We start from the raw sequence: 72,089 nt of genomic DNA, 5'->3' as shown, positions 1-72,089 counted from the left end.
GGGGGATGCTTATAAGCTCATCGGGCAGTGACTCAAGGATTTTGGTGGCCATAAATGCAGAGGGACGCTGTCGAATATGTGCGTAAGTGTGAGCAGTGCCAAAAGCATGCCCCTTTGATCCACCAGCCAGCAGGACATCTGAATCCGATCAGCAGCCCTTAGCCCTTTGCACAATGGGGGCTGGATATTATCGGCCCATTTTCCCGAGCGTCGGGCAATCGAAGGTTTGTTTTAGTGGCTGTTGATTACTTTACCAAGTGGGCGGAGGCAGAAGCGTTAGCTAATATCCGGGACATGGATATTAAGAAGTTCATATGGAAGAATATAGTCACTAAATTTGGGGTGCCGGACTCTCTTATATTCGACAACGGGTTGCAGTTTGACAGCAGGGCCTTCTGCGAGTTTTGCAGTGATCTCGGCATCAAGAACAGATACTCTATCCCAACGTATCCTCAAAGCAATGGACAGACTGAATCTGTTAACAAGACAATTGTGAATGGATTGAAGAAAAGACTGGACGGTGCGAAGGGTAAGTGGGCCGAGGAGCTGCCCAATGTATTATGGGCATACCAAACAATGCCCATGAGATCTACGGGAGAAACTCTGTTTTTGTTAAGTGTAGATTCAGTGTAATTTTGTACATATGCTTTAACTGATATGAAGTTGATATTTATCCATACAGGTGCATTAAATTCCATTACCGTTAATCCATCAGCCCCAGCTAGCAAAAATAGGAAGGTTAAGAAAACTAAGGCAGTTTGTTTTAAGCTAAGGACAGAAACTTGCTTCTCAGTTCGATCATCATCACCGAGCAACCTTACTGAAAACTAAGGACAGAAACTTGTTCTCGGTTCGATTTTCATCACCGAGCAAGTGGAAATCTTAAACTAAACAATCCTAAGGGCAAAAACTTGTTCTCGGTTCGATTATTATCATCGAGCAAGTAGAAACCAATCTGAAAACTAAGGACAGAAACCTGTTCCCGGTTCAATTTTCATCACCGAATAGGTGAAAACCTTAAACTAAACAATTCTAAAGACAGAAACCTATTCTCGGATCGATTTTCATCACCAAGTAGGTGAAAACCTTAAACTAAACAATTCTAAGGACAACAACTTGTTTTCGGTTTGATTTCCATCACCGAGCAGGTGGGAGCCTTTTTTCAAAAACCATCAATGAATATCGAATTTGATTATTACCACCGAGGAGCCAAGTCTTTCTAGGTGCAAGTGGCCCCGCCCATGCTGGTCCGGCCATCATGAATGGCCGGCAATTGCCTAATCTTATGACTTGAGAAAGTAGCATCAATCACGGGGTTAAACCACCCGGTCATTTGGAATACGTGCATATTTATAAAACAGAAAGATAATCAAAGAACATAATAGGAAAAATAGCAGAAAACATTGGTAAATATGATTAAGTAAACAAGTAAAGGTTAAAATAGTGTTTTGTCACCACAGCCCGGTGACTTTGGGAAAATTAAACCTTGAAAAATGATTGGTCCATCACCATATCCCGGTGACGTAGGTGAGCTGAATAAAGAAGTTAAACTAAAAAGGAATAAGAAGTAGAGACTGAGTCCAGGAATCAAGCTGAAGGATCTACGAACTGGAATTGGGCGACGTCCTCAGGAGGCTGCTAGGCTACAAGAGGTGGTTGGACGTCCTTGCTAAGCTGATCGCCAAAATGCGGGTTGCTAGTGGCCTCCAAGTCAATCAGCTCCATGTAGGAGTCAATTGCCTCCACCAACTCCCTCATGCTCGTCGTCTCTTCCTCGTCAATGGCACCGAGAGGGTTTTGGGCAGCAGTAGAAGGGACCGGGAAAGGGATTTGGTTCGGGTTTCTTAAAAGAGAGTCCTCTGGGACCCCCATGGCTTGTAGGACAACCAACCAACCCTCCTCAAATGCCAGCTTCCGGGCTTTATGTATGATGGGCTTTGCTGAGTTTTCCATGTCGGCAAACCCCTCGTTATACCATTTATTTTCACAAGCCTCCAGAGCTGCTTTCAAGTCAGCCAACTCCTCTGCCTGAGCTATGTTCAAACTTGCAGCCTCTGCCAATTTCAGCTCGGTTTCACCTAGTTTGGTCTCCAACTTCGAGGATTTCTTCTCTGCTGACACCCGGGCCTTCTCGGATGCAGTAGCTTTCTTCTCCGCGATCACGGCAGCCTTGGTTTTCTCTTTAGCACTCACCTCGGCTATATCCTTGAGGGTCTTCTCTCGCTTGGCATCCTCGGCCAGCTCCTTTAGCCGCCCATCGAGGACGTGAGTCAGTTGAGCGGCCTGATAAAACAAATAATAAGTACAGCAAAAGGAAACTATAATAAGTACAACAAAAATTGTGTAAAAGCCGATAGAAAACTAGGAGACATGAAATTACCGCAATTGTGTGCCATTGCAACTGCCTGCCCAGTAACTCGTCCGTCCCGTCCTCAAAAGCGTGCATGTCTTTAGTTAACAAGAGACCGCGCACCAAACTTTGGGCAATGCGATCCCCTTTGCCCTTTTCCTACACCCATACACTTGCGGTGGCAGGAAGTGGTTTACCATCTAGTTGAAACATAGGCTGCCATCCCTGCACAGGTCGGGAGGTGGACGCCACGTTCGTCCCCATCTGGGCTGTTGGCTTTCGGATGACAATATTCCCTGATGGCCAGAGGGGAGTTCTAGTTGGTGCGTCACTCGAGCCGGACAGAGTTTGTTCAGATGTGCATTGTCTCTTCCGAGAGCGGTCAGAAGGAGGAGGAGGAGGGGGAGTTTGGCCACGGCCCTGAGGTGGTTGCTGCTGCGTAGCTGGTCGGGCGTCGGGAACAAAACAACTAACCGTCATCGTCCTTCGCGTCACCATGCTTTCACTTCGATCGGATTCGGTATCAGAGTCAATAGATTCGGCAGCTATTTCCTCAGCTTCCTGAATGATCATTTCATGTTCAACGAGATCCTCGGGTTCAATAAGGGCCTCGGGTTGGACAAGGGCTTCAGGCTGCAGAGGCACGTGTGCTTGATCTCGAAGGCGTTGAGACAAGCGTTCAGCCGACTTGTCCTGTATGGGTGCAAGTTCGTTCGAACAAGTGTACCATGGACTAAGGTCATGAGCTTCGCCTACTGTGAGCCTCAAAGGAAGAAAATTTGCATGTCGTACGTCGATGTATGAAAGGAGGGGACTGTCAACTGACAAAGCTTGGCTAAATGCTTGCCAAGTAGAATACATGGGATCAACGCCGAGGATTAAATGAGATGCTCGGAGTTGTCCGTCCCAATGTACCACAATTTCTAACCTAAGCACAAAATTTAGGTCCTGAACATGCACTACTCTAAGATCCTTCTTAAACCTTTTGCTCTCTGCACAAAAGCAGCACAACAATTGATTAGTAATTACTTGATCGAATCAAAATTAATAAAATCAAATTAAGAAAGTATATATGGAATCGACCAACTTCGCGAGGTGAGAAAGCGTAGGGGAGCTCCCTGGCAAGCCAGTTGCCGCTCACCCGTACAAACTCTCCAGTTGAGTTCCTATTTGAGTCAGGCAGGCATGAAATAAGCCGTACCCTCATGTCTCTGGTTTTTAAGTAATAGTTTGAATCAATATTGTCGCATAAACTATAAATGCAATGAATGTCATGATAGTTCAGTTGGAAGTTGAACAACTAGTTCAACTTACTGACGCAACTCACCACTCGGTAAAAGTTAGGGGGGAGTTGGTCGAGACATAGATTGTAAAATCTAAGTGTACCTATGACGAGGGGGTCAATGGGGAACCTAATCTCACCCTCAAGAATTGCTATTAAAGGAAAGAAAACTATATTTGCCCCATGACGCCTTTAGATGTCAATATCACCTTCGTGACAGTAGGCGATATCAACATCTTTAGGGACGTTATAGGCAGCCCTAAAGGTAGCCAAAGAGGCTTCTGAGGAAAGGAGATAAGAATAGCCCATTCTCTAAGGTAAGATTCCTAGAACTATGATTACAATAGAACAGAAAGAAATAGAACAAGTAGAAGGAAAGGAAAAAGGAACTTACTGAGGGCTCTAAGGAGGAAGAGTGTTCTGGGCTATAAGATGAACGCAAAGGGTGTATGCTCGGCAGAGTGAAAGTTTGGAGAATGAAGAATGCAAAAGTGAAGGAGAGACTCAGAAATAGCTATTTATAGAGGCCGAAGGGTGAAATAAATGACATATAATAATTAGGGAGTGGGAAACCCTACGAATCCTTATTTTAAACATCCACTTAGCAGTAACGACATTGGTCCTTTTGTACCACTAACCACAAGAGTAATCATGACTCCCCACTACTCATTGGACTATAAATATGAGAAGACAAAGGAGAAGAGGGGGTTGTTGAAAGGTTGGAGAGAAAATTGAAGATTGGGAGAGAGAGGGAGAAAAATTCGTTGAATCTCTGTGTTGAGAACAACCCAAAGTAGGAAACTCAAGCCCACGATATAAATAGAATGTGAGCCTGAGAGAGGCCCAACCCAATAGCCTTGTCTTTGGCGTGCATAACCATAGATCTGAAAACTCAATTATCTCTATTGAAATGGTTAGTTCCGATGGGTTAGTGGTTTCAACTAGGGAGGGTGATCAAAATCAGATTTTAAGTTTAAGATAAATCGAGTATTCTAGTAAATATTGAGATGACAAAAATATTGATGGGTTGGGGATGGGTTTAGTTTGCATCGCCCTACCCCAACCGTGTATATATTTGTTTTTATTTAATGTATATTTATGCTATTTATATATAAAAATAATCTTTTTTTTTATTATATACATATCCAATTTATAATTTATTTATTTTGTACATATTATATCACCAAATAGGTAGATACTAGGTTTTAGGGGAAAATAACAGAAAACCTAACCTAATCTAACTTTTGATTCACATACATATATACTTGATTTGTTTCATTCTTCCCCTTTAGATTAATTTGTTGATTGCCTTCTCTCTCTCTCTCTCTCTCTCTCTCTCTCTCTCTCTCTCTCTCTCTCTCTCTCTCTCTCTCGTCAAGTTGTCAATCCATTTATCCTTTTTAGCCCAAAAAAATAATTGTCTCGTTCGCAATTGCTCTATCAAATCACTTGTTCGTCATTCATTTTCAACACTAAGTGTGTGTTTCGCTTTAAATTAAAAAACGATCTTATTTTACTATTCAGCTTATTTTTGCTACTGTTCATGAGTCTCACTACACTTTTTGGTACTATTCATAGAATCATAGGTCCCACTGTACTATTTCAGCTAACTTTTACCTTTATCTACAGTACTTTCAGCAAAATAAGCGGATTCCAAACAGACTATGAAAGGTTTTGACTCTCCATCCACAACTCAATCTTGTCGTTGTTCCTCCTATATTTGTATTATACTATGATGGGTGTGGTTTTTTATTTTTTATTTTACTGCTATTGGATTGTTTGAATTGCATTTGTATTGTATTGGATTGTATATTTTTCCTTCTTCTAGCTCTTGGTTTATATTTGTACATTTAAAATTTTTTTTACTTCCTTTTAATATATTTAATTTAATGATTGAGATTGAAAGTTACTTTTTTTAATATTCAATCTCAATCATTGATTACAATTGCATCAGGTGCACCTAATCTCAATCCATAAATCATTTGTATGATATGATGACTCTTATTTGCCACATGGCAAGATCATAACCTAACTCCATAGTGGTTCTAAACATACTCAATTCCTCTCTCCCTCCGTGTCATTTGACAAAAATCCGGGCTTCTTTTTGTCTTATCCCTAGCATCTAGGACGCAACCAGAGTTCACCAAACAAAACCACCACACAAAGCACAAAACACAAACACAGAGACCGATTAAACACACAAACAAAAGTCCTTATCTCTCTGTCTTATCTCTTCCTTCTTGTTCTGCAACCTCGTCCGCTCCTCGTTTTCACCACCGCACACGTGGGCTTCCCTCGTTTCGGGTCCTGAATCGGGTACCCAAATGCCTTCGTGGGTCTCCAATTAGGGTTTCACAGCTCTAGTATAGTTTTTTTTTTTTTTTTTCTCGAAGGAGCTCCTACTATCCCATTCAGCCTTTTTGACTTCGAAAATTTCTTTACATTTCAGGTACTCCATTTTCTTTTCTAATAGTTTGTTTGGATTTGATTTTGAATTGTGGAACTGATTTTATAGTACCAATTCAGTTTTTGTCTTAGCAGCATTACTAGGAGCTAGCTAGCTTTATAAATTTGATGTTTAAGTTTCAGTTTCAGAAAATTGTAGATTGAACTAATTTACTAATGGGAAATTTAGCATAGAACTATAATTTGGAGAATGGGGTTTTGTATTAATTATGTAACTTTGCATGCAGACAGCTCTTGATGAATGGATCACAACAGGTGTGGAAATGCTTTTCCAAGGAAAGTAATGTAAAAGGGAATTCGGGGTTTAAGTTTTTCTATTTTCCGGTTGGGGAGGAAAACCAAAAAAAAAAAAAAAGTTTTGAGTAGATATTGGATGATTTTTCGTTCATACCGAAAGTGAGTCGTAATGCATTTGTTAATTGTTTGATTGGATGAACCATGGGTGCGGTTTGATTTATGGTTTATAATGTTTCTGTCATAAAATGTTGCCATTGAATTTATAAAACTTCTTGTTATTAGTTCTTAAAAACTTGCTCCGTGGTGGTTATATGTTTTGGAGTGCGTTTTAGATATGCTTGAGCTTCTTTTGGTCTCTTGTTAACAGCAATTCAGATGATGATGATAATTGGTTGTGAATTAGTGCAGGATGAAGAGTATTAGGGATTGGGTTTTTTCTCATTTAGTATCCATGTCATTGGTCTCATCTAGACCATTATCGGGCAGTGACAGTTTTTTTAACGAGGGACGTCTTGATGAAGAACTTGATGACCAAGGTATTACCTTGCCCTATTATATCCCTTTTTGTGTATGTTCAAGCATTGATTTTTTAGTTAGAATAATTATAGATACACACACAATTCATGTTTTCCAGTCTACTTAGTTATTATAGGAGAGAAGAAAATTTTTGAAAAGAAGAAAGACCAATCCCTTACATAGAAAGCCTCCCCATTTCTCACTTTTTCATGTTTGCAGAAGCTTCTGTGATTTGAACTTGGAATTGTTGATACACTTCATTTGTGATGGCAAGGATGGAGAAAGTAAAGATCAACTTTTAGAGATGATAGTGGTAAAATTTGCTAAGGAGACTGTTAGATTTTCCTGGGCAATAGCTGTAAAGATACATTTTTGGAGTTTATCATGAGAGAACTGATCATTTTAAATAATGGGGGAATGAAGGTTGCAAAAGTTTATTCATTGACATTATATTTTTTAAAGGGACTTATCAACATGACAGGAGGCTTAGCCTTTGGTTGTCTGAAACCTGTTGAAGGAAAGGTGAAGAACTGTAATTGGAAAGGATAGTTACTTAATAATCCAGCTCCATATTGTTTAAATTTTTTCTTTGACTATATCAGTTTAGCACTAAGTGGTGAAGTAAATGTCATAAATACTGTGTTAAACAATCTCTGGCCATTTTTGGTTCAATTTGGTCCCTTTGTATTGATCAAATGGACTCCTGTCAGTATATATAGTTGAGATCACTATAAGAATCACTATGTCAACTTGTTGCAATGATTAATTGCTAAGGTTAATTTTGATATAGATGGAGTTTTAGGTGAGTTGTAGTAAATTGTTTGACTGAATTGGGTCTATCATTATTCTCTGCAAAACTAAAATCATTATTGTATATCCAGGTCTCAGATCTCCAGGCAATGAAATGTTGACTATTTAGTTGCAAGATTGATGAATATTTGCTTCCAATGCTGGAAACCAATTCCCAATCTTAGATTTGAACTTGTCTTATCTTGTTGCATTTTATCAGAGAGGTCGCTTATTGTCTTGTCACTTGTTAGGTTCAACTCACACAGCCAGTTTGGTTGCACCACCAGTACTTCCTGATGGATCACGTGCTTCTTATGGTAATCATGAACATCAGCATAATCCTTCCCTGCAGCAGGATTCTGTTCAAGACTCCTACCCTCATGGCTCTAATAAAAAAAAGATGGATCCATTGGCGAAGATTGAGGATCTCCAAGTAAAGTTTTTGCGCCTTCTCCGAAGGCTTGGGCTGTCACAGGAAAATCTTCTGGTTGCAAAAGTTTTATATCGGATACACCTAGCATCCTTGATACAAGCTGGGGAATCAGATGTGAAAAGAGTTAACCTTGGAAGCAATAGAGCCAAAGCAGTTGCAGCAGAACAAGAGGCAGCTGGCCTGCGTGAATTGGATTTCTCATTTAGAATACTTGTCCTAGGCAAAACAGGGGTTGGCAAGAGTGCTACCATAAATTCTTTATTTGAAGAAATGAAAACTGTGACTGATGCATTTCAACCAGCCACTGATCGCATCCAAGAGGTTGCAGGAACTGTTAATGGGATTAAAATTACTGTGATCGATACCCCTGGTCTTTTGCCTTCTTCTTCCAGTAATGTGAGAAGAAATAAGAAGATTTTGTTATCTGTGAAGAAATTCATAAAAAAATCACCGCCAGATATTGTTTTGTACTTTGAACGCCTTGATGTCATCAACATGGGCTTTACCGATTTCCCTATTTTGAGGCTTATAACTGAAGTTTTTGGTACTGCAATTTGGTTCAACACCATCCTTGTAATGACCCACTCTTCCTCAGATCTGCCCGAAGGTCCCAATGGTTATCCTGTCAACTATGAGTCATATGTGACCCAATGTACAGATTTGGTGCAGCACTATATACACCAGGCAGTGTCTGACTCAAGACTTGAAAACCCTGTCCTTTTGGTAGAGAACCATCCTCAATGTAAGAAAAACATTATGGGGGAAAAAGTACTTCCAAATGGACAGGTTTGGAAATCTCAATTCTTGTTATTATGCATTTGTACTAAAGTTCTGAGTGATGTCAATTCCCTCTTGAAGTTTCAAGACAGCATTGAACTGGGACCATTAAGTACTGCCCGGCTGCCCTCTCTGCCCCATCTTCTCTCATCTCTTCTACGACATCGCTCTATATCAAGTCCAAATGGAATGGATGATGAAATTGATGAGAATTCACTTTTAGACACGCAGGAAGAAGATGAATATGATCAATTACCTTCAATCCGAATCCTGAAAAAATCTCAGTTTGAGAGATTGACGAACTCACAGAAAAAAGACTATCTTGATGAGCTGGATTATCGGGAAATCCTTTATCTGAAGAAACAGTTGAAGGAAGATTATCAGAGGCGAAGGGAGAATAGGCTTTCCAAAGAGGAAAATTTGGTGAATGATGATAATTCCGATAGCCAGCAGGTGTCTCCAGAGGCCGTTTTGTTACCAGATATGGCAGTTCCCCCAAGTTTTGACTCGGATTGCCTTGTACATAGATATCGTTGCCTTGTCACAGGTGATCAGTGGCTTGTGAGACCTGTTCTTGATCCCCAAGGGTGGGATCATGATGTGGGCTTCGATGGAATAAGCCTTGAATCAGCTTTGGAACTAAATAGGAATGTCTTTGCCTCAGTCACAGGACAGATGAGCAAGGACAAGCAGGATTTCAGTATCCAGTCGGAGTGTGGTGCAGCTTACACAGATCCCAAAGGGCCTACTTATTCTGTTGGTCTTGATGTTCAATCTTCTGGTAAGGATATGATATATACAGTTCATAGCAACACAAAGTTGAGGAACCTGAAGCAGAGCGTTGCTGATTGTGGACTTTCTTTGACATCTTTTGGGAACAATTGCTATGTTGGTGCCAAGCTTGAAGATACCATAATAGTGGGGAATAGGTTGAAGTTTATGGTGAATGCTGGGCGAATGGGGGGTTCTGGACAAGTGGCATATGGTGGGAATATTGAAGCTACTTTAAGAGGGAGTGACTACCCAGTGAGAAATGATAATGTCAGTCTGACAATGACAATCCTCTCCTTCAACAAAGAAATGGTTTTAGGTGGAAGCATACAGTCTGAATTCCGGATGAGCAGAGGCTTGAGAGTATCAGTTAATGCCAATTTAAATAGTCGCAAAATGGGACAGGTTTGCATAAAAACAAGTAGCTCTGAGCATTTGCAGATTGCTCTGGTTGCAGCCTTCACAATTTTCAAGGCTCTACTACGCAGAAAGGCAATTGAGAGTAGAAGTAGGGAAACATTAGAGAGTGGATAATTAGCTGATGCTGTTTTGCTGCTAGATAGTTTTGGTCTTGAGAGGATTCTGTAGTGGCAAATCAATCTATATGCGGAACTAAGGCATGGACCTTTTGCTCGTGAGGAGGAAAGAAAGACATGGGCATTTTTAAGTGGCTATTTGATATTATTCCTTGTGTGTAAGATGCATACAATGGAAGTATGGCAAGGAAATCTAGCAAGCTGTAACTATTATGCCATCAAACCAGGGTTCTCAATTTCATATCACTGCAAGTATCCAGTCTAGCTGATAGCCTTGGCCACACATGTTTTAAATCAAGAGGTAATAACTGTACAGAAAATCATAGAAGATGAGGGTTTTTCTCCCCTTATCTTTTTTCTTTCTGGTAATTCTTAAATTAGACCGACTGGCTCATCCCAACATTTCTAATGGATGTTCGAGATTCGAAACCTACACCCTCCCTACCCACCCCCCCCCCCCCCCCCCACCACCAAAAAAGAAGAAAAAAGTAACCAATATATATATGTTTTTTTTTTTTTTTTTCTAAATCGAAAAATTAGAAATAAATGTTGTTGAGCTTCATGATGCTTTGTTTGTTATGTTTACCAAACCTAATGATCATTTTCAATAATTCTAGACTTTTTCTCTATCCATCTTCGACTATGATGTCAGTATTAATTAGCCAGGGATAGGGGTGGAAGCCTTTGACTATGAATCTACGATGTTAGTATTAGTTAGCCAGGGCTAGGGATGGAAGCTATGCTTGCTCTTAATTCTTATTGACTTTTTTATTAGTGCAGTGAAATGGATTTCAGAAGTTCTATAACCTTTTTTTTTTTTTTTTGAGAAACAACCCCCTTGGGTTAATAATTTATTAATGCATCCTCAAAAGATCAAGTTGATAAACATCAAAAATATCTGGAGGAACAGCCTCCATCTAGACAAGAAAAGGATCTCTAATAGCCCGTCTAGCAAGTTTGTGGGCACCACAATTCCCTTCCCTATGAATATGCTTGACTGAAATAAAAGAAAAACTAGAAAACAAGAACTTAATATCCTGCAGTACATGACCCATATAAGAGCAGTCCATATAGTCACCAAGAATAGCCTTGATAACTGTCTCAGAGTCACCCTCCAAGATCATCCTGTCAAACCCAAGTTCTATAACCTAACATGCAATAGTTGGAATCTGAGCATGACTTCAAATAACTAACTTATAGTCACCAGTTTTCAGGACGTCTTTGCAATATGCCATGTTCCAGCTTTTCAAGCGTAGCATTTGGCATTGGTACTTTCTAAACTTAGTGCACTAATCAAAAGAGAAGGAACAATAAAGCTCCATATAAAATTGACCACATTCTACTGAGGTATGATTAGAGCAGGATTCATTTTTCTGGTATTTGTTTTTGTTTTTAACAATAAAGAGAGAATCCTTCACCATCAAACTTGAGTAAGGTCTTTTTTTTTTTTTTTTTTGGATAAAAACCTGAGCAAGTTTATATGCAGTGACTCTACTTCACTTGCTTGTTCACTTCACATCACTCTCACTAAGTTGGAACTAGAAACTTGGAACAAAGACCTTTTCCATGTCTTTATCAATTGAGAGGAATTGTGGCCTTATGGACAGGGGAAAGGGGAATTTCTTGTTTGTGTAGCTTTTATCGGTCGTGGCCTTTATGGACCATAAATTAAACCAGCAAGTGAATAACATTGAATAAGCAATCATTTTAGTAATTTTTTAGATGGAGATGCATCTCTAATCTAGACCCCTAGGCCCGAGTTGACTGGTCATGAAAACTATTCCAATCAAGCTCCACCATGATAATGTCTCAGTCTCTCGCACTTTAACTTGTCAAAGACGTTCACACACTTTAGCTTGTGTAAGCCACCCTCCTAGTATGCCCAAATAATGCCCAAATAAATTCCAACCTAATCATAATTGCGTAGGTCACCAAACCAATGTAAAGTCGTAAACATCATGAGGGAGACCAGCACAAACCATCAAATATTAGCTTAAGAATTGGTTAGTTGGTAACGTTCTATGTTTCCACATCAACATAATTCTGTCTTATGCTTCTTTTCCGAGTTTGTCTTTTGGTATGGATTGGAAAAAAATGTACAATACTTTATGGACCACGCTTGTGCAGTTGTGCTATATAGGTAAAGATCTGATATGTGAAAATTAACCAAATTTTAAAGTGGGGAAAACTTAAAATTGTAATTACTTGAATTTCATTTTCATAGATTGTAATTACCAGGAGCGTTTGCCAAAAGTGGATGCCTGTGGCCCTAATGCCAAAAAATGATAGTGACTGACTAAGGAGCAGTAGTACATTGGAAAATCGAAAATCAAATAAACCATTGACCCGTTACAATTGCTAGGGATATCCAGTAAGTCTACTTGGTACATAAAATTGCTTGGGAAGTTGTAAGTGTAATTATAAGAGCTTGGATGTCTGGACTTCTCCACCCCCGGGATTCGATTAACTATTCTTTAAAAATTCCACACTTGTATATTGCTCCAATTTTTTAAGTTTTGATTAGTTTTGTTTCACGCTCTTTTCTCTTTGGAAAGTGTCTCATATGTTGAAATTCGTTAATTCTCTTGCTCAATCAATATATTGCGAGTTGTGCCTTCTATTGCAAATTTGCTGCCCCCTCCTTCTAGTTCTAGTGACCATTCTTTCCACCGATCTTCCAATTCTCTTCTTCGATAAGTGCGATGGCTTCCATATAACTCCAAAACCTAGAGATGTTTTAGGGTTCGAGAAGTTTGAAATTTGATAGAATAATGATTGCCCCACACTTTTCTAGTATTTGAATTAAGGGTCTGGTGCTTTTAGAACATTTGTTAATTAATCATTTTAAGAAAATTTTAATACCACTTTTATGAGAAATATAAAAAAGGGTAAAAAAAATGTGATTAAATTCTATAAAGATGTGGTGTAAAACTCATGTTTACCCCTTTAATTTCAATATGTCATATCATCTTATCACATATTTAAGAATAAATACAACCACACCTAATCATTCTAATATTCATATATAAATCCAATCAAATTGAGAGTTTATTGAGATGTTATTAGGTGTAGTAGAATGTATTGAATTTTAAATAAAATGTTGATGTGACAATATTTTATTAGATATTGTAAAATATGGTTTTTACACCCAATCCTTCCCAAATTTGGACTCCAAAAAAATAAGTTACTTTTTTTCTTTTCTCATATAGTGTTTCTAAAAATATTTTCTAATTGGAAGAGTAATTCGGTGACCCAACACATAGATTGGTTCAGGTCATCAATTGAATCAGATGTGCATAAAATCCAGTCAAAACTGGTAAAATTGGCAGGTTATAAGCAAACCGTGTGACCCGGCTGGGTTTTATTAACCCAGTTGGGTTTGTAAATTGTGTAAAATTATATTAAAAATGTCAATCTCATTGACTTCTTTATTATTTAATATGTGATAATATGGTAGTTTAAATAAGCAAAAACCTAAATAAATAAATGCACTTTTCAATTTCACGAAGCTAGTTAGCACGTAGGTATGAGTATATCAGAATATGCAATGTAACTTATTGCTTAAACCTTTTTTTCTCTTCTTTTGTTTATATTTTTTGGGCTTTATTTGTTTATTGCTTTAAGTTTAAGTCTTTAAAAAAAAAAAAAAAAAAACTCTTCTTTTGTTTATATATATTTCATTTTAAAAATATTTTTATTTGATCTTGTGGTTTGACTGTTGATCTACTGGTTGAACCAGTGACCCGGTTTATAAACTAGGTCAACGTCTGGTCCGGATTTAATAACTATGCCCTATCTATTAACTTTTTCTTTAAATTAATTTTTGTTATTTTCTTCCTTTGCCTTTAAAAAAAATTCACTCTTAACATCTCTTTATTCTCTCTGCCATTTAATCTGTTTCTTTATTTGGTTTGAAACTATAAGTTGCAAGTTGCAATGAAGTGTCAGAGTTTTGAATAATTATTTAGTATTTGAAGAACAAGACTCATACAATTAGATTTATAATAAGTTAGATTCACCTCTAGAATGTTAATTAATTTTCCTAAAATGCTAAACTCTTTTTTCTCAAACAAAATGTTATTTTGCAAATTATTTATATAAATAAGTTGTCATTTTTAAAATATTCACATTTTTTTAGTGAGCAATGCTACATATACAAAAAGTTTGATAACATTTTTTGATATCGATTGATATGGCAAGCTTATAGATGGCTCTTATCTAAAAATTCACTTACATTACTTTTTTACTTTCTACTAACAACATACCAAATCAACAAATGTCAAATTTGTTTAGTCGACGACTTCCTCTTTATTAGTGGCCTAATCCTCTTTTATATTCCAAAGTAAGAACTCCTCCGTTGTTTAAGTCTTATGATTGCTTTGGCCTCTTTCTCTCGCGCGCACGCGTTTGGTGACTTTGGTCATACCATAAAAGGGATGGCAATTTATGCCCGACCCTCGAGTACCTGGCCTGACCCGATAAAGAATAGGGTCGGGTTTGTTTTTTTTTTTTTAAAAAAAAAACCCCGAAGTGGGTTTGGGTCGGGTCCGAGTTTTGGCAAAAACTTAACTTGAACTTCGACCCGACTCGACCCAACTCGGTTAGCATAAATATAAAATTACAAAAAAACCTACACACACACACACACACACACACATATATATATATATATATATATATCACAACCCTAACCTAAAACTCATTTCTCTCTCAACTCAGCCACCTCTCCCACCTCATCTCACTCACTCTCACTCTCACTTAGACACTCACATCTTATCCTCACCCTCACTTTCATTCACTCACCGACCCACCCTCACCCTCGTGGAGGAGCACGGATCTCGTGGTGGTTGCTGTTTTTGTCACAAAGGAGCACAAGATTGTTAGATCGCAGAGAGATGTGATGATCAGAGGGGCTCTTGGTCGTGTTGAGGTCAAGCAAAGCCCGGGGATGATTTTGATGGCTGAAACCACCACCAATGAAGCTTTAGTGGTCTGAGTTCTTCATTTTTTTTTTTTTTTGGTTCTTTTTTTTTTTTTTTTTTTGGTTCATTTCCTCTCTCAAGTAGTTTTTGTTTTTGGGTATTTGTTTAAGGATTCAACATTTAAAAATTGGAGTGAATGTTGTGTTAATGTAAAAATCTGTCCATAGATGATAAATGAAGTTTTGTTTCTTCTATTTTTTGTGTTTATTTATTATTTATTTTTTGTCTAAGAATCTCATTTCAGCAAGACTGATAACAATGTTGATTGATTTGTGTTTGTGTTTGGGTTTTATTATTATTATTATTATTATTTTTTTAATAAGATTGGGTTGGATTGGGCCACAGATTAGGCCCAAAAGTGGTTGGATGGGGCCCACGGAGACCCGAAAAGCCGGGTTTGGAGCTAAAAAAAAGACCCATTTATTAAACGGGCCGGATCTGGATAACAGGGAAGGACCTGTAGGTCGAGTTTGGGTATCAAAAAATCCGACCCGAACTCGACCCATTGCCATTCCTATATCATAATATTGGTAATCCAAAAAAAAAGGTCATACCATAATTATTAACATATCATTATCATATGCTTTAGCCCAACAGCATATGCCAAGAAAAGATTCCCCCCTAAATAAAAATCTTCAGTCGCCATTTTTATTTTTTCAACTTTTCTCCCTTTCCATTTGCTAGAAAACCTTCCCGAGAAAAGAAAAAAAAAATCTTTTTAATGAATTATATAGTAGTATTTTAATATTTATGTATAATATTTATCTCTGCACCGACCAAACTCTGCCTAGAACCTCCCAACAGACGAACCACAAACACATGAACACTCACTACCATCTAATCCATTAAACCCCTCCAAACACACACACTCATGATATTTCAACATAGGTGATAGACATAATTAAATCAACTACTTATATCAACAATTCAACTTAATCATCAATTTCTTTACAACCTTCAAAAAAAATACTTACATAATTACAAGTAAAAAAAAAAAAAAAAAAAAAAAAAAAGAAACCTACTATAAACAAATTGAATCAAAAGTTTCAAGGTGAAGACCCCCACAAAACCTCAGCAACAATGGTAGCAGCTTCAGCATCAGACACACAAGCTTCTCTCACTCTCACCAAAATCTCCTGCTTAAAAGCTCTCCTTTCTCTTTGCCTCAGCCCTTCTCCTACTTCCAACTGCACTGCAAATCTTGCCACACAGCTTGCAAATGGATGCATTTCCAAGAACCTCTTTTCCCTGCTCTCCCTTTTCCCTTCAACCCCACCAACCCCAACACCAACACCATCACCAACCCCTTCATTATTCTCAAATTTCACATTATCATTTTTCCCACCATTCCTCCCCATATCAATCAAATCCCCACCCAATTCTGACCTTTGTAGCTCCACTAGCTTCTTTATCAAACCCTCTTTAAGCATTGCTTCAATCGCTTCTTTGCGCCCAAAATATCCAATTTCTAACACACAATCCATGGCTAAAACTTTTATTTCCAAGTCTTGAGAATCTAAAAACTTTATGATTTTGGGTATGTTCCCAAGTGACTCAATTTCGTCCACAAGTGGAGATTTTATAGACCTTATCAAAGAACAGAGTACTTTTATTGAAGCCGAGGAACCCATTGTGACTAAGGAACCAATTGTTGGACCCATAAGTACTTGTCCCACGAACACATCTTTGTTAAACCTTATCAATGCGCCTATAGCAAAAGCGCAATGTTCTCGTATTCGCTTTGAGCAATTTGGGTCACATAGAATTGTTTCGAGGTACGAGAAAAGCTTGGACTTTAGGACTAAATCTTGTAACTCGCGGTTGAAACCTTCGGAGACTCGGTTCTCGAGCTGAGTCAAGAGCTTGATCAACTCGTCCTCGTTGTTGAATTTTGGTTGCTCGCGTAGTCCACGTGTCAAGGTCTCGATGCTCTCGCGGTCGATCCAGGCTTGGATTTCAGACTCAATGGAACCGGCGACTCGGGAGATGGAGTGAGTTGAGACTCGGCGAGTTAAGAACGATCGGATGCTGTGGTGGCGGCGTGAATTCTTGAGGGTCTCGACGAGGGCTTTGAGGTTGGAAAGGTGTTGAGAGAGGGTAGAGAGATTTGGGTCTTTGGAGAGAATTGTGTCGGACTCGGTTTCAAGCTCCAGGAGAGCGTTAATGGCGGAAGACGAGTTGACCTCGTCCGAGTTGGGACTCGGGTGGGCTTGTAACTCATGCGAGGCTTGTTTTAGAGCTTCTAAGACTTCGAGAACTCGTGGGCTGTCGTCTTTTGATGATAGGTCTTCCATGGTTGATAGAGTTTCAGAGAGAGAGAGAGAGAGAGAGAGAGAGAGTTCTACTAGGAAATGAACTCAATACCAAGCAACCACTCTCTCAACTCTCAAGAAAGACACTGGTGGCTTTTGAACTTGTTTGTTTTTAATGAATGGAATAAATCATGATTTACCTAAGACAAAAGTATATTCCTGTTTTACTCGAATTTTTAAAATTCATGTAAAATTCAATAATCATAAGCAATAGAGTAGGAATCATGTAAAATTCAATAACAATTTTCCATTTTAAAAAATTGGGAAAAAATTATATGTATAAAAAAAATGTTTGTGTCCATTATTTATGTCATATTATGGCATGTGGTTAAAAGGAATGCACTAGAGTCTGCATACCGACAATTGTGGGACTAGGTGTAGGTTCTGTCTGTTGGAATTTGATGAGGAGTTGTCTGCATATTTGATGGTGCCATTGCAGAATGCAGAATAGTAAGTACATGGACTTGACATGGTGGAATGCGTATACCTCTCTAGAAGTAACCTCACATGATAGACTCCTTTTGTCACTTTTTTTTTTTTTCCAATCAATTGTTGCTATTTTCTGAAGTGTGTTGGATACATGCGAGTGCTTGAGTAAATTATTTGAATGTTGAAGAAGAAAATGAAAATTGGTGGTTTATTGGATGATTTATGTGTGATTTTTGAACATGATCCTAAGTTAATGCCAGGTCAAATTAGTGATGGTGGTTTGCTGTCAATTAAATTGCACAGCAAGATCAGATAATTCCCCATTATTTGTACAAGATGTATCTCTAATTTGATCATGCAAACTAGAAATACTTGAATAGACCTATCAGCTCGACCCAGGTTGATTTGTCTAGTTTCAACTGATTTTGACACCTGTGATCGGTAGTGAGTTGAAAGTTTCGAAGCTTAATTTTATCAAGTCGACACAGTGACCCATCTAATAAATAACTCGAATGGCCACCTATTTATGGTGAAGGGGAATGAAGATTTCTAAATCTCTATTCACCCCCAATCATTGTGATGCCACAGTCTACTCCTTATTGCTACCATGTCACACCCAAGAAACCAAACCACTCATCAAAGGATACTAGTTACTTGAACAGTCGAGTGTCAATGGTCTACAAGAAGTTAATGTAATCACTAATTTTTAAAGAGTGGAACAAAAACCCGCCCGATCTCGATCTATGAACACCCTTAATGTAATCACTAATTTTTAAAGAATGGTTTATATATATAATTTTCCATGTTTTTTAGAACACGGTGCGATTTATTTTAATTTTTTGCATATAATGTTAGGACTAGATTCATATTATGCAAAACTAAAACAAATATAAAAGATCGTATCTAATGCACAAATATCCTAACTTAACATACTTCCGAAAAAAAAAAAAGTTAACGCATGACAGCAACTCAAAATTTATCTTGAAAAAACAAAACTTACTTGTTGCCGTAATAAACATGCGACAAGCTTATAATGATTTTAATTTATATATATCTGCTAACAAATACCGCCAGAAAAAAAAAAGTGTTTAGGTCAATTTATTCTTCATTGGCTGCTGAACTTCCTTTCCCGGAAAGTATTCAAGAACTTCCAAGTCACCAACCTTTGTAGGTGACTAAAATATTATCATTCAGCAAACTCATTAAAAAGTTGACCACGTAACCAATGAGAATCAGCAAATTGTATGATCTAATATTATTATTGGAAGTAAGCATATTCGGATCTAAGCATCCAGGCTATGGAATATTATATAATTACCAAAACGTTTTGAGTATACAAATGGGACTCACTAGTTAAAAGGTTCTAATTTTATGACATACTTCTGCTCATGTGGGGTTGGACGAACCCATCATAAGCACAGGATAATAATTTTTGTGGCACAGGCTAAAACTTAGCCCCCGCATACTCAATGTGTTTTATTATTATATAAAAGTTTAGCTACAAAATTAGTTGTAGTCTAAAATTACAATCATACTCAATAAAATAAACATTATTACATATTTTAAAAATCTAACATTTGAATTGCATGTTCTATATGCTTTTAATATTCATGTCAAAATTTTGTGTCAATCGGATATTATTTACTATATCATCTATAAGTTTATATTTTATGCATAATTATAAACTACCAAAACCTACAATTTGAACAATTTATTGATGATATAGTTATTAATATTTAATTTTCTAAAAATTTTGCAAGTATGAAGAATATAAGAAGAAGATGTCATCCAATGGTGGATTTGTCAAAATTCACCTCCAATAAAAAGATAATGAGTAAAGTTGTAGTCTAAAACTATAACTAATTTTGTAACTAAACTTTATCCTTTATTATTTATTAATTTTGTAAATTCTTTTACTACAATTTTATTTATAGGGATATGTTAAAGAATGCTCCAAGGGTATTGGTTTAGGAACTATTTTTAGAAATATTTTATGGGAAAATGATAAAACCATTAATTTTGTTGATAGCTTTTTGATTTTCCATAAAAGTGATGTCAAAACTTTTTTAATTTTGTTTATTAACAATTGCCCTAAGAGCATCCATTAACATGACCCTTATCTATATATATTAATAGGTAAAGATTAGAGAAAATCCAATTAGATTCTATAATTGAAATCCAATTTCGCGTCATGTGTCTTAAATTATTTATTTTTAAAGAGAGTTTTATTTTTTAATTTTGGAATTAAATGTGGGATCACATCATAAATATCCATTCAAGTGAGTTATTGCTTACAAAAATCAAAGAGTCTAGAATTAATGAATATAAAAAAAATTAAAAAAATGGAAATTTTACATTTTTTACTTAATAATATTCTTACAAGATTTTTTAAAGTGTTAAAAAATATATATAAGAATGACTATTAATAATATTTAAATTATATATAAGAATTATACTATACATCTTAATAAATATTTTTTAATTATATCCATAGAATTATAAGCTAGTTTATAAAACTGTGAAAGAGATTACACATATCACATTTATACATAATAGCTTCTCTCGAAATTTGGGCAATCAAGCAATCTATAACTTATTGAGTTATTTTCTTGACCCAGTTCTCATGAAAAAAAATTGTTAGTGTTGTCTCTCGAAAGATGTTTCTACTCAACAATTTCCATGTCATTTCTTTTAATTCACACTTTTTATTCAAGACAAAAATAACCAAAAATTTCAAAGTATGGCATTGATACAAGATGTCTATATATTTCACAGGTTGGTGGTGGCATCAAAGATCTGAAGAACTTTGTTTTGATTATTTGTATAATCCACCACGATCATAGTTGGAGGAACACAAGACACAAAAGGTGATTTCGGAGTATGTTCAACAGTGGTGCTCCACGAGCAAAATCCATTAAATCCACATTCAATTCAAGATCTACGAAGAGTATCAAAATCATTATAGAAAGTCTCAAATGAATCTTTTAGGAATACCTCTATTATCTTCATACATTAAAATTCTAATTCAAACGTGAAATTATATCAAGATAAGTAAGAACACTTGAACAGTAATTCTTGACAATATGAGATTCTTTACCGTGAAAAATGTCCAAAGAAGTTCTTTTAAGAGTGACTAACATCAATCTGTACTTCCATAAGTGAATTTAAGTTTTCTAATGTATATTTATCGAACAAATCACTGGAATAAGAAATTTTTTGGAGACTAGTGAAAGGAGCTTGGGAGGAGAAATTTCAACCTTCTGTAGATGCATTAAGTTGCATTGGAGTAAATTCAACTCCTCAAAGGTCTGTCAATCCAGCAGAAAGCTTGTTCATTGACTCATCATCATCAAATCTGGCCTCTAAAAGTCAATGTTTTGAGACTTTGGAAATTGATAATCGAAGATAAGGGAAAACAAGATATAACCTTCTCAATGTCCTGCAGTTGAATAACCTAGACGGCACATATCCATCAAGAAGTATACACAGATCTTCTACATTTCACCTAATTGCCACAGAATTCCATGAAATAATTAAAGCTATCCGCATCAAACTCGAAAGAACAAGATAGGCTAAATTTGATTGTGCTACATGCCACACTATTAATTAAAACCCAATCCACGAAATTCATAAAATGCTTTATTTGAACACCCTTGTCCAAGTTTGGATTATAGGTCCACAAGTATTTCCAGTCCTTCGAAAGTACACTAGTTCTAATTGTCTCTTTCATTGGAATTTGTACAACAACTCCTGTGGGTAACTCATCTAAAAGTTTTTGGTGCCCATCAGTAATATCTTGTAACTCATATCCCTCTTGTTTTTTGGATTCCCTTTCATTCATATTGACCTCTAATATACTTATGATCCCAATTGGTACACAATTCGAGTAATTATAATAAAATTTGGACCATTCAATTTAATTATACTACAATTTGGTGACTCAGATTTACACAAAAAGTTCTCTTTTAAGTCTTGTTCCGTAAGATATATGGAGGTCCCACGGCTCTCAAATTGCATAAACCAGCTTTGTTGCAGTAGCCAAGCCCAAGCTAGCAGCTTTGGCATGCTCCAAATCTTTATTATGAATGTGTCTTTATTTAAACTAGTTGATGTACTGTAATGCACAAATATACAATAGATTTATTTAAAAATATTTTGTAGAAAATTATCCATGTACATTACTTAGTGTGTGCTACTGTGGTTTAGTTTTTGAGGAATTAATTTTAATCATATTAAATATAATTAAAAATATTTTTTCAATAAATAAGAATATAGACATTAATTATTTATTTAAGTTCAATTGAGATTATACCATATTGAAGTTTTTTGTGTTAATAGGACATTGATGGGATGAAATGGAAGCACCTTCTGTGACTATGCTTAGATCAGAAGATACTTGATTTGCATTGGCATTGGCATTGGACTTGCCCTTAGGCTTGTATCCAGGAGGATAGCGATGCAATTTAAAGTATTTTTCCACTGTATGCCAAAGCATTTTACAATGAGTGCAAAAAGGCCTCTCCTTCTTGTTGTTGCCCTTATTCCAATTGGAATTATCAGAATTTCCCTTAGAATTGGCATACATTTCCATAGTGTCTGATTGTGAAGAGAAAGAACCTCTATGACCAATGCTCTTGTGTGACTCTTCTTGAAGAACAATAGAATAAACCTTGCTAATTGAAGGAAAGGGCTTTGTCATGAGAATTTGAACAAGAGAATAAACCTTGCTAATTGAAGGAAAGGGCTTTGTCATGAGAATTTGAACAAGAGAATAAACCTTGCTAATTGAAGGAAAGGGCTTTGTCATGAGAATTTGACTTTAAAGAGTGTCAAAATTCTCATTCAATCCCATCAGAAACCTCATGACATAGGCTTTATCATGACTTGCACTCAAAATCTTCATAGCTCCACAAGAACATTCTAGCAGAGGCTCAAAGTTGAGTAATTGATCCTACAAACGCTTAAACTTAGTGAAGTAATCAGTCACTGACGTCTGATTTTGAGAGATTTGAGAAATCTCCCTCTGCAAATTGTAAATCTTGGGACCATTACCTTGAGGAAACAGACTCTTCAATTCAATCCACATTTCCCTCGTAGTTTCACAATACATGATGTTAGAATGCAATTGAAGAATACAATTGAAGGAATTGAAGACTGCAAGTGTATAGTTTAGTTTTAGTTCTGCTTAAGCTACCTGCAGTTTTAGCTTCTGTTTATATTAGTGTACAGGACGGCATGTCGTTTGTACATAGATTAGTTGATAGATAGTTAGTTACACAATAGTGCCACCTGTCATGTTTGTATTGGCTAGAGAGTTGGTTATTCTGTTTTGTAGTTTCACCTCCTCTGTTTCTCTTATATAAAGAACAGAGGCAGATATTTAATATACACGAAATCATTCACACAAGCTTAATGTTCTCTCTTTCTTTTCCTCTCTGTGATTCCATCTCCTCCATTGATGGACCTTCAAGCTTGTATTTGATTTCAACACATGATGCTGCTAGAAACATCTATGTGCATGGAATTGATCATCCATGAGAGAACCATAGTGTTGCAGCTCTACCAGTCCTTGTACAGTGGTGAATCAAGATTTGGCATAGGTATTTTTCCATTCACAAATCCAATTTTCTTCTTGGCAGTGAGAGCTAACACCATAACTCTAGCCCAAGAATGGTAATTCTTCAACCCTAGCAGTGGTTGAGTGACCGAAATGCTTCCTGGAGGATTGGAAGGAATTGGACTCTTGCTAGAATCAGAAACAGGTTGTGCAGATTGATCATTTGAAGAATCAGAGGGATTTGTTGCTTCAGTGGTCACCATTGATGAAGCTTCGAAGTTTCAGAGCTCTGATACCATGTAAATTTCTAGAACACTCTCTCTGATTTAGAACTCATTTTATTGAATGGAAGAGAGAAATACAAGCAACTAAGTTTTGATACGTAACATTACACCTATATATACAAGCTCTAAGAAGGAAAAACAGAATAACAACCTCCCTGATTTAATGGGAATTTGGAGGGAAAAACAATTGTAACTAACTTCTAGCTACACGTGTAGCTTGGTGATCCTAGCCATCTGATATCATCACCAAGGATGTATGAACTGTTCATGAAATGACACAGCTTCAATCAAATACATTACTCTAGCCATCTGATATCATCACCAGGGATGTATGAACTATTCATGAAATGAAACAGCTTCAATCAAATCCATTAAGTCTTTGCTAGCCCAAGCTACCTGTGAGGCTTGACCTGTGCATCCACCCTCTGCATTAAGCTTAGGTCTGCTCTGCTGTGCAAGTGTTTGCTTAGGTCTGCTCTGTTGTGCAAGTGTTTTAGCTTGAAGCTTTCTCTGATGTGCAAGACCTTCTTCTTTATTCTCAACAGTAACTTAGTCTACTTAGACAACAAACCAAAGAGAAAAAGACACAGATTACTAAATTAACAATTTACTTTGATCCAACTTAAACAAAAAAATTCATTAACCACTAAGAAGTTCTATGCGCATATCAAGAGTGACATAACAACCCCATACTACAATTAAATTTTATATATCCTCTTTAACGGTAAGCTAAGAAAAGGAAGAAATATCATGGGAGCGAATTTTGAGAAAAGCAATGACTTAGGAAAAAAAAATATTATGTTGGAGTTTTGGCTTTTAATGACAACAATGGTTGATTGAAGATAAATATATAAATAAGACAAACGTGTGGAGACAAATAGCAAGATAATCCAATACATTGAAGATGACTTGTGTTGTTTTGCTTTAATTAGTTAGTTCTTATTTAGAAAGTTGAAGAGTTTACCTACCCATCCAAATGATTCATATTAATTTAAAGCACTCAAAATAATAAAGGCATTATTTAAAATAAAACTCTCAAGTAAAGCTAAATGGAATGCTAAGATAAGAGCATTTTAAATCTCTGTCAAAAGAAGAAGCCAAGTGAAATAACCTTTAGTCACTAAAGATTGTTGTGTATTTTGTAGTTTCCTCCAATATTTTAATAATTTTCTTTAAAAATGTAATTCTTGATATTCTATTTTATAGATAAAATAGCATAACAATAAAAGTAGTATAGTGATTTGGTCATATAATAGTTGTTTACAAATTTGAAAATTGCATGATATAGTGATTGATATAAATAGTATGCTATTGTGCCTATGCCTACCAAAGAACGCAAATACCGTTTTGATAAAATAAAAATGTAAATATCCTTCAATTTTTTTTAAAAAAAAAAAAATTCCTGATTGAGTGTTATTATTATTGTGGGGTCAGAGAGTCCAGTGATATACATCCACCTTTTGTACTGGGCTTGAGGCCCATGCTGAGGCCCATAGTCGCATATGAAGAAGACAATGGTGATTATGGCAACCTAGAAAACCGTGCTGAGGATAACTCTATCCTCGGCTAGCCAAAGCCGAGGTAGAAGAAAAGTGATTTATTGACAAAGATAATCTTCCAAAGCACTCCAAAGAAAAAGATAAGTACAGCAAGTAAGCACACTGGAACATGGCGGTAGAGCAATTCCAGGAAAAGCTACTGCCTCCATATTATATGCTCCGCAACTAACACTCTGGCCGCATTAATGTGGAAATGATACCTGAGTAGTGGCTTTTCAGACTCACAATTACTACCTAAGAGCTTTAGGAGGAGGTTGATGTGACAAATAACAAGAACAACAGATTTGACCTGCACGTGTACGGTGAAAATGAAGAAGGAAAGTAGTATATAAGGAAGAAGAAGCTCTGAGAAAAGGGATCGAAGACTTTACCAGAGAAAACACTGTAGCAATTTGAACTAACTTTGTAACCATTGTCATTGTCACTCAAGAAGCAATAAGTCGAAGCTCCTCGGACTAGTGCCGAGGATTGAATTGCTTGCTCAAGTCCATATTGTTTTACTTATTCATTCTATAAATTATCTCCAACTGTTGTTACACTCATTAAAGCCCAGTTCTTCTATCCACTCTCTACAAATTTATTGTTTTGGGCTTGCTGGGCTTGGATTCATTTATCCCTTAGGAATAGTGCTCAAACCCAATCCCTACAATTATTATTATTTTTTTTTTGGACTTTGTTTCAAATGTTGCAATAGTAACTAAGTTTGAGCAATAATATTATATTTCAAATAAATTTTTTTCTCATATAAATCTTTAAAAAATGACATCAAAATTTCATTATACTTTTTTTACGAAAAAAAATCATTATACTTAAATAATTAATATAACAAAATAAATGTATCTATCCTATTATTAGTAATCTTTTTAAATACATAGAATATATATATATATATATATATATATATATATATATATTATACATGCCACTAAAAAATTTTAAGAAATCTAAATGGTTAAAACTAATTTTAGTGAATTCACAAATATTTAATTTTTGATGGCTTGCGTGTCAATTGTTGTCAAAACAACTAAACATGAGGACTAATGTTAAATTCTAAATCATTATTATTGTTGTTGTTGTTTTTGAAAATAATTTCTTACATAAAACTTATAAAAATAATCATATAAATTCCTCTTCTTCTTTTTTTGATACAAGATAGAATTTCTACTCTAACCTAATCTAAGTGTATACGTGTGTGAAGCTCTCTCCTGGAGACTTGAATCCCGGTCCTTGCCCCCAATTCCTCTAATATAAATAATCAATACACAAATATAGATAATTAATATATGCATTTACTCCATTGGCTACTTTAATAAACTAATAGTTTGATATAAATGCAAACTTAGTTGAGGTGTAAGTCTAAATAAATAAAATCTCAAGAAATGTATCACATGACAGAAACTAATGTTCTCATATACAATCTCTTTGCTTATATATATATATATATATATATATATATGTGTGTGTGTGTGTGTGTGTATAGATTGATATTGATATTAATATTGGTTGATTGATTTTTTGAAAAGATTACGTACAAGTCTAAAACATATTGAGAGAGAGAGAGAGAGAGAGAGAGAGAGAGAGAGAGAGAGAGAGAGAGAGAGAGAGAGAGAGAGAGAGAGAGAGAGAGAGAGAGAGAGAGAGAGAGAGAGAGAGAGAGAGAGAGAGGATTTAAATCAATAAATTAAGTGATACAAATTTTTTTCATAATGGTTAATATAGCTTTGTTTATTGTTATGACTAACACATAAGAGCATTTACATTAGCCTTCTTAGATTTTTAGTTAAACTAATCCAAAAAACTCTACATTTTCTAGTTTAGCTATTTATATTTTTTTTATAGACTACATTAGACTCAATACTCTATTTTTTACTTCATTTAAATATTTATTCTCTCTCTCCTCTCTCCTCTCAGCATATACCAGTATGGCAGTATACCATCATCAACACAACACCATCATTAGAAACCCAACAAAACCCACATCAAAAACCCCATCACAATCACAAAACCCACATAAAAAAATTCCATAAGAAAATTGAACAAACCCAAACCCAAGCACCATAGAACAACCACCATGGCACCACCACATCACCACCAAAAAAAAACCCTACAAACCCAAAGCCATCAAAACCCACATCACCCCCCCCCCCCCACACACACACACACACACAAACTCAATAGGAAAACCAAACAAACCTAAACCCAACCACACACCACCACCACCATTAGAAACCCAACAAAATCCACGTCAGAAACCCCCATCACAACCGCAAAACTCATATAATTAAGAAAACTCACATCGGTTGAGTTTCCATTCGACGTCGAAAGCCCCAACACCGTCGCTCTTTGATCTCAGACCACCAATGATAGTTGTAACCTAGCGGATTTGCTTTGATCCGCTCTGACCCATGGGATGCTATGAGTGGGAGAGGATAGAAGACTAGAAGTGAGAGAGAGAGAGTTGAGTGAAAAAGAATTAAAATATGATATTTTTTTATCACTGATGAGAAGTAGTACCATGCTACTTGTGGCGTGGTACTATTCATTGTTAAGATTTTTGGACTAGTTTGATGAGATTGATGCGTGAATTTTTTGGGTCTTTAGCTATATATTTGTTGAAATATTAAAATAGCTACACTGATACAAATGCTGCTAATAAAAGTGTCATTAAGAGTGATTTATATGAAAATGACGTGACTCCAATTAACATTTTTTTTTTTTTTTACAAATTATAAAAAAAAAAAGTAATAATAGTCATATACTTGGTTTTATACACTCATCATACACACACTCCTATATGGACTAATATAGTATTTTAAAAACACAATTTCAAAAAAGAGTGTATATGGAATGTACAATATAGAGTGCGTAATAAGATTTTTTGTTATAAAAATTGTTGATGATCTCATTCTATTCTGTTGGGGATTTTACCAAATTAAGGAGTAACAATGAGAGAACAAATGAACACATCAAGTATATAGAAATTAGTGATTGACTTAGAGGCACAATTGAATGTTATCCTTAGACAATATATGTCCCCATACGCAAGTTGCTAAAGGGTTTCTACAAACTTATCCCCATGAAACAACCAAGTTTATTGGGTTCTATAAATAGCAATTTTGGAATATACTCACAGGATTTCAAGTGAACACAAACCTCTATTTATACCCATAGGGTCATAACCCTTCAAAAGGTGCGTATGGAGAGTTAAAATTTTCATTAAAACCATTCGCAAGGCTTGAAACGTTCTCAGACTTTTCAGAACAATCACTTGAAGATTCTACAAAAAATTCCGTTCTGTGATTTTCAATCGATCGAGATTTACTTTTGATCAATCGAATGCTCTTTTTCGATCGATCGATCAGGAATCAAATAGCGATCAAATCTTGCGGAAACTCCAGGATTATTTCCTTCAACATTTTGATCAATCGAATAGAAGTCTTGATTGATCGAAATTCCTGGAACTTGAATTTTCACAAAGAAAATTCCAGAATTCGAATTTTCACTTTATTCATTTTACAAATGAATACTCTCCAACCTTATATCATTATTACAACCTATCTATGTATATACTTATATATACAACATATTCTGTAGAGGCATGAACTAGGAAATTGAAGCAATGATGGGATGTTTGAGAAAATATTGTTCCTGGTCTAGTCAATTGGTTAACGAGAATAAGTATGGATTCTTTTTCTCAAAATTGGCTCATCCCAACTCATCCCCACATAGGGTACCCTATGTTCCTATCTCTAGAAGAAAATGGATGACTTTCTCATGGAAAAACTAGAAGCTAAATTAACTGGATGGAGAGCAAAAAAGCTTCTTTTGGGCTAGTAGATCCGCAATTATAAAACTAGTTGCAATGGTGATGCCTACATATACTGCGTCCACTTTTTATGATCCCACAACAATTATGTGTTAATAAGGCAATTTTGGTGGTGCCCAATGAAGATGGAAGGTAGATAGATTCAAGGCTTGGAAAGCTTGGGAATTCCTCTATATCAACCTAAGCTGAATGGGGGTTGGGTTTCCGGCGGTTCAAGGACTTGAATTTTGCTATGTAAACCAAGCTTGGGGGGGAATAGCTTCAAACTAGTGATCCTTATGCATGGATTTATTAAAAGGAAAGTATGGGAGAATAGGTGGCTGGCTTAAGGGAGATAAAGCCAAGAAAGCATAAGAGGTTAAGAGGGGTATTGTAAAAACAGACGTGAGATTTTTAGTATTTTAAATGAGAAATAGAGTGAAGACAGATTGAACTCAGTATTAATTTTCTTCTCTGATAGTATATTAAATTCTTTCAAAAGCTCTATATTAAAGAAAGGGATTTAAAAATATATAAGAGAGAAGTAAAAAAAGAGTATTTTCACTCTCAAAAGGGTGCCTTTTCCCCAACACACCCCTAAAAACCATGTACAAGCTCTGTCCAAACCATGTTTGAAGCATTGATATTTTGATTTTGAAAAATGGCTTTTAGGGTTTTCACCACTAGTCAAGGGAGTCAATACCATACCGGAGGTTGTACCGGTTTGGCCAGCGATACAATATATTTCGGATACCGGTCAATACCGGTGTACCGTTTCGAGTTTACCGCTATTTTTTATATTTATAAATAAATAAATATATATATATATATATATATATATGTATGTATGTGTGTGTGTGTGTGTGTGTGTGTGTGTGTGTGTGTGTGTGTGTTTGTGTGTATTTTAATAAATATAAAAGTTTACCATAAAACATTTCCTCAATTCAGAACTAATTATTCATGGTTTTAGACTTTAGTATCAATTAAAAGAAAAAAAAAAAAAAAATTTTAAAAGTTATCATTGCATACTAAGAAAACAAATAATACTAATAAGTTAATGTAAATAAGTTACAATTCTACCCTAACAAAAATTCAAAAATTACAAAACTTAAAAATAAATAAATAAATAAAAACTTTTTTTTATAGCAGTCGGTACGCCCGGTACCGGTCGGTATTGCCCGAAATTGCCCAGTATGGCTGGTACGGCCGGTATTTAAACCGGTACAAAATGTTGATGTTTCGATATCGGTATACATACTGGTACAGTATTGACTACCTTGCCACTAGTTGTGTATTCACCATCGGTCATGCATACATACTTACCACCTTCTTTTTTTCTTTTCTTTTTTCTAATTTTTTAATTTAGTTCTCTTGAGTCATGGTTATTCTAGTTTCACCAAGAATGATTTTTCCATTCCAAAAAATAGGTTACCATTATTTAATTAGGGTTAAGGACATAACTGGTATAGCTTGCACTACAAGAAATGAGGGCTATAGCTGTGTTTCTAAAATGTGGCTATAGACCCTAAAAACGCAGCTATAGGCTATAGTTGCATTTCTTATAGCCGCGTTTACAAATGCGGCTTATATAGCGCAACAACAGCTCTTGCGAGTCTATAGTCGCGTTTTTTTAACCACAACTATAGACCTATAGCTGCGTGTTTTTTTAACCATGGCTACAGGCCTATAGCTGCATGTTTTTTTAAGAAACGCGGCTATAGACCATGTTTGGGCTACGTTTTAAAAATGCGGTTATAGGTACCGTTTTGGCTGCATTTTAAAAATAGAATTAATGTCTACAATGTGTGATTAGAAATATGTAAACAATAGTAGAATCAACTTCTATAATAATAGATGAATATCCCAAATAGCAAGCAAGTTGTAGGCCCTTTGACAATCCATAACTCTGCCATGCAACTAGATGTGTAAACAATTTTCATAGAATAGTAAACTAACCAGTTGCTTAAATGGTCTCTACTCTCTAGAGATACCTCTTATCCTTGATGCCAGTATTAACATTAGGGTTTTATATTAGTACAACCCAACAAGGATGGAATCCATGAGATCCATGATCTTAGGGTTTTAACTGGACATAAATTATTACAACATGCATAACAAAAGAATTCAAAAGCGCGCTGAATAGAAGAGTTTACAATTTGTATGGCTATACGCATGTCATTTTGCAGGAAAATAAACTTATTTTGAGCCAAGCAAATATTCCAGATGATAAAAATGAATATTAGTGGGATGCATGGGATGCCCTGATAAAGGGATTTGGAATGCATATTAAGGTGACATCAATCAAAAATGGAATGAGACTAGAAAAATTAATGGGATTGGATGGTTGCAATTGATGATGGAAATTTCTTAATAAATGAAGTGGTGATTCTATTAAGGTGCAACAGGTGCAGACTTATGAATGAGAAGGTGAATAGATAATGATAGATTTGGTTGGTATACTATCCTACGTACCTTTAATAGCACTATTACAAGTATTGTTCATTGGGCACTCGCAAGGAGTGCCTAATTACAAAATATCACAGACATATTTTATATATACAAAATTTGGACATTCATTATATTCTCTGACATTGCATCGGTGCTCCCGTCCCTTCTTTGCTAGTTCATCTGCCATGCCATTTGCTTCACGAAAGACATGACATGGAAAGACAATCCATTCTTGACCGAGCTGCATCCTATAATCTAAAATCAAAACAGAAAGTTTCGGTGCCCTATCATTATTTGGCACCCGTGTTAGTAAGGTATTTGCACATTGATTTGCCACACAATACACATTATCCACCTTGCAAACAATGTTCTCGTAATAAGAAAGATAGGGTTCCATCAACAAAGTTGTACTAATGTCTCTATGCTGCAAATTTACTACAATCTTAGGATCCATCTCAATATGCAAATTTGCAACACCACACTCCATAGTAAGGGTAAGTTCATTCAAAGCCTATAATTAAGCAATAACACTTGATTAAACCAAAAATAAAAATAAAAAATAACAGATATTCTAAGCTAGAGCATCATTTTAGTAAATATTTTTAGATACTTTTTATGGGAAAAAAAAGTAATTAACTTTTTGACAATTTTTTTTATACAATTTTCATAAAAATAATGTCAAAAGTTTCTTAAAATTATTTATTAACGATTGTCTTAACACATGCTAACATAACTGTTAGGTTCTAAATATTTAGGAATAAATATTTAGGTTCTAATTTAATATACGTTGGCAAACCGAATACAATAACATGTCTAGTATAAGATATTTATGTCTTAGGATAGTGTTAGACATTTCTCAAGTTAATATAAGTCAAGATTCAAGAACATTGAAGCTGTAGAAAGAAGAATTGTGAATCTATCTGGCTCGACCGATCGAGAGAAGACCTTCGACCTATCAAACTGCGATTTTTGCATAATTTAATGTTTAGGGTTTGAGTCCAACACTGTTAGGTATAAAAGAAAAATCCTAGTACACATTTTTCAAGTCTTGTGAGTTACTCCTATGATTCTAACTCAACAAGCATCTATCGGAAAGAAGATCCAAACACAAGTATTGGTGGAGATAAGTTGCTGCAACAAGATCAACTACTATTGATGATCTAAACCTTTGAGTGAGATCTCAAAGTAACAAATAGGAGCATTTGTGTGCAACAAATTCAGAATAGAAGAGTTCGTAGATTCGGAGTTGCCTATGGTCATGTGAGTAAGTACTACAAAATGTAGCATTAGATTTAGGGTTAAATCTATTGCAAACACTTCCATTCTATTTAGCGAATTTGTTCCTTGTGGATTGTTTATATCAAACCCTCCTCAAATTTTTTACCTTGAAAGTAGACAGTTTCATTGGTTTTCTTGAGTCATCATATTACTTGTGTTCTTTACTTTTCCACTTTTAGTGATACAATTGTTAATTGTTTAACCTAAATTTGGTTAATTCAACTAGGTAACAACTTGACTTTAAATTAGGTTAAACAATTTAGTTTTCACGGGTCTAAATAATTAACAATAACCCTTAAACTAATTGATCTAGAGAAACCCCTCCACCAATTATAGAAATGTTGCTCACGAGTCCTTCTCCTAATAATATTACTATAGTCACACGCCTAATTTCACAATAAATTGAAGTAATAAAATAGTAGAACCATCTAAAAAAAATAGTGAGCAAAAAATATCAATTAGTAACATTCACCTAATTCTGGTCGTCCATCGGTGAAAGCTTGTCAATAGAGTGACAAATATGCTTGGCCCTTGTGAAGAGCAATTGTTTGGCAATGGACAGCATGGTTCATTGAAATGGACTTCACGTGTATACGTAACACTTTATTGAATAAATATTATTAATTTATTATCCGGGGGATGATTCTCACGTGATAGTTTTGTCTGATCTGACATGTTCATTATGTGGGCCCCACCGACATAAAAATACACCAATAACATACCGCCAACGCATAAGAAATATCAATAAACTAATGAGAAAAAAAAACTGGATGAAGAGATTTATAAGAATTTGCTTATTTATTTTTGTTGAAAAGTGGGGTTAAAGTAAAAGATAAAAAAAAAAAAAAAAAAAAAATTTGAGTTTGTTAAATTCTCTTTGAAAAATTCTAGGATCACAAAATTTTTTATATAATTTTTTTCCAAATTGTGAAGGAATTAAGTGTGATGGGTGAAGAAAAAATAGTGGACCCATGTGTAAGTAATGATTAACCACTCAAAGTCTGTTATATCAGAATTGTGATAAAAAAAAATTGTAGAATAATATGTAGTCCTACAAATACTTTTTTTTTTTAATGAATCAATATTATTAAAAATTTAAATTATGTTTTTTGTGTTTCACTTTATAATAAGTGTCAATTTTTTTTTTGTATAAATTAATTATTTTTAACAATTCGATTATTAGTAGAGATAAATGTTTATTTTTTATATCTTGAGGTTAAGCTCTATCAACTTTGTTTTTTCTTTTTTTGAGAAACAAACACACACACATAAGGAAGATGAGAGAGAAAGGGGTTCTAGTACAAAAACACACCACAACTTCACTCAAAAATCATGGTAACTTTTAAGAAAGTGTATGGTAAGTTATACTACACACAACATACTCTCTTAAGCAATGTGAAACAATTACCTTTTTTTTTTTTTTGAGAAACACAAACACACACACAAGGAAGAGGAAAATGGATTCTAACACAAAAGTATATCACAACTCCACTCAAAAGTTACAGTAACTTTTAAAGGAAGGTGTACTAAGTTATACTATACACAACATATTCTCTTAAACAATAGAAGATAATTATCCTTTCTTCTTTTTTTCTTCTTTTTTTTTTTTTTTTTTAAGAAACAAACACACAAGAGAGGAAAAGGGTAATCTATATCAACTTGGTCAGCAAAACAAATTTGGTATGCAAAATCTGACTAATTTATTTCCATTTAAAACTTTGGGTTATTCTTTTATAAAGCCAACTGATGAGCCACGCGACAAAACAGTATGCATTTGTCTATTTTACACCATGCGACACTACCCTTCTATCACAGCTGCTAACGTGCGCCTCCGCCCTCCATTATTCTTATTTTTAAGCTCTACCATCTTCGTAGCTCTTTATCTCCACTACAAAACCTATAAAGGTTCTCTCTTTCTCTCTGTCTTTCTTCATAATTCTGATTTCCTTTTTCCTGTGATGGTTTGTGCTCAAGTTTTCTGCTTCTACTTCTGTTGCAATTGAATTCTTAAATACTTTTAATCTTTTTTTTTTTTTTTCCCATTTGGACATGTTGTTTTGATGTTAATTAGATAGCTTGTATTGGTGAAACTATGAATTCAGTCCCATGATTTGGTTTAACATGTGTAGAAGTCTGAAATAGTTTTTAAGAGGAGTGTTAGTTATTTGTTGGTATCACATGATCAAAGATTTTATTTTGATTGAATTTGAAGCTTAAGAATTGTGCTTGGGAACAATATGAATGTTTTTTCACGTGCTGTTTCATTAAAATAATGATGGGTTTTACTTAAATTATCTGGATTTTTTTTGTTTGGTGTTATATGAATAAATGGGTGTTGGTCATGTTTATGTGGTTTCGTTTTGATTGGACTATGCAGTTCTGGGACTGAGCTTTGAGTTTGACAGGGTTTGAGATGGAAATAGATTTAGCTATTATTGTAAAACCAATCTGGGTCATAGGAAGTGCAGTTATGGTGGGACATCTGGGTTGAAGTCTCGGAAAGGGAAAGTACAAATCTTAATGAGAGCTGGTGCAAATTAATAATCTGAACTTGCTTGTTAATCTCCCCTTAATGCCAATGAGGAATCTTCTATCTTTTTAGATTAATTATTATTTGTACTTGGATGTTGATCTTTGTTTTAAATGCTTTTTATATTTACTATTTAGCACTTAAAAAGTGTATCACAAAGAGGCACTATTTGTTGGGCAAGATTTGGAGTTTGAACCTAAACACATGTATCAAAAATATGAAATGATATTAATTTGTTGGTCATTTACTTATCGCTTAAATGGGTAAATTTGCTCATGATGCAGTTGATTATACTTTTGTTGGGGTGATTGATCAACAATCATGCAAGAGTTTGCTAGGCCCCAGTCCTTGTTACTCCAACTCGCTTTAACTTCCTTTGTCTTTTTGAGCTTTGTGAATACTGGGAATGCAGGGATCACTAGCACTTTCATTCGTTCAGAATGGCCATCTGTTGACATTCCTCTAGACAATGAAGCATTTGTGGTTCCAAAGGGTTATAATGCACCACAACAGGTAAGCATTCATACTTTTTAATAATTGCAATAGAAAGCTCTGTTAATTCCTGGAAATGAAAAGATCGAAACTTGCATTTTGCATTTCTTTTTGTGAATCCACAGTGGCCATTTAATGACATATGGAAGAACCATATGCTTCTGCTAGAAAACGAAAAATAATAAAAAGAGAGAACAGTTTATTTGATTCTCCATGTTTTTCATCTCATTCTCTAATTCATGAGTTACACTACACCCATGGATATAGAATGCTCTCCCACTGGGCAAGGACTTCTGTTGCAATTGAGTATATGGCACTATCATGATTCCTTTCCCAGAGCAAATTGGAGGCGTCATTAATCAAGTGGGTTCAAATCTCCCCCCCCCCCCCCCCCCCCCCAATTGTTGTAATTTTTTACTATAAAAAAAAAAATCAAGTGGGAAACAATTTATGAACTAACAAAATTTGTAGCATTTTGAACATAAAGGCTTGTATTCTACTAATTGATGTATTAATCCTATGAGATATTTCAGTTCTCTTAGAGATTGGGCCTTGGTGCAAGGGGAATCGCCTTCCACCAAAAAGGATATGTCACGGGTTTGAGGTTGGGAATCAGCCTCTTAAAAAGAGGGCTAAGGCTACCTACCAATCACCTCTTCCAAACCCCGCAAAAGTTCAGACTTTTGTGCACTTTGTACAACCATTTATTACCAAACTAAAATGAAGAAATTTGTTTAAAGATAGGACTGACTTCTATCAATGAAAAAATGAGGAAGAGTTGCTTGAGATGGTTTGATCATGTGGATGCACCAGTGAAAAACAGTAGTTTGATTCAAAAGTTGTGGAACAAAGAGAGGCTGAGGAAAACCTAAAATAACACTTATCGAAGTAGCAAACAAAAACATGTTAATTAATGAGGTAACAAAGAGTATGATTTTGGATGGGATTGAATAGCAAAGAAGAATATATGTGGTCAACTTCAATTAGTGTGTTGAGGATTAATAGCCGAACCCAGGAGGTCTTAAACTAATGACCCCACCAGCCATCACATTATTATAGGAGGAAATGCCATTTGAAGTAGACTCAATGGCAAAGAATGCCTTTTATTTTAAGATGGTTGAAGTACTTGTAATGAGATGGCTTACAATTTTTCTATGATTATATTGTGTTCCCTTTTGTTCAAAAAACTTCATAATCCACTTTATCCTATTTTATTTTTTTTAAATGGTTCATAATGTCCGTGTCTACTTCTATTATTCAATTTTAGGTGCGTATCACCCAAGGTGACTATGATGGAAAGGCTGTAATCATCTCATGGGTGACAACTGATGAACCAGGGCCCAGTAAAGTACAATATGGTACATCACAAAAAGGATATGATTTAACTGCCGAGGGGTCGACAACAAGCTACACCTTTTACAAATATAAGTCAGGCTACATCCATCATTGCCTCATTGATGGACTCCAGGTAAATACTATTATTGTGGAAATAGTATTATCGCCAATGGCGTAATTTTTCTCTAGGATGAATTACATCAGTTTCTGCAGGTCCCAGATAAAAAATTACCATATGGTTGCATTACTGCATGATCACATATTACACAAATGTACATTTGTGTTATGTAATATACTGGACTTCTTGATAGTAATGAAAATTGTATAGTTCTGGATCCAATCAAGCCCAACTTAAAGGAATTAATAATTGGCGTGTAATGCCTGAAACACACTGTGCTGGGTATACCAAAGAATTCCACCACTTGTGTGCTTTCTAGCTGCGTATTTAGACTTTTCTCACCTTTTGTTTTACCTATTTCCTTTACCGGTTTAATGGTTTCTTGTTTTCAGTATGACACCAAGTACTATTACAAGATAGGGCAGGGTGATTCTTCTCGTGAATTTTGGTTTCAAACACCTCCAAAGATTCATCCAGATGCTTCTTACAAATTTGGGATCATTGGTGAGTTGTTTTCTTTCTATACAGGGTATCCTAGCAGAATTTTGGTTTCATGAAAATCCTTCATAATGATGAATTCCTTGGTCTTTGTTGCACATGATCAACCATCTAAGATGACGTTATACTTAAATTTATCCTCAATTGTTGCCACCTCTAGCTTCTATAAATTCATTTTATTTCATTCTGCTTTTGCTGGATACAGTTGTTTCTGAGAGTTCTCACTGGCATGTTTATCCAGCATTCTCAATTCTATTATTTTATTAATGCACTTTTATTTTTTATGTTGCAGGCGATTTGGGACAGACATACAATTCTCTTTCTACTCTTGAGCATTACATGCAGAGTGGAGGGCAGACTGTCTTATTTGTTGGAGATCTTTCTTATGCTGATAGATATGAGTACAATGATGTCGGTTTACGGTGGGACACATGGGGTCAATTTGTTGAAAGAAGCACAGCATATCAGCCATGGATTTGGTCTGCTGGAAATCACGAAATAGAGTACATGCCTTATATGGTAAAGTGAAACACATACAGTCATTTTTGAGTTACTTTGATACCCTGAACCTCTTTCAATAATGCATACTGTTAGTCCATTGCATAAAATCATCTACAGAATGAAATAGTGAATAACCTCAGGAACATTAACAAACCATTGTGTTGCATTGGATAGTGCCCTGTCTCCTCTTTTTCAAAGCCTAGAATTGTCTTCAGGAAGTATATGTTTCTTATACTCTTTGTTTCCGTATATTTAGATTGCTGTTTTATTATAATCTTTTAGTTTTTCATCTTGAACAACTTTTATTTGTTGACTCATTGAATTAAAGTCAGGCAAAAGCATAGTCTGGCTAAATTGCAAGGCAGACAGGTATCATCCTGATGTGGTGTTCCTACCTATGGGAATGTTTTAGCCAATTATCAGACTCAATAAATAGACTTCCATTGATCAGTTATATAGAATTCATTTCCATTTGATGAGCCCTTATAGCCAATGGTCTTTAAAGCAAATGGAATTTACTCTCGTTTTAACAGCAGCCTCTTGGCATGGCTAGATCTCAGTTCATGGCAGGTCACTGCTCGTTCTTTATGAGCACATTTGCCCCAGTGAGCTCTGTAATAATAATTTCAATATATATGTATATCTAGATTACCAGGCACATATAGAGACTTGTAGTGATGTCCATAGCTTGACAATTGCTTGGCATATCCGGTTCAAATGGTACCTCCCCTCCTTGTAAGAGAAAGGTAGAGGTTGTTGTTGTGAGTTCAAGATTGACTAGGTGCATGTAACATACCTATATATATAGTTCTGATCATATGTATGGTTTTGAAATTGCTCCAACATTTTAACCTATGATTCTTTTTTCTTTTTAAATTCATTTTCTTTCTACTATATAATTGAGTTATACATGGTCATTTATGCGGAAAATTTTCATATTCTTAGCAGCATAACCTACAAAATCTTTTTGTGTGATATTTGACCTTTTCTCTTCTTTATTAAATACTTATGCTTAGGGAGAAGTTCTTCCTTTCAAATCCTATCTCCATCGATATACTACACCTTATTTGGCCTCTAAAAGCAGCAATCCTCTTTGGTATGCCATCAGACGTGCATCTGCTCATATAATCGTGCTATCCAGCTATTCACCGTTTGGTAATCTTTCATTTCCTTGTCTATTGTTAATTTTATAAATTGATATTAGTCAATTACTTCTGTAATAATAAATCCTATCAAGGAAAATCTTCTCTAGACTATTAACGACTTAATGAGATTTTTTTTTCTTTAATATGAAGTCATTTGAGTGTAGAACATGAATTTACTTGTTCCTCTGCTTTTGTCTCAATTTAGTATTCTACATTCTTAATGCTATAGTTCCAATAATACTGATATCATATAAACCCAACCAGTGTGATTAAAGACCTTGCTTTAAAAGAAAATGGAAAAAGAAAAATTTAGGCACTGGTAAGATAAGTAAGAGTCATGATATAGTGGATTATAACTTTATGAAGTTATAACAAACTTGTTGCCTAGAGTTCAAGTATAAATGCCATGCTGTATTTTCAGGTCACTGACCCTAGAATTACTAGGGAAATCTTTAAGCAACATTGTAGTTTCCCAGCCAGATCTAGGTATCGTTTCACTTGTGCTTCTTTCAAGAGGGAAGAATTTTGCTCCACTTCCACTTGAGTACCATACCTATTCTTATTTTATGGCCAGAATAAGCATTTCCTTAAAAGTGTATTCTGTGTAATATAGCCTGTCCCATCCTCTCTTAAAAGTTACCATGGAACGGATCAGGTTCAAGTTAACCCACAAAGCCGAATACTCACGGCTCGACACGACATGAACCCGACCCTGCAAACACGAATTGCCACCCCTATATGCACATGCTAACACCGTTAATGCAGGAGAAAAAGATAACCAGCTCAAAGTCTTCTTAGCATTAAGTTTTACACTCTCTTTCCTGCTTGAATCATCTGGTTTTTGACATGACAGAGCATTAAAGGACCACTCTGTAATGCAGAAAAAGAGAGATAGACCTGCTATTGGTTTAGATTTTTAATCCCACTTGAAAACAAAATTATGAGTAATCTGGTTGTCTTGCAACGCAGTATCAATGTATTATATTGCCCTAATTGTAAATATTTTGTCTCCATTTATAGTGAAAGCTTCACATACTGGTTATCAGGCATTGGCTTGTACTAAATGTATTATGCTGGAATGCTAGATTTCACACAGAATATCGATTATTACTGAAATGGAATGTTAAATAACTGAAGCAATTATAAGTTCTATTGACTCTAGTTGTTGCATTAAAATGATCTGGACCCATGATGAAAAATATCTTCACAAAAGAGAGATGGATTCTCAGATGGGTTCTGCAGCATGACGTCCAAAATAGCTGAACAAAGAATGCCTTCTGGGACCCATACAGTTGTCTGTGATTACTTCAAACTTTTGGTTATCATTTAAAGAGTATATGTTATCTCTTTTTTGTCTTTAGAAGGCAGAGACTACCTTTCGTGTGTGTCTGTATACTGTATACTTTACATCAAGATTGATGGATATTTTTCACACAGTGAAGTACACACCTCAATGGGTGTGGCTCTATGAAGAATTTAAAAAGGTTGACAGGGAGGAGACCCCTTGGCTCATTGTTCTTATGCACGTTCCCATCTACAATAGCAATGAAGCGCACTACATGGAGGGTGAAAGTATGCGAGCAGAATTTGAGAGTTGGTTTGTCCATTACAAAGTTGATGTAGTCTTCGCTGGCCATGTCCATGCTTATGAAAGATCTGTATGGTTCTCACCTCTATATTTTCATGTTGTGTTGCACTATATGAAGTGATGTGGTTTATTTAATTTTATGGTTTTCAGATTTCAGTTGTTTTTTGGGGTCTGTCCATCTCTTTAAATGCATATTATTATCATTGCTGTATCTAGATTTCATCGAGTCTATGATACTTTAAACATCTAAGACTTTTGGTGCTAGTATATAAGAACTTGTAATATCGGTGCATTCATTTACATATTAAGGCTTTAGACTGCAGGTTGAGATTGTTATGCATTGCCCAAAATTTTATGTTGAATTTTGACTTAAATATGCAGTAGTTAATTTTAATTTCTGTTTCAAACGAATTGCAGTATTGGAAGGTTATTGACGCAGGATATTTCTTTTTTATTTTCAGTATCGAATCTCAAATATACACTACAATGTAACAAGTGGTGAGCGGTACCCTGTACCAGACAAATCAGCGCCTGTTTACATTACAGTTGGAGATGGAGGAAATCAGGAAGGCCTTGCTGGAAGGTGAGTTGAGCTGCATGATTTAGTAAACTTATTTTCCTTAATTAATTTCTTAAAATATTCACGACAAATAAAAGAGTCAAGTTCCACTTGTATGAGAAATTTCAAATCTTTTCCTGTTGTGCATAACAATTGTTGGTCATGCAGGTTTATAGATCCACAACCAAATTATTCTGCATTCCGGGAAGCCAGTTACGGACATTCTACATTGGAGATTAAAAATAGGACACATGCATTCTACCATTGGAACCGTAATGATGATGGGAAAAAAGTGGCAACTGACTCATTCATATTACACAATCAATACTGGTGAGTAAAGCATTCCTTGCTTTCATCTGCTGGTGAAAACCATCACTCCAACTTTGGGGCCACCAAGACTTAAACCAAGGACCTCACAGACAACCAATTCTGATACCATGTTAAAAAACATCACTTCCAAAAGCTTTAGCTATTAGGAAGTGAGCCGAAGATGCATGTTGAGTTCACACACCCGGAAAGTATAGGAGTCAACAAGAACTTCCTATGCACCCATATTGAATAGTTTTAATCAACTATGTAGCAAGAAATGCCAGCTTCCCAATACATGACCTGTCTGCCTTGTTGAACCACAAAGGTGTCGGAAAATCTGGTTTTGTATCTCATACAAAACACACAGCGGAAGCAACAATCATGAATCTACTTCATTCATAAAAGATTACATGTAACCTTGAATTCTAGAACAAAGAATAGGAAGTGTACCTTGATGCAGTAAAATTCAAAACCAAGACTTGAGAATACCTTTAATCTTCATCTCAATTCCACATGGTGCCCAAGATGTGTGGTCTCTCAATCAGTCTTTTGTACATAGATTCTCAAAGAAAAATCCTTCTTCTTCTCCTTGTGGAGAAAAACTGATTTTTTTTTTTTTTTTTCATACGTACATTCTAACTACCCTTAGTAGTTACTTTATTTAATAACTCTTATTAAATAAAAACTGATTATCTAATTGGGTTAGCCTTTTGGGCCTACCCAATTGGGCTTTAGTCTGTGGCTTGAAATGGGACCAAAGGGAACAAATAAGACTCTAGCTCCAATGGGCTTTGGGCTTTTCTGTCAACTCTTGACAAGTCCAAAGTTACCATTAATTATATTCAATACCACTATAAGAATATAATTGCACTCTAAACTTTATTAATAAATTATATCCCAAGACTTTATTATACATGCAACCCCTTCATTAAAATATTCATAGTAATACAAGGTCATGAATATAGACTACCACTTTGAAGATTACTACATCTTAATCATTGAGTACCCAGTTTAATCCTTTATGTTATTCATCATATATTTATGAAATCCAATTCCATAAATATATACTTTAGTAACTCCTTACCAAAGTGGTTGGGCCCAACACTCTGAATAACCAAACCCATTAAGCTTATCTCAATAGAATATTTTATATCTCTGTTAAGAGATTATGAATTCCATCTTGAGAATATATGTTCCATCAACACTAAATGTATGTGGCTGCCCAACATACTGAGGTTTTGATTGTAACTTATAGATCTCACTCCTGATATATCAAAGCAACCTACATCTCATGATCAAATCCATTATTCTCTCAGGATTTAAAGTTGATGTAAATAGAAATCGTGAGATTTATTATTCATTTAACAGTCGTTAGGAGAATAATAAATCTTACAGCGGTCCAGTTCAATATATCTTAACTCTTAAAACATATCAACTAGAAGTTTTCACTTCCATGATCAAGACAAATCATCTTAGTTGATATGTTATAGTCTTCGCAGATGAAATGCCCAATTTCATCATTGACTACGAACTAAAATTCTGAGTTTACAAAGAATTTGTGATTTATATCTTCTGTAACTAAATCACATACTATGCATCTCATGGACTAAGATAATATCAGATTAGTTCATTTATAAATAGCCTCATATAATTAATCTATTTAATTATTTATGACATGCCAATAAATTGGATTTTAGGGCATAAACCCCAACAAAAGGTCCAATAATTTAGTTGTCCATTGCTTCTCTTCAGTTGGTGAGAGCCCTGAATGGTTCTGAGATCAAACATTCATGCTCTGCTTTAAATGAGACATAGTTGAAAAAAGCACAACCCAAAAAGTTGTCATACATGATTTGGTGAACCAGAGTTATGGGCTATGACGACATCATAACTATTTAATGGTAAAAATAGTCAAGATGAAGAGTATTAATTGCTCTCAGCTTTGTTTGTTTTGTATCATATTATTACATGAAGAGATGTAGCTAGCATTTTAGTTCCTATTAGGCACAGCATAGTGATGCATATACTAAACAAGTGTGGGGGTATCTCACTTTTTGTTGGTCTCGGCAATAATAGCCTGCACTAATGTTCTACCACTTTCGCCTACTGTTAAACTCAACTTTTTTCTTTTTTCTTTTTTTCCGTTGTTTTTGTTTTGTTTATTTAAAACATGCTTGATTTCTGGTAATACAGGGGAAGCAATATGAGAAGGAGAAAACTGAAGAAGCATTACCTAAGGAGTGTTGTTGACCCGATTACCAATTATTGATAAGAGTCCAACCACCTCAAATGAGATGCCTTTATATAGTTTCAGAGGGAAATGAATTTGCTGAGAGATTTATTTGACTGAGGATGTATTATTTGCTTTCTGTAGAAAGATAATCTGGCAGTTCTTAGCTAGTGATTGCATCCCTCTTGAAAGGGAATATTGTGCATCTTCATTGTGGAACTTCCAATTCTAATTGTTGAATAAGATACCATTATTCCATATGATCAATGTTTCAACAGCTTGATAGAACGAAATTGTGCAGGTTATATATATATATATATATATAGACAAATTTACATGTATCCAGGTGAAAACGTACAATTTATACATGCATTATTTAAATTGAACCAGCAAGCCTATTCAGAACTGTTATATGATAGGGTTTGCATCATACGGTTCTCATCTGGAAATATGTAACCCTTTCTTTTCTAGGTGGCAAGAATAAATGAAGTGGTGAAAAAGGGGCTCGTTGGGGCCTAATTTCTAGCATTCTTGCACCCCAAAGTAATGTATAATTTGTGGAAAGCGGGACCAGGGCTACAAAGATATAATATTAAAGAGGAATATGAAAAATTAAAGTGAACTAAGAAAATATGTAAACTTAAAAAGTAAAATGCAAATATCGTTACTGAACTGAAAGATTTTATTGAAGAAACTGAAAGTAATTACAAATGAAGTTAGACTAGTTACACTTGAAATACTTGTAATGAAATCACTTGACATGAAAACTTATAACTAAAATACATATTCTTGGATGAGATGGATTTCAGAAATATAAGTTGGAAAAGATACTAGTTTATGGAAGAAAGCTTTGGGTTTTTCATGTCTAAAAATTTGCTCTGCAATTGGATTTGATTCTCTTAACGGCTTCACCTTCTATTTATAATGCTGGAGATGTTCTTGGATATGGAGAGTGGGGAGTCTTCTTTTTGAATAATGGATGTCCTTTTGTCTAATACTGGGGTGTCCTTGATAATGAAATGTTAATGAGATTTCTTTTCGCCTCATAGGATGGAGTGATGTCGTCTTCTTTTGCTTGGTGGAATGTGTGAATCGGTGGAATATTGCATAGTTGTATGATACACCACATTGGATGATGGAATGTGCATAGTGGGATATACTATTTTGTAGAATGTATTATTGCTGGAATGTACTATTATTATCGTGTTGTGTCAGCAAACATTGTTCAAGGTTACTGTTAATGATACTCCCAGATATTCCTAATTTTTACATGGGGATTGGTGAGTTTTGATTGGGGTTGTTCCCTTTAATGCTCTACAAGATTTGCAAAGGAATCTTGGGAATCTTGGAAAAGAGAACTGGCATAGGGATTCGTCCTTCGACTGGAAGTAGATGCTTCAAATGATGTAGGTGAAGCACGTTCTAGCCGTCCCATTTGGGAAGCCTGGGCAAATAGTTGCCTTGCCATCTCTTTGAGTTCAGTAGGTGTCTTTCCTTCAACTAATGGAGTGGTGGAAGATGACTGTGTGAATGGCCTTGTGACTGAGGACCTTTGGCGTGGAAATTCTTTATATAAAGGTAAAAGTTAGCTGAAATAAAACAGGTGCTCGAATACCTTATAAACTATTGAGAAATACCTCATAGCTTTAGAAGATTTTAAGGAAAAATCTCTGGAATATATATATGCACAAAATTCAAACATCAACACAAAATGGATTACAATTTACAACAGTAGATCAAGTAATCAAACAATGAATCCAAAATAGTATTTCAGCTAAATAGGTCATTCCTATTGAACTAGAAACATAATGATACTACTGGGAAATTATTCATAAAATCAGATGGCTAAGCCAGTCACCTCAAGGCCTGTAACGCGATATTGTAAGGGGATTTCAAAGAAAAAAAGATGTACACCATTTTTTGTAGCTTTTAAACCTATCCACAACATCCAACTGAGGTTCAGCCTTAAACAGGATGAAAATTTCAGGTACCAAATACCAACGTCAATGAACCAATCAGCAAATATCAGATGTGAGTGAAACAAAACGTCGCAAATCAAAATACCGCTATGTAACAATCTCATGCAACGATTTTAGCTCTTTTCCTTCAACCCACACAAGGTGTATTTTCTTCAAAACTTCACTGCTTACATTTAGCCTTAAGTTATGAAACAATTATGTACAATGCTCTACTTTTTACTTGAAAATACATGGTGCAAGGTTTATTAATTAATCAATTTGTGTCAGTGTCAGCAATGTTCTTGTATAAATTTCGCAGCTCGCAATGTTCTTGACTTAAAGAGTTACTGTCAGCAGCAGAACAAAAAACACTCAAGTATCACGGTAAATTGGCTGTGGCATCCACTTGAGGTGCAAATTCAATTTTCCTGATTTTGCTTCATCTAGCTGGAAGCATTCTTTGTATTCCCCTTCCAAAATAACCCTTGTTAGAGTCAAGATGCATCTCCCCATATAATCCTGCATGATTTAAAAATAAGTGTTAATACACTTAAATTATAAATGCATCCAGATTAAAACATTGCAAGCTGCAAATTTTAACACTAGCTATGTTTGAAAGCATTCATGTTTTCACAATTTCAAAACCAGAAATCAATGGGAAGCTCTAATTTTAAACAACCGTTTTAATGGTTTATATAGCCTAGAAATATATCCAAGCAATTCTAATCATATAAATACACAAAGACATACATACATATAAACTTTTTTCTTTTTTTTGGCTAGGATACTGAAACATATGAATGCATATGTACACTTGTCAAATGATTTCTATTCTTCCTAATATTCAAATAGGTACCATTAAACTACAGTACTTGACACAAAACTCATCAATCAGCATAATTAGGTCTTCTGATCCAGTTTAGATGCTGCCAACGTTTAAGAAAGATCAAATCACATGATCCTAAATAAACAAGTATAGACAGTCACTTCAATACACTGTTCAAATCCAAATCTCACTCTGATGGAATGTTCAACATCAGAAAGATAGCCCCTTCAAAAGCTGCCCACATGTTTAGTTAGAATTTCCAATCCACAGGCCCCATACAAGAGCCAGAGTCAATAAGCATGCTTTGCACTTATAGTAATCAGAAGAACATCCATATGAAACATACAAAAATTATTGAAGAAATAAATTGCAAAACATTTTATACCTTTCCAAATGTGTCGTGGTCCCAGACTTCAAGGATTAACATATCATGTAATCCATCCTCAACAACAAAGTCGAAAGTTTGATTCCAAACAGGATTTAAGCACTCATTCACAACCTGCGTGACAAAATAAAAATAAAATCATTTAAGGATCAAGTGAATTTATAAACTGTCTAATTAGAGATGACTGCACTCCACCCACAAGAATCTAAGAGTAACTACTGGACATGCAAGGGGCAAGGTGTCTCCCCAACCCCCACACACAATAGACAACAAATGAAGGGAGAAAGAAGAAAGAAGGCATGCAATGCCATGCAGTTTGATCTACAAACAGGGCTTCCTAAGGATTTCCAATCTGTGAGAAAAACTTAAGCAACCAAGATGTTACCCTAGTTTTGTTTCTAATATCTGATTTCTTCATGGTGAGTACAACATAGGGATCAGCCTTCCCCATGAGATCCACAGCAGGCAAGTCTTCAGCAGATATCACAGTAACAGAAAGTACTCCTCTAATAATAACCTCCCTTTTCTTCTGTATGGCAGCTTTCTCATTTTCATGAGATTCTGTTCCATTCACACCACTTTTGAAAACCTTCTCCAAGGAGGTCATTGAAAAATCCTGGGTAAAAGGGTTGGTAAATCCATTCTCCATGCCAGAAGGACAGTACAAAAGCTCCACTTGCACCTAAAGTACAAAGAAGAAATAAAGTTAATATGCTTAATATCCATATTGCAGAAGGGAAAAAAAAAAAAGAAGAAGAATGCCAAGTTAACAATGGGTAAACTTACAAAATAGTGTTAGTTTCAATCTAGTTTGAGATCTACTGTTCTAAATTCATATGCCATAAAAATCATTCTCAAAAAATTATTTAAGCATTATGAGGTCTGTATATTCTTAATTAATAATTCTCCAGCAAAAGTGCCCAACTCACTCAACTACAGACCAAAAGTTGTCCACATAATAGTCAAATGTATGGGGTTGTGAAGGTCAGTTTCTATGATTTCTAACAGGGGCTCTCTTTAAGGGAGAGAGACAGAGAGAGTGTACAAATATCCACTTGAGATAAGAAGCCTGTTCTTTAAAACTTCACCGGTGTGGCTTGTTGGCCAATCTATAATTGCCTTCTTTTCTTTCAAAATAAATTTTTTCCAGAAATTATACCTCTCAATTGAATATAGATTTAAGTTTAAATAAATACTTCTTTACAACACTAATTGATAAGAAACCTTATATCTTAAGCTTTAAATAAATGATTCACCAAAACATTTTGAAGGCAAAAAAGAAATCTTTAAATTATTATCAGCAGATTGTTCACTACCAGATAAAAGAGGTAGAGAAAGGGTTGGGGAGAAAATGGCTGTTTTGACAATGTAGCTATTAATATAGATAAGACAATATTGGGTCTTATAAATCTCATCAGTGCCAACTCATATAAACCAGTAGCCCTGGTAGCATTGGGGTACCACTGTCATCCAAGTTGTGGATCCAATTCCACAAGCACCATTAAAAAAGCTCTTGAAACTATAACACAGCTCCAAATATTTTCTAGATATTAAGTCAGTCATTGTCAATTCATAGAGTACCCCAGTTCTTAATAGAGGCAAAGAAATCAACATAAGATTCAATCAAAAGACATGACTTTCCAATTGTATAAGAGCATAATATAAAAAGGACTTGAGCGATAGAAGAGATCCCAACAAGTTCATTTTAGAATTCACACCCTCAAGGCAATTCCACAACTCCGCCTGTATCTATGCTTAGTGTCATATATTTTGTTCACAGTCGGTCCCAAGCCCAATAAAGGAGTGTTAGTCACTCTCTTATGAATGGATCCACTTTCAAGGCAACCAAGCAGGTGTCCTTTCAGCTGTGTTTCAACATTGACAAGTCATGGGTTCTTCAAGCAGGTACAGCTAGAACTAGAATAAGTAAAGTTAAGATTGTACAGGTTAGGTATTATAGCACGTTTCAGTTTGGTACAGGTTGCAATCTCTCAAAAATAAGTAAAGTTAAGATTTTCCAACTGAAATAAAAAAGGGTAGAATTACCCACAATCAATCACAATAATAAATAATCCAAAGGAAGGACTTTGTGCTTTCACCTGCCCCCTGTTTTTATTATCTCTCTGGACTTCCAAATCTTTAACAAGCTTCAACCACACATCCTTAACTTTACCAGGCTGAAGATCACGCAGCAGCACTTGAGCACACCCAATGAGTTCAGATCCCTGTAACCCCTCGTCATCGTAAACTTTTACCACCAAATGTTGAGTGGATGCATCTTCAACAACAAATTCGAAGTGTTCATTCCAGATTGGATTTAGATCATTGTTCTGAAGAAACAATATAGGATTTCTTTCAAACCCAAGTGAAAAAAAAAAAAAAAAAAAAAAAAAAAAAAAAAAAAAAAAAAAAAAAAAAAACCCAGAAATAAAGCAAAAGCAGAACTTACAATTGTTTTGCTGGTTTTCATTCTGTCAGGTAAAGGCCGTACATATAGCACAGCGAAGGGATCTGACTTTCCAATGATATCTTTATTTGTTAGCTCCTTTGCTTGCACAAGCTTTACCTCTAACATCCCGACAGGCTTTAATTCCAGGTCACTAAATGACAATAAACACCAATAATTAAACCAAATGAAATCACAATACAAATCAATTAGCAAAGAACACTACATCTCTCTCTCTCTCTCTCTCTCTCTCTCTCTCTCTCTCTCTCTCTCTCTCTCTCTCTCTCTCTCTCTCTCTCTCTCTCTCTCTCTCTCTCTCTCTTAACACCTTCATTTTGTCACTCATGGCACATATGAAATGCCGCTGATTAACTATGATAATGATCATCAATGAGCAAAGACCACCACCGCTGATTAGTCTCTCTCTCTCTCTCTCTCTCTCTCTCTCAACACCTTCATTTAGCCACTCATGGCACATATGAAATGCCGCTGATTAACTATGATAATGATCATCAATGAGCAAAGACCACCACCAGCATCCCATGTGTGTGTGTGTGTGCACGTGTGTGTAAAAGATTAAGCCATTGGGAGGCACCAGCAATCAGCATGCCTTTTCATGCATTTGGTATGCACAATGATGCCAATGGTAACAACAAGAATGATAGCATTTTTTTTTGGATTGAGTTACAAAAATAATAGCAATTTTCTAAAGTTTAGTTCATATCATTCTCTATATGCAGTTTTACCTATAATCCCCAGGCAAAATAGGTATAACTTTCCGTGCAGGCCACATAATAGAATCTTCTATAGCATCTTTTATTGTACCCTGTATAGACATTAATACCTCAGAGTTATACAGGGGATTTATAATAATGCAAATCATGACAACATTTAAAATAGGATACACCTACTCATAGTGCAGAAAGACTAAAACTGAGTGTGCTGTATTAATTTTGCAAAAGGAATGTACCATGCCAACCATGATTTTCTTTTTCTTTTATAATTCAACTGTTACAACAAGTGGGGGAGGGGGGATTTGAACCTTGGTTCTCATTATAAAGGAGGCCAAGCAATGCCATTGACACAGGCAAACATTAATTGGCACCAGAAAACATTTAAATGCATACATATACTAAACAAATAAAATATGATATTCATTTCATCAACTAATTCCTCCAATGGAACAAACAAAGTTCAAATATTCGTAAATTTGACACTTCAATATAAACCCAATAAACAAGAGCTGATCTTTTGCTCACCAGTCATCAGACATACGAAGCTCAGCCCAGACTTTTAAAACATAACACTAGGAGAGCCCACCTAAATATCTTTCTGATTTTTCTGTAAACAACTGAATAAATCCCAAACCACATTAAGCTTGAGTACATATAGTCAAGTAGAGTATGAAATATGCTATCATTTTTATGAATCACCAATTTGAGACCATACACGTTTTCTTATTGCATGACTCTACTTGCAAGGATGTATTGAACAAAGCCTAATATCCACATGTCAGATCACAAGAATTGGTGGAGAGTGAGGTTGTGGGTTCAAAACTCATAAGGTGTGTGTTTTATGTGTAACAACAAGAAGAACAAAACTGTCCCAAAACTTTAGGGCTAGCTATGGATCCTCAACAAATCAATCAACGTCTACAACTTGTACTCTTATCCACCATCTTGTCATATCCAAAACCATACTTTTTGTTATCTCATTAACTAAAATGTCATTTTTATCACTTCTACTAATGTTATTTTAGGTCTTCCTCTGCCTATTTGCATTCTCTCAACTTGAATCAAATCACTCTTCTCATTGGTGCGCTAATTACCCTTCTTTGCACATGGCCAAACCATCTTAAGCAACTCCTACATCTTTTAATCAAAATGAGCCACCCTCATTTTTTTTTAAAAAAAAATTCTTCACTTCATATCCTATATTTCCATTTATTCATCTTAACATTCTCATTTCAACTATTCTTATTTTATAAACAATGTGCTTCTTAATAACCCAAAATTCAATACCATATAACATTGTTGGTCAGTTGGTCTTACAAAAATTCTTGTAAAACTTTTCCTTTAACTTAATATGTATTCTACAATCACAAAGTTACCACAAAATACTCCTAATGCGCCTTTCCAATTCACCCACCCCACCCTTATCCTATAATTCACATCCTCTTCAGTCTCTCCATCCTTATGAATTATTGATCCAAGATATCAAAAGCACAAACTCGTTGGTATCTTTTGAAAATCAAGTTTTAAAACCCTTCATCTTTATTTCTCTTTATACTAAACTAAAACTCCATATATTCTGTTTCAGACCTACTTAATCTATAGCATCCCTTTAGATTTCTAGCTTGGCTTTAACTTCAAGTCTAGTTTCATCCACTAAAACTATCCACGTAGCAAAAGCATACACGAAGTGACTTAATCTTGAATTAATCTAGTGAGTTCATCCATAACCAGTGCAGAGAGATATAGACATAAAAATTGATCCTTAATGCAAACCTATTGTAATAGAAAACTCACTTATGATGCCTCCACTTGTTCTTATATTAGTTACAACTCTATCACACATATCCTTACTAAACTCCTTTCTTTTCTAAAACCCATCACATAACCTATCTATGTATTCTATCATATGTTATTCTAAATCAACAAAAACCATGCACAAATCTTTACAGGCTTCTCTATATTTCCCCATTAGATATCTAAGTAAGAAAATTGCTTCCATGGTAGACCTTTTTGGCATAAAACCAAATTGATTATCCAATGTTGTTGTTTCGTATCTAAACCTATATCCATTCACCTTCTCTCAAAGTTTCATAGTGCGACTCGGCATGTCATGTACAAATTAACATTATCAAAATTTCAAAAACCTCATTTTGAGATCAAGGCACTTCAATTTTTAAGCCACCATAACAGCATTTTTTTTTTCTTTAAAAAAAAAAATGCTTACAAATTTTGGTGTCTAACTGGACCAGCCAGACTTAAATATGACAGGCCTAAAAGTAAGGTTCAAAACTCATACCACTCAGATAAGATCTTAGTGTCCAATAACAAAAATACAATCAAGAAAAATTGAAAGAGCAGTGACATGTGATGGAATTTGCTCAAACCTCTATTGCACCATAGAGCCCAGGAATTGTTGATATGTCGCCCCCAATAAGTTTAAGTGTAAAATCCATATTTTTCTGCACAAGAAAAATTAAATGTTCACATATCATGTGTTGCTTGTGGGAGTACGTGCATACACTTCTGTGAAGTTGGGGGAGAAGAGAAAGATGGATATTTCCTTGAGCCTGTAATAGTTAATTAAAACACTGCCAAAGACTATCCCCCAAATCCCTCTCCCCCCAAAAAAAGAGAAAAAAAAATCCAAATGACAAACTGTTGAGCTGAATATATAACCCACAGACAGGATACCTGCCCACTTCCATCATTAAAGATCTACATGTGTATGTGTGTGTATCTAGACTAGAGGCATGCACGTGCTTACACTAGTGTACATCTGCATTTCCATCAAACTCTCTTTTGATGTGATAGATGTGTGCATATAACTTCCCTATTTCCAATATCAAGGATGGCTTTAAAAGAAGATACAGTACCTTTTGTCTTAGAGAACAACAAACAGCTCCAAAGCATGGAAACTCATCAACCAGCGGCTTAAAAATCAGCCTGAAAACCCCAGTAAATCCAATATCTTTGACCTAAGCAGAGGAAAAAAAATTAAAAATCAAATTAGAGCATTCAAAGAGGAAGCTAAATATAATCATTATTGGTGTACTCCAATAAGTAAACCAATTTCAAAACATTACAAAGAGCCTTTAGTGACAAGAATCCCACTTAATCTCTTTGCAGATTCACACATGAAAGAGGGAAAAAAAATTCATTTTTAAGGTTACCCATTGGGTCGAATGGGAATTTTTCAGAGAAAGTCATGCTTCCCAGAAAAGATAAAGTTTCTAATGAACTGTGCAAGAACAAATGTGGTGGAAGCTGCATGAAATAGAGCCACAATATTTTGCACTTTCTCACCATGTCCAAATTGGAGATATCTCAATCTACATTAAAAACAAAGGTTGTAAAATACATGCTCAATCTCATCCCCAACAGCTCCCCCCCCTTCAAAAAAAAAATTAAAAATAAAACACAGACATGTAAAGAGATTACTTGTTGCTTACATGAGTAACCAAATGAAAAGATGCAGATTTCAATGCAACAAGAAATTAGCAAAACATTTGACAGAAAAAATAAATTTACAGGATAAAGTAGATATTTAAATCATTCTGCATCTGAATATTATGGTTTAAGTTATATCAGTTCAATTGAGTTATCTTCCAAACAATAAGAATATATAAAAAGAACCCAAAAACATATTTAGGCAAATAATTAAATCGTGGGACAAGAACCTTGAAAAGCTTTGCATGGTCACCATTCACATGATAAAGATGTGATTGGCCAGGTAAGAATGAGTTTGAAAAAATTCTCAGACAATGGGCTAAAATATAGGTATAACAGTCCTACAGTTGGATAGGAAAGGCAGACATCATGGAGATCAAATCCCAGAATGATCTCTAAGCTTAACAATCAATAACATCAGGATTCAGGAATACAATCACAGAAAATATGAGACATTCATTGGACCACTCAAAATCAATCAGTCAGTTACAAGTGAGAAAAGCAAGTAGGCAGTAACGTTTACATTACCTGCACTGGAAGTGCTAAACCAACTCTAGTCTTAATATCAAGTACTATACTAGGATTCCCATCCCAGTTCACTTCCAACTCCATGGTGATACCATTTTCTCCATTTTCAATAATAGAAACTCCTAAAGAATAACATCAATCAGTAAGAACCTCAAGATAAATATTTAACTTTCAATCACAATATTACCTAAGCAAAATTAAAGACAATAGGCATGAATTTTATTTTTTATTTTTAACCTCAAATGGGCTGTCAATCATTTTAATTGATCCCACCCCCCAAAAAGAAAAGTTGAAGAAAGCAAAACAGCAAGTAAAGATGTGGCAAATTTGCACATATTAAACTTAGGACCAAGTTTGGCTATAAATTTGGTTGTAGCCTATGTGGACAACCAACAATAGGAAGACGACATGTGTCCCTATCATGTGCATTGAGCACGACTCACTTAAGATGATTGTATATTTTGTATGCAATCACATAAGTGTGCACATAAAAGGAGCACATGTCATCAATGGCCAGAACTCCCACTAAAAAAATTAACATGACTACATATTTTGAAAATCTAATCGTTGGATTTGCATGTTCTTTATGTTCTTAACATATATGTCAAATTTTGTGCCAATGAGATGTTATTTACCATTCGATTATTTTTTATGCATAATTTAAGACTACAAAAACTTGAAATTTAAGCATTTGATTGATGACATAGCTATTAATCTTTGATTTTCTAGAAATTTTGCAAGCATGATGATGTAAAAAGAAAATGTAATCCAATGGTAAATTTGTAAAAATTCACATCCAATCAGAAGATATTGATAAGAATTGTAGCCAAATTTTGCCCTTAATAATCACACAACCAATTTAGATGATGACTTAATGATCGCATGATCAAAAACACACACAAAAATAGCCAGATTAACCGCCATGCAATTGGTTGAAAGGAGAACACTATTAGTAACTCACACTGACCAAATGAAACGAACCCAGATAACAGAATCACCTGTAAATTGAGGTGCAACAGTACCAAGAGTGAACTTGGAAAATTTGAGGGAAGACAATATAACGGGTCTGTATTGTTCCAGCACCGGCTCCATCGATGCCTTAATAAGCTCAGACGCTGCCTACAACACCAATTAACTCACTCTCATCACCATTTCACCAACTCAAAATGAAGAAAATCAAGCAAAAAAATACCTCATTAACATAGGGCCAGATCTTTGTAAGATGAACATTAAGCCAATTCAACTGTTAACAACAAACAAGAACAACTATATCAGTCTCTTTTATTATATAAGCTATATGACCATTATTAGAGAGAGTGTGAAAAAAGAAGACTCAACTTCTGGCGCTGAGAGAAGACAAGCCAGGAAGGGTAGTACTCAGGAGTGAAAATCTTTCTAGAATCTTCGACTGTCATCTTAGAAAAAGCAGCTATGATAGTAGCAAGCTCCGACCGCCGCTTAGACCGGATATTCTCGGACTTCACTAGTCCCACGATTATTGCCAGCCCCACTGCTATTCCTAGTATCAGTCCCATAAAGAAACCCATCTTTTTTGTTTTTTTTTTTGAATTTTGAATTTTGAATTTTGGGTTTGAAATGAAGAAGTAAGTAGTAGAGTAGTTCGATGAGCCTGAGGATGAGATGAGATACAGAGAGATTAATGCCGATTTTGGATTTCTCAACGTTGTTGTTTATCTCTCTAGATTTGTTGGGCGGAAAAAACGCTGTGAACCTTCTCTCTCTTTTTTTTTTTTTTTTTTTTTTTTCTTCTTGTTTTTTTTTTCGAGTAAATTAATTTTTTCTTTTTGGGTCCACTTTTTTGCTGCTTTTTAATTGTGTCCAGGCCTCCGAAACTACAGGACAGAAAAAGGTGTTTGCCGACAAAATATATAATGAAAAATTAAATCAATAAAAGGAGCTTTCATTTAATTTAAAAAAAAATAAATAAAAATAAAACAAAACAAAACAAAATTTGGGCATGTGGCGATATTTTTAGATGTCGACTCGTAAAAAGATTGAAATTTTAGGTGGCCAAGTCCCAAGGGAATTTTAACAAAGTGAGGTCAGGTCATTGTAGTGGATTGAATTTGAATCATTGATTTTGAATTTGAGTTTTGAAGAAAGATACACATTATCGGTTACCAGGTAAGGTTCCAACTTCCATCACTACCACCACCTAACTTGAACCCCACTTTTAGGCTCGATGTCGGCAACATCGACTAATTTCTTGATTTGCTACCATGGAGAATGGTTTGGTGGTTCATATTGTTTTACATGATATTTGATAAGATCAAGAGTTTGAGTGATTTGAGTCCTAGTATTACAACAAACATGTTGTATTCATAACAATAGATTCGTCAAATTCCTAATAATACATGTGATATGATATTACATAATGAAATATGTGGTTGATGAGTCTATGCTAATTATCAGAGACTTCAAATTTTTTTTATTTAGCAAAAAAAAAAAATACTCAAACTAAATTTAAGTTTGAGATCTGCTATAAATGGTTTTTTTTTTTTTTTTTTTTTGGTGAGGTGGTAGTTAGGACCGTTAGGTTTAAAGGTTGCTATTTGATTTGATTGATTTTGACGTCATACAAGGTAGGCATGTGAGTCTAAAGGTAATTAACACTAGAAATGATTTAAAAAAAATGCGAATTAGTGCCAGTTTTAACTGTTTAAAACCTTTTTTTTTCAATTAAGATTCACAAAATGTTCTACAATTGTCAATGTGACAGACTCAAAGGCTGTTAATTTATCAATGGTTAAAAAGCTATGTCAACAAATAGACCCAAATATAAATCAGTATAAGCAATAGATTTTACTGCTTCGAAACCATATTTACTTGGGAGTATAACTAGGTGAGAACTGGTGGAGAGACATCCAACCAGATCTCCACCTCAAAAACACTACAAGCATAAAATAAGCTAATTCCAAATTAACAAATTTACATGATCTGAATTCACAAACTTTGAAAAAGAGAAGCCTCGGTAATGTGTAGTGATCACAGTATTGAATAATTTGGGACCCGTTTGGTACGAGTATTTAAACAATAATTTTTAGTTTTTTTTAAAATACATGTGCGTAAAAAAGTTTGTAAAAATACGTGTAATATTGTTTAAAAATTGAAAACATATATTTAAAACATATGTACCAAACAGGCCTTGAATTCACAAAATCACTATGATGAAGTTCCAATTGTACCTCCTGTAATCTCATCTCCAAGCCCAAATTGGGAGCCCAATATGTTAGCTGGATCAAACAGGAATAGAAGACAATTAAAAGAATTTACATGTTATCAATCCACTAATGGTTTAAATTCCTTTGCCTTCCTCTTATTCTGTTTATGTTTAACTCTAGGATCGCATCTCCATATTTGTGTTTAGTAACAAAAAAATAATTTACATATTAAATAGTTTTTTTGAGGGGATAAAAACGAAAGCTTTGAAGTTAGAGAGCAACGAATCTCTGAGTTAAAAAGTTGATGAAGAGAGAAAGTTTGAAATGCTTTGATGAGGAAGCTGATAACCTAGCCCGTAGCACTAAGAAGTTTAAGGATAGCCATCTATTGGAAGGAGAACAAGGAGATAAGACTCATGCTAGGATTGGTAGCTATAGAGATAAATTCATGGGATGCATTCCTGAGGCTTTTAAGAGAGCTTTTGGGTTTAATAGTGAGATGCAAGAGGGCATTGAATCTGATAATGAAGATGAAGTTGCACAAGATGGTAGCCTCAGAGTATGTTTTTATAGAGAGGAGAAGACACGAATGCATGCTCCTTGGTATCAAGGCCTAATCATTAAACCGTTTGGTAAAAAGGTGGGTTACACATATCTGGTATCCAAGATTCGTAGTATGTGGAACCTGAAGGGAGGCATGGACTATATAGATTTGGGATTTGATTTCTTTCTTATCAAGTTTGAGCTCAATGAGGATGTGGACTACATTCTAAAAGGAGGGCCTTGGTTTATAGGTCAGAATTTCCTTGCTATTAGGCAATGGGAGCCTGAATTCCAAGCATCCTCAGCAACTCTCTCTTCAGTTGCAGTTTGGATTAGGTTGCCTGAGCTGCCTATTGAATTCTATGAACACAATGCTTTGTTAAAGATAGGTAGAGCTATTGGCCCTATTCTACGAATTGATGCTAATACAGCAAATGGAGTTAGAGGGCGGTTTGCCCGTTTGTGTGTGCAAGGAACCTGGATAAGCCTCTCGTTAAAACTATTTATCTTGTGAAGCTTAAGCAAGTCATTCAATATGAGGGTATTGGAACCCTTTGCTTTGAATGTGGGAGAATCGGCCATAATAGGGAAGTCTGCCCTTTCTTGGTGCGTGAGTATGCTAAAAGCATGCAGGAAAGTCAAGAGAATGGAGGTCAAGAAGAGCAAAGAAATGGTGCTGTTAACTCTGATTTGGAGAAGAGTCCGATAAGCCAACAAGAGGACTATGGGGAGTGGATGATGGTGACTCGGTGCAAGCCATTTAACAGGGGCCGAGAGAAGCCAAATGGCTCTAATGGGAGCCAGATGAGTGAGTCTTCCAACTCGGCCTATGACAAGAATGGGGCTAGTTCATCTGATAGTGGTAAGGCGGCTGGGAAAAGAAAGGCACCAATTTCACAGCAGTCAAATCCGATTAAACCAGCTGATGGGAAGAGTATTTTTAAGAGGGAAAATCGTGCCAGTAACAGACAAAAGGCGCTGGGGCATGTTGACTTTTGAAAGAAGGATATGGGCCTGGCTAGTGAGAACGGAGTGTTTACTTTTGGGGCTAATTCAAGCCCAATTAAGCAAACTGGGCCGGCTTTGTTACCTGATGGTTTGTCTCAAGTTCCACAGTCTTTATCACAGCCAGCTACACGAAGTAAAGTTAGGGGAGAAAAAAGTTAGAGTGTTAGCAAACATGGAGAGAGCAGAAAAATGGGCGCTGTTCTACAAAGGCAAAATAGTCCCAATAGGGGACGAAACAATCAAGTGGATCAAGCAGGACCCAACGGAAATTTGGGGGTGGTTCGACTTGGAGCTGATGCTGGCATGGAAGAATATTTTTTCATTGACAGCGAAGAGCAGAAAGTTAGGATTTCTGCCGTTGTTGAACACGGCATGGGAGTCAACACCAAATCCATGGTGGAGGTTTGTGACGGACAAACTAGCAATGCTGCCCCTTCCACCTCCAAGCTCAACCTTGTTAAAGACAAGTTCAGGGGAGCAACTCTCGAAAAAATTGCTGACCGAGTTAGAAAGGGAGGTGATGATAATGGATATTTCAGAGAGGAAGATGCTCAAGGACAAAGCCGTGGAATGCGTTATGTTAGGGAATCTGAACATGGTGAAGATGATCCAATATGTAGAAGCAAGGATTCAAGGTACCTTTCTCATCAAAATGTCAGTAGGGGAGAGGGGTATAGTTCACCACTCAGTAATTATGTTCTGGGAGAAGCTGGTGAGCAAAGCAGAGGCGATGGGGGCATGGAAGTTGAGAACCATTGAGGATCCATCTTCCTCAGTGTTTTTTGATTCGTTTCTTTTTCCTTTTAAGATGATGAATACTTTGATATGGAATTGTAAGGGTGCTATGAAACCCCAGTTCAGGAAAACAGTGTTGGATTTAGTGGAGTGGCATACTCCAATGTTGATGGTTATCACGGAAACTAGACTGAGTGGTGCTAGGGCGGAGGAAATGATTGAATCTCTGCCTTTTGATGGGTCGGTGGTAGCTGATACTATTGGCTTCGCGGGTGGCATTTGGCTCCTATGGAGGACTGATATGGTGTATGTGGAGGTCCTAGCATCAACTGAACAGGAGATACATGCAATTATCAAGGTAAGGTCTCAATCCCTTAACTGGATTATTAGTGTCATTTATGCTAGTCCTAGGTTTGTTGAAAGATGCATACTTTGGGAAAATCTTAAATTGATAGCTACTTTACATGACCTTCCTTGGGCTCTTATGGGGGACTTCAATAAGGTTATTGCTGAGGAGGAAAAGGTTGGGGGTAATCCAATTTGTCAAAGGAGGGTGCGAGTTATTATGGATTGTATGTCTGAGTGTCATATGATGGATTTGGGCTTTTCGAGGCCCAAATTTACTTGGACTAATAAAAGAGAAGTGGGGGGTCTTATACAATGTAGACTGGATAGGGTTTGGGCCAACCCTGAATGGAAAGCAGCATTCCCTGAAGCTACTGTAACCCATTTGTCCAGAGTTAACTCTGACCATTGTCCTCTGTTACTTAGCTTGTCTTCAAATGTATCTAATGCTTCAAGTCGGCCTTTTAGGTTCCAACCTATGTGGATGAGTAACAATGATTTTCCTGCCATTGTTAGAGAATCCTGGAATGGTATGGAGAATGATCTTATGGGTGCAGTTACTAGGTTTACTAACAAAGCTCAAAGTTGGAATAAAGAAATCTTTGGGAATATCTTTGCAAGAAAGAAACTTCTCATGGCCAGGTTACTTGGGGCTCAGAGAGTCATTGCTAATAGTCCTAGTAATTTCTTGATTAATCTCCAAGAGCAGCTGTCTAAAGAGTACAATGAAATCCTTCAGCTTGAAGAAGAGTTATGGGCTATGAAGTCTAGGGTCAATTGGACCATTTATGAAGAGGGAAACACTGCTTACTTTCATCTAACTACTTTGGCTAGAAGGAGGAAGAATAGAATTAACAGCATTATGAATGAAGAGGGGGAGTGGGTACACAATTTGGACCAAGTTCAAGGAATCTTTACTAACAGCTTTGTTAAGCTGTATCAAACATATCAAATAGTCTGTCCTTGGGTGCAGAATTGGGATTCAAACTGGTGTATGAAGTTAGAAGAAGAGGAGGCAAGTGTTATGGGTCGGATGCCAACCAATAAGGAGATTTGGGATGCTCTTAGTTCTATGAAGCCTTACAAAGCCCTGGGGTGTGATGGGATATATGCTGGGTTCTACCAAAGGTTCTGGCTTGTTGTTGGAGATTTGGTGAAGAATGAGGTGAAGAAAATTTTTGCTAATCAAAAAGTGCCTGATGTCCTTAACCAAACTCTGATCGTGTTGATTCCCAAGCAATTGGGTCCTGAAACTGTCAGCCAATACCGACCCATTAGCTTATGTAGCACCGTCTACAAAATTGTTACTAAGATCCTTGTGCATAGGCTTAGACCTCTTCTACCTAAGCTCATTTCTCCCATGCAAGTTGCGTTCCTTGAAGGTAGAAGGGGATCAGATAATATTATTATTGCCCAGGAGCTGATCTATTCCTTGAGAAATAGGAGAGAAAGAGATGGTTACATGGTGGTGAAGATTGATCTAGAGAAAGCCTACGACTGCTTAGAATGGAGTTTCATAAGGATGGTGCTCACTCACTTTGGCTTTCCTGATAATATTATCAATCTTATTTTGAGTTATGTGTCAACTACTTCTACTTCGCTGCTCTTTAATGGAAGTAAGCTCCATCGCTTTTGTCCATCAAGAGGTATCAGACAAGGGGATCCTATCTCTTCTTATCTGTTCCTCCTTTGTATGGAGTTTTTGGAGGCCCAAATTTCTAGGATGTGTGAGGAGAATAGGTGGGATATGATCAAAGCTTCAAGAAATGGTCCTGGATTTTCTCATGTGCTCTTTGCGAATGATATTTTACTGTTTGCTAAAGCTAACAATAAGAATTGCACGGCCATTATGGGGGTCCTTCATAATTTTTGTAACTTAGCTAGACAGAAGGTGAATTTTGGTAAATATAGAGTCTTCTTCTCTCCCAATGTTTCTAGTAGGAGAAAAAGGACTATATGCAGAAGGCTTGGTATCATAGCTACAAATAATATTGGTAGATATTTGGGTTTCCCTATCATTCATAAAGGTAGAGTGGGAAATGCTTTCAATTTTATCCTTGATAAAGTCCAGAGTAAGTTGGCTAGTTGGAAAACAAGGTTATTGTCGAGAGCAGGGAGACTTGTGCTTGCTAAGACAGTTGCTGCCCCTATTGCCGAATATTATATGCAGTGCCATAACATCCCAGCTAAAGTTTGTGATTCCCTTGATAAAATGGTGAGAGATTTAATTTGGGGGTCAACTGAGGAGAAAAGGAGAATGCATATGGTAAAATGGAGTATTGTTACTCTTCCAAAAGAGCTGGGTGGCTTGGGGATCTATTCAATGAAACAAAGGAATGAAGCCATTTTAGCCAAACTTTGTTGGAGGCTGGCTCATGAGGAGGGGAAGCCTTGGGCTAATATGTTGGCAGCCAAATATCTCTGTTCCAGTAGAGTGTCTGAGGAAGGAAGTAAATTGCCATGTTCGCGGATTTGGGCTGCTTGCAAAAAGGGAGGCCCTATATATGTGAAGGGTTTGAGATGGACGGTGAGTAATGGCGAGTTTGTTAATATGTGGAAGGATTTCTGGCTTCCTTGTGGGAGGTTAAGGGAGCTGGTTGAAGGCCCCTTAAACCGAGGAGAAGATGAGTTAACAGTGCAACAGTGTTTTGATGAGAAGCTTGTATGGAAGGATTCAAGCATATCTTTTGAGCTTCCAGGTAATGTCCTAAACACCATTTGGGCTACACCTTTCTCTTGTGGTACTCAAACTAGAGATAGTCTTATGTGGGCCCATTCAAAGAATGGATCATTTTCTATTCAAGCAGTCTATCTTATTGCAAGGGGCTTAAATCCCCTGAACCCGGTTTTTGTGTCTTACAAGTGGGTTTAGAGAACTGATATTCTTCCAAAGATTCAATTTTTCATTTGGCTATGTCTTCATGACAGTCTCCCCACGGCTTATGTGTTGGGTTCAAGAGGTTTAAACCTCGATAAAATGTATAGAATGTGTAATAAAGGCAATGAAACCATAGACCACTTGCTTAGAGAATGTGAGGTTGCCCATTTATTTTGGCTGCAAGTTCAAGTTCCCCATTGTTATAGAAACTCTTTTAAACTCCCTTTAAAGGAGTGGCTGGAATACAATTGTAAAGATGAAATGAATACAACTGTCAAAGGGGTGCCTTGGAAAGTGCTATTTCCGATGGGGTTGTGGCATTTGTGGTTACATAGGAATGACTTTTTGTTTAAATCAGGTACTACTAACCCGCAAGCTTGGAGAAGATGTTTTCAAAGTAGTGCCGAATTCTTCTCAATTGGCTTTGTGAATAAGGCCAAGCAATTGAAATCTGTGATTCCCATGGGGTGGGAGAAGCCACCAAGAGGTTGGGTTAAGATCAATACGAATGGATTAGCTATGAAGAATCCGAATAGAGCAGGGGGAGGGGGTTTGCTACGGGATCATGAGGGGAATTGGCTGAAGGGTTTTGCTAGGGGGATCAGCTACACTAACAGTGCCTTGGCTGAACTATGGGCTCTTAGGGACGGATTAATTCTAGCTAAGGAGATGAAAATTCAGCAGCTAATTATTGAACTTGATGCTTTGAGTGTTGTGATTCTGCTGAATAATTGTACTGAAAATTTATTAATGGAACCACTCCTAACCAATTGCAGGAACCCGTTGCAGGAGTTTCCAGGCAAGCGTGTGACCCATGTGTTTCGGGAAGCAAATCAATGCGCTGATGCTTTAGCTAAAATGGGCACGCAATCTTTGTATAGTTTTCATGTTTTTTGTAATCCATCACCTGTGGTGGAAGGTTTGTTGGCTGCTGATAAAGCCAACATGTTTTGTAATAAACTGGTTAATTCTTAGCTTTTATTTTATATCATGGTTGACCAAAAAAAAAAAAAAGAAGTTAGAGAGCAACGGAGTCACATAAATTTACATATTGATTGGTGCTTGAGCTCAATTTTCAATTTTGGTGATAAATAATTCTTGCATTTGAATTCCCAGCTTCAACATTTTACTTGAGATGGTATAAAAGAGTCATAATTTGAAAGATACAAATGCAAGTGTAAACTATTTAATTTTTTTTCTTATTTAATCAAATAAAACAATCATGTGAAAATCAAGTTGAATTGATGATTTTTTGGTAATTAAGTTTAAGTTGATGACAACAAACTATGATTACAGTTAATTCTTCAAATTGATTTTGAATACGATAAAGACTTTTAGAAAGTAAATGATGTGATTAACAGCCATTTTTCAGATACCTTTTTTTGACAAAACAAACCCTATCTAATTAACATATAATTGAATGCACTTATTTTAGGTGTTTTTTCTTCTATAAGTGAATGAACATTCTCCGATGCCTTGTCGTTAAGTTGCAATTTGTCCAAAGTTTTGTAAGTCAACTAACACTGCATGATTTTTTCAACGAATACATCTAGTTTGTTTAGATTTCATATTTAATAGTTACAACTTATTATTCCATCTTTCTATCATTGTTTCTTAAGTGGATGTTTAGATTCAAACTAAGTTGGTGAAGGTAGTTGACTCTAATTCTCAGAGTCTATGAGAAGCAAAAATAGAGAAGAACACACAAAGAATAATCACACAACACAAAAATTGGTCTCAACTTTTTTCTTGTGAGGTTTGTTATGATTAGTATATAATAAAAGTGATGTAAGTAATTAATCTATATGAAAGAGATATTACTCCATCGAAAAAATGTTGCTCCATCAAAAATATGATTAATGCTTTTTTTACAAAGTTGCAGGGATTTTTATTATGTCAAAAAGAATACTATAGAGGCAGCTTAGAGCATTGGCATCAGGTGTGCCAAATGCTAAAAATACTAAATTTTTAGCATTTAGCACACCAAACACCAAAAAAACACTTCTCATCAGACGTGTCAAAATCAAAATTTTTTTGCAACATGCTACAGTATTGTAGCAAGTTGTAAAATCAAATAATAATTTTTTATTCTCTCTTCTCTCTCCTCCCTCTTTTTTTTTTTCTCTCTCTCTTCTCTCACATGAACATATTCACCAAGTCATCTTTTTTCTCTTCTCTCCTCTCTCTTCTGGGTTGAGATCAGAATTCTCTTCTCCCTCTTATATTTTTCTTCTCTCCTCTCACACTTCTAGAAAAGCTTTTTTTTTTTTTTTTTTGTTGAGATCGGCGTTTCCAACGGTGGTGGGTTTGAGATTGACGACTTTTTACAGCGATTTCCCTTTCTTGCACACCGACGAAGCCACCACCAATGGCCATCGACCTCTCTCTCTTCTCTCTCTTTTATCTATTTCTCTTCTTTTTTCTTTTTCTTTTTTTCTATTCTTGTTTTTGTTTTGGTTTTGGGATGGGTTTTGTGGTGGTTTTGGTGTCTCAAGTGGTGGGTTCCAATGGTAGTGGTGGAGGGTTGTGGGGGTGATAGACAGTGGTACTTGGATTGGTTTGGTTTTTGTTTATATTAATTTTTTAATATAACCGAGTTCTTTTATTATTATTTTAATGTGGTGTAATGTTAAAATAAAGGATGCGATGCATAGCGTATTACAAAATATTATGCTAAAATTAATAAAGTAAGTTTTAGTGTGGTAAAATAGCATTTGGCATAGCCCGCTTGGTGCTCTAAGAGCATCAGCATTGAAGAATGCTACTCTATCCTATTTTACCATCCCAAGAAGCTACTTTATCAACTATACCATACCATTTTACAATACACCCTATATCCAAAAACTCTATTATTTTATTTTTTCATTAAAATATTATTTTTTTAATCTTTCTTTATTATTTCTTTCACATCATCACTTTTTTTCAACTAAGGGGTGGAATAATATATATATATATATATATATATTTTTTAGCATAGTGCTACAGTACAATTCTAAGTTTAGAATTGTACTGTAGCACTATTGCAAAAAATTTTGCAACAGTGAGGTATAGCATTTTTTGATGCAAATGGATAGGGTCCAAACTGGATCCACCACAAAACCAGGCTCCTCAAAGCCTAACAGTTGGGATCACGGGCTTGGTTTATCTTTTGGAAAATGAAGTGAGACGGATAATGGTCCAGATCCAGGCTGACAGTCCAGCCAGTGAGACACTGTTGAACATTATTAAAACGAGCCTGGAGTCATATTCAACCGGTCTTGGGTTTTACTGGACTATATTGCTGAGGCCCTAACGATTGAAACCCATAATATAAATGAAGCCCATAAAAAAAAAAAGGCCTAAAGAAGAAAAAGATCCATTACTTTTATGGTACACCGCCTACAAAAATCATGACATTTCTGATTTCTCAAATCAAATGCATTGGTTCCTTTGGACTTGCTCTTCACAATATTACTTTGTCACTTGTATTGTATCTCAATGTGTTTACCTAAAATTTCCATCCTTGTGTTCCGTTAAACTCTCATTTGATCTTACCCATATTTTACAAAATCATCGCTCTAAGTCTAGAGATGCAAAATTGCTCACAACTTTTTCCTTACAAGATCTATTATGATTAATGTATAATAAAAGTAATATGAATAATTAATTTATACAACACAAAAGAGATATAGCTCCATATGAAAAATGTTGTGTCTCTAATATTACTCTAGAGTTATCTTAAATATTCGAAACGAGTCCTTTTTTTTTAGTTTTTAGTGTGATATGATAAAGGATTCTGTACCACTTATATTATGCCACAATCTTTGAGTGACCTTCAGGCATCTTTTTATATATTAATGGGCATGGTAAGGTGCCTGTTAACTACAGTCTTTGTACTTTTTGTTTTGGTTTTATTGTAGCTTTATGTTATATTTTTGCAGCTTTTAGCTTGTGGGACTAGCTTTATAGAGAAAAAAAAATTAAAATAAATTGTGGGGTCAATTTTATATATTTTTTTTATTTAATTTTTTTATCAAATGAGACCCACATTAATGCAACATTAAGAAACACGGCACAGTACTTGTTAACATTTGCCCTTTTTTAAATTCCATCTTGGAGAAGGAGATAAAACAAGCAAAGAAAGTCTTTACTTACCACTAAAGAAAAGCGGGCATGAAGAGGTTCGGTACTTTTTTATCTTTACATAGATTTGGACAACCATGATTGAAGTACTTGAGAAAAGTAGGAAAAAAACCACTCCAAAGTGTGATGCCATTGCTTAGCTAAATCATCAAACATGAATACGTTAAATTGAGGCGGGCAAGAGTGCAAGTCTGCAAGATGCTTTGGTCGTTTACTTTTTGGCAGAGATGAAGATGGCCTTTGTGAAAGTAAAGCTGAAAAAGACCTATTATTTCTATATCTTTCGGCTGGTTCCAGCGCCAGAAAATGCGTGTCCCGTGCCTTTTATATTGCTTCCAAAGAAGTTCAAACTTTTCATGTCTCGTCTTATGATCTTATTAATTATTATCACCATAGGCATTTGTTTTAATTAACCTCCAAAACTTGTAGTCCTTTTTACCCCTCTTTTTTAACTGGCTGTATTTCTAATTTCTATAATATCTTTTATTATGCAAAATTTATCATTCCTCGAAAATAAAATAATTAATTCCTTTCTTCTTAATGATGATTTGATTTTTATTTTATCTTTTTGTTTTTGGTAACAATGAAGTGAGTCTATTGCCTGCCCAATGAAGTTTAAATTCTTGATATCTTTATTGAAAATAAAAGGCTATCTTATTGAATTACAAAAGTCTTGGTCATATATTATTTGATATTTAAACACAAGTAGAATAGAAAAACACTAATGTATGGTATGAAAATATAAATAGAAGATCAATAGAGGAGGGCATTGTTTATGCATGCAAAGGAGGAAAAAAATAAAAAAAAAGTCTTTGCACTCAACTTGCAATTATCCTGGCAGCTTTAATAAATGTTTCATATGATCAAATCCGAACAAAGTTCCTCAACCTAGAATAGTGTGATTCTCAGCTCCAATCAATGCGACAGCAATGAGCAATTAGGCAAAGTTGTCCTTCACAGTCACTGGCTTCTTACTGAATGTAAGTGCAAGTTACTTCTATGATTAAGGGTCATTATAGGAAAAGTCGGCTCTATGATTTGAAGTCAGTGTTCAAAATAATTTGACATATACTTTTTCTTCTCTTTTGATGTGCTTTTACAATAATAATATATTTTTAAAAAAAGTCTTAAACAGAAGCCTCTCTTCTTGAGGAAGTGGTCAACTGTTATTGTGATCAACAAGCCCCTTTTGCTTAGAAAACGGTATATGTAACATATATAAATGATGATTTACTTCTTTTTGCACACATTTTAAATCACAACAAATCCACGATTTGCTTTTGGAGTCTTGGCAATTAAACTTGGATGAATGATCTATATCATGAGTAAAACATTTGATCATGGGACCTTATTTTATATTCAGAAAGTATATGTCCTACCGTAAACTATACTGTCATGATTCTTAGCTTTAAGCAGGAAGATATACCTTGGACTTACAAATCACTCTTGGTATCACACAATTATTAGTTGAATTAGATGCTAAATTAACTATTCTTTTTCGAGCTAACTTTATATCTGTTCAAAAAACCCAAAAAAAAAAAAAAAAAAAAGAGAGAAAAGATTGTGCTCATATTGTAAACAAGTGGAAATCTTATATCATGATGTTGGTATATCATCTAGAACTTTTTTTGGAATTTTTTGGCTAGACATTGATATTGATATTGCATGATGATCAAGATCAGGGGCGGAACTACCCTTGGACTAGGGGGCAATGGCCCCCCTATTTTTTTTTAAATATTATTATATATATGTGTATTAATTTTAGCAATTTTGTTTTATAAAATTACATTTTATTTCCCTTTAACAATATCATTGATTTTTTTAAGAGTAATGCTATACTTACAAACACTTTTATAACATTTTTACAAACCTTTTCGGTAGCAAACTCATATTGATTCGCATATGGGCACACCACTCACATTATTTTTTTTCTTACTAATAACCACTTATTACATAAGTAATTTATAAAAAACTTGCAACTCTAGCATTTTCCTCATTTTAGTAACCATAAAAAAATTTATAGACCTAATATCTAAAACAAAATATACAAGTCCAAAAAAAAAAAAAAAAAAAAAGCTCCACAACAAAAATTACTAGTAAAACTAAAAACAAAATTAAGCTCAATTAACTAATTTTATCTAAAATAAATAACCATGCCCTTCAAAAAATTCTAAACAAAAATAATTTTATTTTTACCTACAAAAATAACAAAATTAAAGGTTAAAATCACTGTACATAACTAATAATAAAACCGTCCCTTAAGTCAAAATTCTGACTCCTTCTATGATCAATTGGGTTTCCAGCTTTCATCCCAAAAAAAAAAAAAAAAAAACGGCTTGGTTGTTGTAAAGAGTAAGACTGGCAGCTGAAATAAGTCTTTTAATTAGATAATTAATTAAGAGAGACCAGTGAGTGAACTTAACGGGGGGGGGGTGCATGCAATCATGCTATGCCAGAGATGCATCTAACATTCAAACGTCATGTCAGCCGTACATTTATTCAATACTCACCGGATCATGCGTACATATATAATTAATACTTTTGTATATTTGTGCTGGAATTAAAAAAAATGACACAGTTTTGTGTTATAATTTATTACGGGGTGAGTTGTGTTCGTGAAAGAATGTTTGTAAGCCATATAAGGATACGCTTTCACTAATTACTACTCGTCACGTAGCGAGTTGTAATACAAAATTGTGTTATTTTCGATAATATAATTTATCACGTGGTGAGTTGTGTTTGTGAAAGAATGTTTGTAAGCCATATAAGGATACGCTTTCACTAATTACTACTCGTCACGTAGCGACTTGTAACACAAAATTGTGTTATTTTCGATAATCTCAACATTTTCCATTTGTTTTACTTCTTAAGGATCTGGAACATATATTAATTATCTATTTTAAAAATATATATATAAAAAATTGAAAAATATGTTTTAAAAAAATTAATCATTTTTTCATAAAAAATTTTCTAAAATAATTTACTAATGTTATATATATGCCATAAGAATTTTTTTTTTTTCCTCTCTTAAGGTCTGTATGGGATCCGCTTATTTTGTTGAAACCATGGTTTTAAAAACCGATACGATGAAAGAACCGAAAAAGATGCTAATTACCGATTTTATGGTCGAACCTGTGACATCATAAATAATTTAATTATTATTTATTTAAATGATATAAATAATTAATAAATTTTTTATATACTAAAACTAACAAACCAATAGTAATAAATATGTTTCCTTTAAAAAAAAAATACAAGTATATAAGTATATAACATCCTTTTAAAGAAATTAACATAATAACATTACAAAACAATCATCATTAACATAATAAACTTTCAACAGAACCAAATAAATAAGTTCATTAGTCATTACATTTACATCCAAATGGCAAATAACAAATATGTTCATTACATCCAAATAGCAAATAAGTTTTAAAATTTCAAACAAACAACTATTAAGTTTTAAGACTCAAGCCTCTTCCAAATGGCAAATAGCAAATAAGTTCATTACATCCAAATAACAAATAAGTTTTAAAGTTTCAAACAAACAACTACTAAGTTTTAAGACCCAAGCCTCATTTGTTATAAAGAAAATTGAAATCAATATCATCATGTGAACCAAATGCTCCACCACTAGCATCATTATCATCATCCTCATTCTCATCTTATTCATCTTCAACATGAATAGGATGATTTTTATCTCTAAATCCGGGAGGAGCATCAAGTTCATCACCAAATGATTCCAAACAGAGAGCAAAGTTGATGAAGCCAAGAAGCAGAGAACAAAATCAAAATCAAAGGAAAAGAATATTACCTGATGAAGCTGAGAAGCAGAGAGCAAAGATGAGAGCTCAGAGGGAGAGGGCGAGACCGAGAAGGATAAAAAAAAAAAAAAACCTTCGGATTTAGAGATTTTGGTCAATTTTGTTTGTGGCTTTGACGAGGAAGAAGAGAGGGTTTTTGGGATCCTCAGATTTAGAGATGAGAGTGGTTAGTGGAGTGGTTGATCATTGATGAGAGTGAGCTTGAGTGAGGTAGAGAGGCAGAGAGTGAGGCGTGACTGTGTGTGCGTGAGATGAGGTTGAGGGCTTGAGGCGTGAGATGATGAGAGTATGAGAGTCAGAGTGTTTAGTAAGTTAGGCTTTAGGGTTAGTTTTTATGTTTTAGCCAAAATGATGTAGTTTTAGGTTGGGAAAGGAAAAAATATCCCAACCAGTCAATAATCGGTTCGACCATGCCGATTCCCGGTTTTCTAGTTAAACCGACTGGTTTTCAATTTTTCCTAGTTTTAAGTTATTTTCGGTTTTTGACCATAATCGGACCAAATTGGAGGCCAGTTTCCGATTGAACCAGTCTGGTCCGATTTTTAACACCATGATTGAAACTAAAAACTTTTTGTTGAAGTATTGTAGATAAAAGTAAAAATTAGTTGAAATAGTATAATGAGACCCATAAATAGTACCAAAAAGTGCAATGAGACCTATGAATATTAGCAAAAATAAACTAAATAGTAAAATAAGTCGGCAAAAATAATCTTGCTAAACAAACACTTGACTTAAGTGTGGATTTGGCTCTAACATAAAAAGTCAGCTTATTTTACTATTCATGAGCTTCATTGTACTTTTTATACTATTTATAAATTCCACTGTTTTTACCTTTAACTACAGTACTTTTAGCAAAAAATTTCAATTTCAGCAAAATAAGCAGATATAACACGGAACACATTTGCAGTATGGTGTTTTTACAGCTCAGCTTCAACGGTCAACAAGTGGCTGCCAACAGGCCCAACAGGTTGACTGTTGGTGGAAAAACCGAAGGCAGTATCAAAATTTGTTT

The 72,089-nt window shown here is 35.3% G+C and overlaps 3 protein-coding genes across 7 annotated transcripts; 2 read left to right on the top strand and 1 right to left on the bottom strand.

Moving 5' to 3' along the window:
- Positions 1–5,736: 5,736 nt before the first annotated feature.
- On the top strand, positions 5,737–10,588 carry LOC126715474 (translocase of chloroplast 90, chloroplastic). 5 transcript variants are annotated; one of them, XM_050416078.1, is made up of 4 exons: positions 5,737–6,081; positions 6,326–6,353; positions 6,744–6,871; positions 7,892–10,588. In XM_050416078.1, exons 2-4 carry the CDS (start codon positions 6,340–6,342, stop codon positions 10,153–10,155), a joined length of 2,406 nt encoding a protein of 801 aa, XP_050272035.1. In that variant the 5' UTR covers positions 5,737–6,081; positions 6,326–6,339; the 3' UTR covers positions 10,156–10,588. The 5 variants fall into 5 exon arrangements, with proteins under 5 accessions (XP_050272035.1, XP_050272034.1, XP_050272033.1 ...); XM_050416077.1 differs by having other exon boundaries at positions 6,739–6,871; XM_050416076.1 differs by having other exon boundaries at positions 6,326–6,376; positions 6,746–6,871.
- A 23,964-nt stretch (positions 10,589–34,552) lies between these two features.
- On the top strand, positions 34,553–44,376 carry LOC126715473 (bifunctional purple acid phosphatase 26). Its single transcript, XM_050416075.1, has 10 exons — positions 34,553–34,716; positions 35,626–35,854; positions 37,101–37,301; positions 37,679–37,790; positions 38,077–38,303; positions 39,302–39,440; positions 40,868–41,088; positions 41,480–41,601; positions 41,746–41,907; positions 44,080–44,376. Exons 2-10 carry the CDS (start codon positions 35,663–35,665, stop codon positions 44,153–44,155), a joined length of 1,452 nt encoding a protein of 483 aa, XP_050272032.1. The 5' UTR covers positions 34,553–34,716; positions 35,626–35,662; the 3' UTR covers positions 44,156–44,376.
- Positions 44,377–46,148: 1,772 nt separating this feature from the next.
- LOC126715472 (synaptotagmin-5) lies at positions 46,149–56,200 on the bottom strand. Its single transcript, XM_050416074.1, has 12 exons — positions 55,780–56,200; positions 55,633–55,685; positions 55,439–55,559; positions 54,441–54,562; positions 53,339–53,440; positions 52,850–52,924; positions 50,478–50,557; positions 49,735–49,885; positions 49,385–49,615; positions 47,671–47,967; positions 47,286–47,399; positions 46,149–46,593 (listed from the first exon to the last, which is right to left on the bottom strand). Exons 1-12 carry the CDS (start codon positions 55,985–55,987, stop codon positions 46,447–46,449), a joined length of 1,701 nt encoding a protein of 566 aa, XP_050272031.1. The 5' UTR covers positions 55,988–56,200; the 3' UTR covers positions 46,149–46,446.
- Positions 56,201–72,089: the final 15,889 nt, after the last annotated feature.

The sequence above is a fragment of the Quercus robur genome, chromosome 2 (assembly GCF_932294415.1).
Source record: "Quercus robur chromosome 2, dhQueRobu3.1, whole genome shotgun sequence".
NCBI lineage: Eukaryota > Viridiplantae > Streptophyta > Magnoliopsida > Fagales > Fagaceae > Quercus > Quercus robur.
Note: the sequence above shows the minus strand (reverse complement) of the source record. Positions and strands in the feature narration are given on the sequence as shown.

Coding starts and splice junctions, on each gene's coding strand:
- LOC126715473 (XM_050416075.1), top strand. CDS start 35,663: ATGCAAGAGTTTGCTAGGCCCCAGTCCTTGTTACTCCAACTCGCTTTA. Junction 37,791..38,076: donor TTACAAATTTGGGATCATTG/GTGAGTTGTTTT, acceptor TTTATGTTGCAG/GCGATTTGGGACAGACATAC. Junction 41,089..41,479: donor TCCATGCTTATGAAAGATCT/GTATGGTTCTCA, acceptor TTTTATTTTCAG/TATCGAATCTCAAATATACA.
- LOC126715474 (XM_050416076.1), top strand. CDS start 6,340: ATGGATCACAACAGGTGTGGAAATGCTTTTCCAAGGA. Junction 6,377..6,745: donor TGGAAATGCTTTTCCAAGGA/AAGTAATGTAAA, acceptor ATTAGTGCAGGA/TGAAGAGTATTAGGGATTGG. Junction 6,872..7,891: donor TGAAGAACTTGATGACCAAG/GTATTACCTTGC, acceptor GTCACTTGTTAG/GTTCAACTCACACAGCCAGT.
- LOC126715472 (XM_050416074.1), bottom strand. CDS start 55,987: ATGGGTTTCTTTATGGGACTGATACTAGGAATAGCAGTGGGGCTGGCA. Junction 49,886..50,477: donor ATTTTGCCTGGGGATTATAG/GTAAAACTGCAT, acceptor ATTGTCATTTAG/TGACCTGGAATTAAAGCCTG. Junction 47,968..49,384: donor ATAATAAAAACAGGGGGCAG/GTGAAAGCACAA, acceptor TTTGTACTTTAG/GTGCAAGTGGAGCTTTTGTA.